The sequence below is a fragment of the Adiantum capillus-veneris genome, chromosome 24 (genome assembly GCF_014529385.1).
Source record: "Adiantum capillus-veneris isolate H3 chromosome 24, ASM1452938v2, whole genome shotgun sequence".
NCBI classification, from domain to species: domain Eukaryota; kingdom Viridiplantae; phylum Streptophyta; class Polypodiopsida; order Polypodiales; family Pteridaceae; genus Adiantum; species Adiantum capillus-veneris.
Window position 1 is genome coordinate 16,138,203 of NC_140954.1, and position 72,089 is coordinate 16,210,291.

General features: G+C 43.3%; 1 protein-coding gene and 3 pseudogenes across 2 annotated transcripts; 1 reads left to right on the forward strand and 3 right to left on the reverse strand.

Annotated features, from left to right (window-relative positions):
* The first annotated feature begins 9,916 nt into the window (after nt 1-9,916).
* Nucleotides 9,917-53,895, forward strand: LOC147426010 (aldo-keto reductase family 4 member C11-like). 2 transcript variants are annotated; one of them, XM_086497894.1, is made up of 6 exons: nt 9,917-10,038; nt 10,102-10,252; nt 10,718-10,899; nt 26,161-26,401; nt 53,068-53,247; nt 53,343-53,895. In XM_086497894.1, exons 2-6 carry the CDS (start codon nt 10,130-10,132, stop codon nt 53,568-53,570), a joined length of 954 nt encoding a protein of 317 aa, XP_086354020.1. In that variant the 5' UTR covers nt 9,917-10,038; nt 10,102-10,129; the 3' UTR covers nt 53,571-53,895. The 2 variants fall into 2 exon arrangements, with proteins under 2 accessions (XP_086354020.1, XP_086354019.1); XM_086497893.1 differs by having other exon boundaries at nt 9,997-10,252.
* LOC147426011 (putative pre-mRNA-splicing factor ATP-dependent RNA helicase DEAH5 pseudogene) lies at nt 49,193-50,339 on the reverse strand (annotated as a pseudogene).
* On the reverse strand, nt 51,133-52,146 carry LOC147426012 (putative pre-mRNA-splicing factor ATP-dependent RNA helicase DEAH5 pseudogene; annotated as a pseudogene).
* On the reverse strand, nt 52,235-53,003 carry LOC147426013 (putative pre-mRNA-splicing factor ATP-dependent RNA helicase DEAH5; annotated as a pseudogene).
* Nucleotides 53,896-72,089: the final 18,194 nt, after the last annotated feature.

Sequence of the window (72,089 nt, forward strand, 5' to 3'; positions counted from 1 at the left end):
CTATTAGCTTGTTTTCTTTAATGATAGGATACAAGCCTTGGCAATCACAAACTTTACATCTAGACACCAATTAGATGGAGAGACTATGGAAAATTCCTTGGATGAGCTATGTGTCTTTGAGGTACAAGATGGTAAGAACATGGGAGAGGATGTCCTAAAGGAGTCACATATATGAATGGCCTTGAATGAGCCTAATACTCAAGTAAGATTTACCACCTCATCTTTGCTTACTTTTGAAGGCATGCTTTCTTTAAGTTTGTAATCTTGAAATCAAAAGAATTGAAAACTTAATGGAATTCTTGGCACTATTTTACCACTTAAAATGACACATTGCTTTAAGAAATGTGAAAATACTACCAAGGAGTTTACTTGCTTTATTATGTGGCTTCATATTTTGGCAAAGGTTTTGTTGTCATGAAATAGGTTGAAGACTATGATGATAGTATATGTAAGGGGGAAGATTTACTTAATCATAGACCTAATCACAATGAAGTTAAGGTGAACATGCTTCATCACTTGGACGCTGCAAGAAAAATAGTTAGTTATACTTTAGTTTTTCTTTTGTCCAAGATAAAAACAATCCTAGTTTCATGGAATTCACTCTCCTTGTCATGTTATCATGTAATACATGTGTATGTGTGTGTGGATACATATATATATGTATATATACACACATGCACACACACTCACATGAAATATTCTTCCTCTTCCCCCTCCCCCTCTCTGCATCCACTTTATAGGAATGTCCTTATTCGTGTGATTACTAAACTTATATTTTACAATATGGTATAGGTTGACCAAACATCCATCCAAAAAAATAGAGAAAAAAAAAAGACTCTCAATGTTGTGATGGTAAGTGGTAATTCAAGAGAAATTTTTACTTGCGTACTTATTGTTATAATGTTTCTAATCATTCCTTTTTAAGGAAGAAAAACGGGACCAAAGATAACCCAATCGCGAAGCAAGGGCAGGAAATCTCATCAAAAAAGAGAATGGCATTTTCTTGTCCATAAACAAAAGGAGTATATATGCTAGATTTTTGTTTTGGGGATATTTTATTTGGGAAAAAACATTTTAGATATTTCAAACCCAAAAATGACAAGGGTCAAGGACAATAAGACAAATCCCACGGAGAAACAATTCCAATAGGTAATTTAACATTATCTTTTAACGTACCATGTATTTGATAGATTATAGATCACAACTTGAGTGTTTAATGAATCAAAGCATAAATATCTAATGATTAAACAATGTTTGAATGTTGTGTAGAAAATCTTAACATCACGATCTTCTAGGCCAATAAAGATTCCATCTAGATACAAGCGTGTGATACTTTCTCTGACAAGATAAAGTATCCAATTTCATTTTCTTGGCGATTGATACCATTGTCTAATGTACACAATGCATGTAAACAACATGATTTTTGTAAAATAGAAGAACCATACAAGTTATGCGATGCCAAAGCATAAGAAGATTGCTAAGAATGATTTGGGATTCGATAAGTTTACGCATGTACGAACACCTGTTCACTTTGTTGATATGTTGATGTCAGATGAGGACATACTTGGATTCTCATCTATTTTGGTCATTTGTTCTTTTCTCCTTATCCTTCAATGTCATCTCATGAAATACAATGGCGTGAATGGTCTTTTTGATGATGCCAGCTTGTTTTAAAGCTATGTTTATGGGAAAATATTGTCTATAGAAAGAAATCTCTTGAAGAAAAGAAAATAATAAGCCAATACTTTCTAACTTTATATCCTAAGGTGGATGCCAACTAGGAGAATTTGCAAATTTCCTCATGTAGATACTCACCTTGGGTCTACACACCCCCTATCTCACTTGTTTTGCTCTCCTGAGGGATTACAAGTTGATTACCGATGTGAAAGCACCAGTGTGTGCATGTATGCTAAGCCACCCTTAAATTTTTTCTTGCCCTCTTGAACAACTAAAAATTACAAGCTACTAGCAACAAAATCCTCAAGTGTTCAGATCAATACCCTTCGTCCTGCACCTTGCAAACTATCTTCTTCTAGTTGATATCTATGTCCATGCTTTGTGTTACCTTCCTTGCGACCTGAATTGCTCAATAAAAACCTTTTGCACGTAGGTGCTACTAATGCACCATTACAATTGTTGACTTGTAGATGGTCATGTCAGCTCACCAAACAGACAAGCTCCATAGGGTTTTTCTAATGAATTAAGATCTTTGGAAATTGTGCTTGAATGACCAAAGGTACCCTTATTGTTGGTGATGTATGTAGAGATTTTTTCTCATGCAGCCCAAAGCTACATGCGGAAGATGTTGCACTCTAGCTTACTGTGGTGATTTGATGATGCTTGGCACATTTTTGTGGAAAAATTTTGCATCTCGATGAGCACCCAAAGATAGCACTTAAGTTTGATGATGTCTTATGCCGACACTTACTTGTGTGTAGACCATATCCAATTAATAAATGCTAAATTCTTTAGACAATTAAATTTTCTGCATCCATTGTGAGTATAACTCGAGCCAAAATGAAGACCAAATTTGATAAATTTCTTTCCATAGAAAACCCTTGATGCATACTACTCATACACAACACTAGAGTGTAAACTTGCACGTATAGATTCTATATAAGGATAAAATAATCTACCTAGATGTACAATTAAGAGACAAAAAAAGAAACTATGAACACATATGCACTCTATTCCAAGAAAACAAGTGCTCGTGGAATAGCCAAGAACTTGCCCAATGCTTTGGCTAATCAATCAAAGATTAGAAGATGAGCTTATTAGGGAGATATGTAATTAAGAGAAAGGGTAATTAACACTAATTTCTATGATCAAAGAGATTAGGAAGTACTACTCTCTCTAAGGCTCTGATACCAATTGTCGGATCTAAAGAGGATTAATTAAAAATGATGGTTCTTGAATAGAACTCTAAGGGAGATAAATTGAGGAGGTTAATGATGGTGACAAGGAAGTTTCCTTATGCAGAAAATGGCTAGGAGGGTTTCTGATAGCTTTAGGGGTATTTTGTAGGAGGCAATGTAGGCTCTCACTCCAACAACTACTCCACTATCTCCTATTAACCAAACTTTCACACCATTTTGACATGTCGATGGTAGTAGATTACGATCTATAGTTTTGGGCTTTGGTACATCAAGAATATTTTTTGGAACTAGTACGTGTGCCCCTTGGTGAATATACATTCACTATATTCAAACCTAGTTTTGATATTCACAAGTTTTCTTTATCGCGATACTACATTTGTAGATAATGCTAACCTGCCATATTATTGTATCTAGATGAAATGTAAGCATGCCAATCTCTTCCCACTTTGATCTCTATACAAATCCAACAATAGAAAAATTCAGCATCTCACATTACATCTCTATGCAAACCATGAAGTAAATAATATTGTACATGCTAGACAAGGCACATAATAGATCATGGCAATTCTCGAGGATGCGTTGTAAAAAAATTAAAATTCAACTCATTTTCATAGTTCCCAGTGCAAAGGAAAACCATCTAAGAGTTAGAGATGAGCTCGTGCTTAAAATGAGGTGACACTAAACAAGCTTTGAACTCACATGCCAACAAACGAGGGAGCTTCACATCAGATTTCCTAGGCCGACTATCCAAGCGGCCTTGGTTGCTTATTGGGGGGGTTATGTGTTTGTCTACCTATTGGTGCTTCTACCCTACAAATTAATCCTCCTATTGGTGAAACTAGCATGAGACAATGGATTTTTAGTATTTCATGGATTGTTGAAAACTGATGTCCTAGTGATGGTGCATAAATAGAAGTGCTATCATAACCAATGTTGTAGACAAGTGATGAGATGAATTGAGTTTATTTTGAGAGTTCATGCATGAAGATCACTTGTGCATTGGTTTTCTTAATAAAAATTGATATATTATTATTTTACTACAGCTAACAGGTGAAAAAAGCATGACCGAGCTAGAGGCTATGCAAAAGGACATCACATTTATGTAAATTTTATTGTTCAAGTGCTTTTTATGAGCTATGGCCATTTATGTCCGACCGTGGCTATTTATGTCCGATCGGCCAATGTGTATTCATTTTGAGCATTCAAGAAATCTATAAATAAATACATGCAAGAGAAATATGCTCACTCTTACACGCGGAGGGGAGGGGATTGCACCCAATGTCTGTGTTTATTCTTCTCTCCTCTCGTCTCTTCTCTCTCGCCATGTTGGTGTAGCACTCCATCCTAGGAGGCGCACCTACACATGCTCTCTTACTCTCTCTTATCTTCGTCTCTCTCTGTTCGTGTATAGCTCGATTACATGCTTGTGGGATTTTCCATGTATGCAGATTTGGCAATTTATGGCTTATAGTATGTTATGTTTGTTATTTTGCAGTGCCTTCCTCACTTCCGGCTGTAGCAGTGGTATTAGAGCGCTAGGTGACACTCCTGAATGCTGTGGAAAAAGACAAGAAAGACGAAGCAACTTACTTTTGGCTAGGGAGATCATTAACACTGCTACTTTTTGAAAGCTAAGTTCACCCATGATATAAATATTTGTATACATATATGTATATTCTTTGTGGTTTCTAGTCTTGTTGCATCCTTTTCTTTTCCATCATACATCTTTTTACGGTAGTACAGGTTTTGCTTATGAGTAAGCAACTTGTAGTTAAGTATAGTTATTTGAATCGAATAGAGTAATTGAATTGATATTCGTGTCATATATTAGTAAGCACTTGAGTAATGAGAGCATTAGAGGGTTTTAGATAGAGACTAAACCATTTAAAGAAAGTTTACAAGAAGATGAAGAAGAAGCTGTTTTTTTTTTTTCAAGAGGAGTTTTTAGGAAGTAGTGGAAGATGAGGAAGTTTCTCTTCGACACCGTGGGCGCCTATCTTAAATAGAAGAATCAAAGTATATCCACGTGAGTTTGTGGTTCACCTAAAGGAAGAGGAATAACACCAAAATTGTGGTGATTGTATAATTAAGTAGAAGATCCCTCATAGGCAGGACAATTTCACTCCTTGTCGTGGATTGTTCCTCGTGGGAAACAACCCATTCAGAAAACATTTTGAATGTTGGAGTAATAGAGATTCTTCTCCGACGTAGGCACAATAGGAATGATAATCGCATTTCTTTACATAAAGCTCGTGTAACGGTGTCTCTGCCTCTGAGATACCAAACCTTTGCTAACACCAATATGCTAGCATGGTAGGCCATGTTGGGGGCTTCATAATAATAAAATAGATAAATCTTTAAAAAAAAGAAAAAAAAATGTTGGTGACACAGAGATGCTCCGGCTGCCCACACTCCCCAGCCGTCGGTCATTGCAAGTTGACTTGCATAGTCATCAATCGCCAAAATTAATGACCAGTGCTGGGCAGCAATCCTCCACCACTTCTATCATCGCATCCGGATCACTTGCATGGTTGCGATGCAAATGTGACTTTATCTGCTGCATTGAAGATCAGCAACACGGCTTCCTGAACAGTAGTTACCACAAGAATGATGCACGTGGCTATGAAGTGCACACGATGTGGCATGAATCCAAGGAGTGAACCCAGTACTTGAGCTTGCAATGTTGCGTCTTGGAAGTCATTTGAGTAGAGTGGACCATTTCTGCAGAGGTAATTGCAAGCTGATATCTACACATTTGTATTGGGACCATTGTTTTGCGAGAACATGACAATTACACATAGTACAATTATCCTCATGATCCACCAAGCTCCCTTGCCATCGTCGGGGGTTTCATAAAGCTTAGCATCAACCTACTATATGTAATGTACATTTGATCTATGATGCCTAGCTTTTCTCATGGGTTCCTTCATACAATAAATTCTACTCACCTATGTTTCTCTATCACCATAATCACAATGGATTATCATCGTGTTCAATTTTTTTTGATTCAAAAACCAATATTAATTGTGACCAACAGGTTGCAAATCTACAGATCCCTTGAGCTTTGAGCTGTAAGATCTTGGTCTACTTCAAACCCCAACAACAATATTGTTGTATTAGATATAGCTTTATGATGAGTAATTATAAATATCACACCTTAACCTTCAATCAATTTCAACATAAACATTATTAATAAGAAAACTATACTAGCTTTATATTTTAACCTTAACAGATAATCTTCTTATAAGTGCTCAATAAGAATGGCTCTAGAAATATACACTTGGATATCTAAAGGCCACATTCCATTAGAGACATAGAACTTCAAAATACATATGTACCACAAAAGGCATACACTCTAATAATTACCTCAGATAGTCTACGTAACAAATTTTACAGATTGTTATTATTCTTTCAGCGAGTATGCAATATGGTTCTCAAACTTTTTTTCTCCTCTTAAAAACATCTATAAAAAAATTAAATTTAAAGCTGGTTGATTTGCTTTTAATTGGGACAAACAGATAATGCTAGCTGAGCACATTTGCAAACCCTCCTCCTATAAGCGACCACATTTGTAATTCTTAACTAATGCTAAGCTACTTTATATGTTTTTTCATGTTTTGTTCATAAATTGATGTTGTGAACCATTATGAACACACTATACTATTACAAATTGTGGCCCAGCATGGGTGATTCCATGGACGAATCTGTATGGCGCTACAAAGCCCATTCAAGGGCGGCGTGAGGCACCACGCGTGAGAGGAGCAATCGTTTAGCGGCTGATGTCGGTGCTAACTAACGACAACACAACACATATATATATATTTTATTTCTATTGAAGTTTTATCATTAAAAAAAATTTAGTGGCTTAAAACAATAAACTAAAATTTGGAAAATGTTCACGCGAAGCACGTTTGATGACAATGATGTATACATCAATGTATTGATGAATATTTTTTGGTACAAAGTCTAAGCCCCATATGATGAATTTTGTAAATGGGTTTAGACATTGCATAAAGGGTAAAGGTGGTAAGACCTATCCAAGATCTTTGTCAAGGGTCTTCCTTTTCTTTTTACACCCTCTTGGAGACACTCCATTTTTATGAATGAATGATGTACACTCTATAATTGAACCTAGGTATGATTAAATGGCCACCTAGTGAACCATAGACAGATGTGTCATGTTGAACTTCCTATGATGTATCAGTGGACCATCATAAACCCCAGATGAATCACCTTAGAGTGAACCTATTACTAGTTCAAGGGGGCATTTGTTGGGATTTCCCTAGCCATAGGTGTTACGGGAAAGCCCTCTCACCTTGCATGATATGGATAACATGAGGCATATAAGCTGATGCCATGAGTGTGAACGGTACACATGTCTTTATAAGGCTCTAAAAATTCTAATGAAAAGCCTCTCTCTTTTCATTTTGCTCAATTGTGCCTTATCTCTCTCTATCTCTTGTCTGCGCACTTCATCTCTCTTCCATAGCTATGAGCATAAGTGCTTCTATTCGCTTCCACTACGCGAGCTCTTCCATTCATTGTATGGTTGACGCATGGAAAGTAATACATATCGCTGATTTAATCTCAAGGTCAAAAAGCTAATTTTAGATGCACATGGATAAATTTGTTATTAATAGCAGATAAAATCCAATGGTAGATATTGCTTTCAACGTGTCAACCATACACTAAATATTTATTAGTGCACCAATAAATAAATATCACTACAAAGGGAGTCTTCTTTTTGTTGGGATTATTTTACTGTTTGTAAAGTTTGGATTCCTTTACCGAGGGTAAGCTCCTTGAAGAGGCTAAACGCCTTGATAGCATCCTGAAAGAGACTCGATGCCTAAAATCATTACTCGATGGAAATTTCATATCATTGTTGATGGGTAACTAGAATCCTTTCAAGGCTTGTGCTTTTTGAGAGGTTCAAAGCAACCATGGAACTTAAGGAGAAAGTATACGGTGGTGGGATGCACCCTAGGAAGCAAGATTCTCCTTGTCTATTTTTGTGGAATGACTTGGTGAATTCACAAAAAAATTGAGGTTTTAGTGTGAAGGTTCTTTATGGTTATGATGTTGCATGTTACAATTATTAAATCAATTGGTCTCTAGGTTACTTTCATAATATCCCTCGCCAATCTCTCTCTCTCTCTCTCTCTCTCTCTCTCTCTCTCTCTCTCTCTCACACACACACACACACACACACACACACAAACAAAAGGACAACACTAGTCGGTGAGCAAGTCCCATGCTAGCTCTAGGCGCATGCAAGAATTCCCCATGAGTGATGGGTAGTACTTCATTCCTACGAGAAGAGTAAAGTTATTTTGGCTCCATTTTGCTGGTTTGAAATTGCAAGTAGAAATTTTTTGTTTAGACTCTCTTAGGGGAATCTCTTAGATTATGCCTATTAAGCAGGTTAATTTTGCAACATAAAGATTTGTAGTGGCAATGTAATTCATGCCATGTTGTAGCAAAGGCCTGTTAAGACCTCACAACAAGTGCATGCACATGTGTTACGTCACAAGGGAGGTGTTGTTGTTGGTTGCATGTGTGAGGTTTGGCCTTGGGGGTGTGGGGGGTGGGGTTGGGAGGACTTAAAAGCATGAAAACGTGTCAAATACAAATTGAAAATACAAGGTCCACTTCTAAAAGGATGACAAATATTGCAAGTACAAAGATAACATGTACAATAAGGCAGAATGCAACTATCATGACAAGGACAAAGGAAGGACCACTACGGCAAGGGTAAGGTGACGGGGAGGTTGAAAGATCACCATTGTTACTATGGGTGGTGATCATTAAAAGTGGTATAGAATGTCTTTAGCCGACCCATATACGTATATATGAGTATGAAGCAAAGAGATATTTCAAGCATGCTTCACATTCCAAGTTGGTTTGGTTCTCCATATTCCTCTAAGCCTTCAACTCGGCACCTCAAACCCAAGAATCTATCTTCCTCTCCATTCCATGTTATTACTTAAAGTTACATGTGATGTAGTATGTGTATGGCTGAGAGAGAGAGAGAGAGAGAGAGAGAGAGAGAGAGAGAGAGAGAGAGAGAGAGAGAAGGTTTTGGGTGACAAACTTGGCCATAAATATTGCTATATGCCTTTACATCAATCTCTGAACAAGTTTGCCTCAGCTTAAGAAGAAAAATTGATAAAAAAAGTACAAGAAAGTCAAAATTTGTGTAAATCAGAAAAAATTCATCAACATTTCTAGTTTGCATCCTTACGAGGAGGAAGTTGCCTCAACTTAAACTAACACTAGGGTTGTGTGAATATAAGCCACTTTAATGGCTATAAGTAACTTTTGTGTAGATTCTCGTTCTCATAAACCATGGAAAACTTTACCAAAACCTTTTAGGGATTTGTGCTCAAGGCATGTAGGGAGTTGAAAAAAAGTAAAAAAAATAATTTTATGTAAAATTAGTATTTTTGAAGGGCCATCTTTTAGGTATCAACAAAACTTGCTCAAAAAATTTTAGACCCTTTAAAAACCTTCAAAGCATATTGAAACTTTTTGGAAAAATATTTGGACATGCATACAATAAGAATTTATGCATATACTATTTTCAGAAAAAAGTTTGCGAGCTTGTTTTAAGCCTGGAAAACATGTATGCTATCAAATTAAAACCACTTGTGTGACTTTTTACTATTTTAAAAAACCATTATTTGATATTTTACACTCTTTTAGGATAAATGATATACTAAAATGATCCTCTTTGTGATACGACCTCATTGATATCCATGAAAAAGAAGCATTCTTAAAGCCAATTTTATAGAATGAAGTGCTAAGCCACTAGGGTAGAGGGAAAGCCTACCTTGAGACGCTTGGATCTCCCTCCGCCGAACCCAATTTTCATTTATGCTAGAGAAAACCTAGTGTAGAAGGAAGAAAAATCGATAAAATTAAAAAGCGGCAATACTTAGGTAAATTAGCAAAACCTTATCAGCATTTCCAGTCACCTTTTGGCTATGTTAGCTAATCAACTCGCGTCCTTATTTACGCACATGGTACAGGTACAGACGTTGACATGCTTCCGGCCCCATATCGCTTTAAGGCCTGGGAACGACCGTTTAGACTCAGGGATTGAACTCAAGACGCAGCCGTTAAAGCGCCCTGCCGCCCTATCACTCACCTCATGCTACAGGTGCCTACTGCGTTTCCACGTTGCCATGCATTGTATCTTACGCAAAAAGAGTGTATTTTGCAGACGACAGACAGCAGCAGCAGTAGCAGCCATGGTTGAGTGTGCAATTCTCAACACAGGAGCTTCCATTCCCCTGCTTGGTCTTGGCACCGCGTCTGAAGCACCAAATGTCACTCACGCCGAGAAGAAGGCAGCCATTTTCGCAGCCTTGGAGGTACACACACACACACACACACACACACACACACACACACACACACACACACACACGCACGCACGCACGCACCACTAAATATCCAGAAAGAATAAGAAATTTGTGCAGAAGAGGTTCTCTCAAGCTCTATGGACGAAGTCTTGTGTGTATATGCATGTATCCTTCTGGGATGGTATGGTAGAGAGGGGTGTGGGTGTGTTAAAAAACGTACACTGACATTAACATCTGTTTGCATGTGTGCCGCCAATATGGTTGTGTCGGTTATCATGGACATGCCTGAGATGTTTGTGTGCATGTAATGGTTGTCACAACCAAACATGTTCGCACACGCATTGCGCACACGCACACACACACACACACACACACACACGGTTTTGAATGGGTTTGAATGCTAGGTATGGCTGGAGTTTTAGAAACAGTTCAGAAGCATGTATTCGTTTAATTGTGTGCAAGGGTTTTGCACAGGTTGGTTATCGACACTTTGACACTGCGAGTCTTTACAAGAGTGAAGGATATCTTGGTGAAGCTCTTAACGAGGCCATGCAGGCTGGCTCTGTAAAACGTGAGGATCTCTTCATCACCTCCAAGATTTGGTGCACTGATTGTTTTCCAGAAGGTGTTTTACCAGCCTTGAAGAAAAGCCTCAGGTTCCTTCTTTTGATACTCTGCTCACTCTCCTAAGTAATGACCTCATCGTGGTTCGGTCTCTGAAGGTTTTTTGCAACATCCAAAGGGATGTTTTATCCTTGAATAGATAGAATGGGCACATGCAGAAAAAGGTTAGCTGATCTGTGCCATTGAACGACTGTTGTCGGAACTGTTGAGTTACATACATGCAAAGGACCTGTTCAGTTTGTGGGCTACTGCACTGCTGCAGATTCCAAAGCTGCAAAAGCGTGTGCTGGAAATGTTAAAGCTGCCATGGCAGAGGCTTCAGAGCTCCTGAAGAGCTTTCCTGCACTTGCGAACGTCTCCTTTCTCACTTGAGCGTGATGAAAAGAAGGGGGGGGGGGGGGGGGGCTTTGACAGTAAAGGATTTGACGAAACTTCTATTGTGGCGTTTCGATACTTTTGAAACTCGTTTCGTACGAAGTGTTTTGAAACTTCATGACTATTATGGAGCTTTGCACATGCTGTTGTATTTGCCCCATTTCGTTGCCCCTACGCTCCCCGCTGCCTCCATTTCGCCTTACAATTGTAGTGGTACACCCCCCTGGTGTGTCATAGTTACAACAGCTCTCGGCCGCTTAGCTTTTTCACCCATTTCATCCTTAGCCCTTGGAATTGAGCAGTTTTTCAACGCACTCTTGGCATCTTCACCATTCAGCATTGAATACTCGGAGCATCCTGGCGGGTCAGAAGGCCCCCTCCTTAAGCTGCGGTAGTTTACTGCTACTCATGTGGCCTGCCATCACTACATCCTCCTCCACAATTTGTTCAGCTCAGATAGGTATCATGCATCTGTGTTTTCTTAGGGAGCAACTCATTAGTGGTGTTTTTCATGGGCATCAATTGAGGCTAGGAATAGATGAGCCTTCGAGGTTCCAGACTCTGGTGAGCCTCTTTTTTGGCGGGGAACATAATGACACAAAAACGTGTTTCGGCCCTCCGAAATGGTGAAACGGCCGAAACATTTCGGCGATACGAGTTAATTTTTTTTTTGCCCCCTTTTGACTAGGTGACCTTAAACCATCCGTTTGTGGATTTATTAAGCCATGTACAAAGGCCGCCTCCAAAAATCGATAGATTTGTTGACCGTCACGCATATTGATTAATTGCTCTCTCTCTCTCTCTCTCTCTCTCAACCTTATGTGCCATCTTGGCCCCCTCGTCTTTACCTGTGCGCTGTTGCAGTTGGCTACCGACTTACCTTGTTCACTTGTGACTCAAGTCTCACATCTAGATTTTGTTTTTTCATATGTCTTGACAGGTGAATTTGTATGTATATTCAATGTTTAATTATAGGTACATACATGTAAAACAAAACCTGTGTTTTGCTTTCTCTGAGCTCCGAAACGAAACGTTTCAGAAACCTCGAAACCTCGAAACGCACAAAACCGTGAAACGTTTCATGTCACACTGGTGGGGAATCCCACTGGGTCACCTTCTCCAATTTGAGGATTGTGTTCGAGTTGTGCATTAGAGGTGATGTAGGAATGTGGAACAAATAGGATCTTGTATCAAGGAGAGTAGAGAGAGATACGAGGCAAAGTAGATTAGTGGCAAATCAAAATTTAGATTAGCACTGTATACAGTGATGGCGGCATCCACGCATGCACTCTAAAGAAAGAGCTTAAATGGCAATATAGACAACTAGAGGTAGTAGGCAAATATACAAGGGTTTGAGTATCCTTCAATGTTGGATACCATGGTTCATGGAGATGGGCTTCTTATTTAGTGCTACAGGTGGATTTGTGTGTGTGTGTGTGGCATGTGCGTTATTGACTATGCCAACCCACCGCCCGCGGCCTCCCACCAAAGGACATTTCTGACGAAGAACCAGAGATCATTGATGAAGCAGAACCGGAGTTGATTTTGCTGCATTGGTTTCGCCATGGATCAAAGAAGCAAGCACGACAGTACCTTTGAAGTTCAAAGATCGAGGCACCCACGAGGCAGTGTGGGTTGATGAAGCTTTTTTTATAGATTACCCTGAGTTGTTGGCAGATTACAAAGAAGTCATACAGCTTGGTACCAATACCTCACCTTGAAAAGAGGGGGATGTCACGTACACATCTAACCCTATGTGCATGTAGACAAGCTGACCTACTTCTAGGGTTTAGGACAGCCTAGGAAGTGTTCTGGCACCCTTGTGAGCCTGTACGTAGGACGTGCATGTCCAGGCACTTAAGAGTAGCTGCATACCCCCTAATTGCACAACCCATCGGTACCCAGCATGAGCATCAGTATCCAGCATAAGCATTCCACAGCGTGGAACCACCTCTTGTTGCGTGCGTGAACCACCTCTTATAAACACTCATTTAATAAGTGAATTTCAACAATTTATCAAATCGTGGGGGCTAAATCCATACTGCTCGACCCAACCAATTTGTCTTTATAAGGAACCCTAGCGCTGGCATTTCTCAGCAGAGGAGCAGAGCAGAGAGCCTCTGTGCAGATCAGCACTATTGGTGTTTTTGCATCTATGACCAGCCCTTGGCGTTTTTGCATCAAGCGATCAGCCTTGGCGTTTTGCATCACCAATCAGCCCTTAGCCTTGTGGCACAGTACCTTTTTTTGCAGCAGATGCTCGTCGGAAATCAGCTCATCGCTGTCAAATCAGCCAGCGTTTTCAGATTTCAGCCACCAGCGTTTTGCACAGCATCGTCGTCGTTGCAGTCGTCATCGTCGTTGCCACCGGCACAATTGCAGAATTCAGCCCTGGACCAGCGATCAGTTTTCAGTCAGCATCAGCCCTACTGTTTTGCATTTTCAGCTCTAGCCTCTTTTGTCATCGTCGTCATCGGCATAGTACCTCAAGCATCCCAAGCATCTCAGCATCATAGAACCATTGTACCAGATAGCAAATACCTCTCTAGCAATAGAGAGGGGGGCCCTTGAAGGGGGGTTTGGGACCCCATTTGGTGTCGTCTTCTCTCTCGCACTCTTGGACTTTGTGAAACCGGCCCGTAGGGCGATAGACTATGGCTTTCATTCGAACTTTACTTAAACTTTGCAGATAAAACCTGTAATGGGAATTGACACTTCCAACACACAGATTGGAAGCTGGAGCATTCCAAGCATATGCCGACAACTTGTTGGCCCCAAAGACTGGCGCCCCTTTCGGTATTTCTTTATTCTTTAAGAGGGTAAAATGTTACAAGGCTGAGTCCTGGGGATCTTCACCTGTATCTAGCTAGATGGCACCTGTTCTAGCAAAATTTCGGTAGCATAACGGCTCCAAAGCTTGCTCTGAACAAACCCCCATGTTGGGACTCGCTTCCAATGGCATAAACCCTCTGGTTTCAGCTCAAAAACAGTAATTACAGCTCTCTGTAATTACTGGTGTTTCACCTGTTTTCAGCCCTAAATACTCCCATTACTATCCTCTAACAATGGGGCACTGTTCCCAATGCTTCTGGCATCCATATGGCTCAAAAACAGTCCAAAAACAACACATAACTAGTGCTAAAAATGCACCTGTACGGGGAGGTTATTACCCTCACAGGTGCTTGCTTTTGGAATAGCAGTTAGCTACTAATGTTCCTGCAGGCTCTTGCCTCGGCACAAACGCATATGACCACACAACTGTACATAAGTCAAATGAAAAGCCCTCTTGTGGGGCATCACATAATTGCACGAAGGGGGAGAGAGAGAGCAGTGAATGTTGTGCAAGGCTTCAATTCTTGCACTTCACTGTACATAGAGGGTAGGCAAGCACACAGTAGCTTTGGTACTTGCAACAATCCACCATACGGATGAAAATGCAGCCCCACGTTTAATTTCAACGCCTCCCTCTCTCTCAAGCTGGAAAGTGCCCATAAATGTGTCAAATGGCACTCATGCATGGTTTTCCCGTTTTTTACCTTCCCATCTAAAAATATCTCAACCGGTTGCTCAGTTGACTCAGTGACAGGTAATAAAATGTTCCTCTTGTCATTACTGAGCTAATGACGCGAAACAGATTTCATGGCCCAAAATAGCAGCCCCCCAAATATTAAGAGATGCTTCCATGGCACTTCCACTGGTCATCTGATCATCTAGCTGTCAAAGTCAAGATGCAGAAGCGTAGAGACCAAGGGGAGAGAGAGAGAGAGAGAGAGAGAGAGAGAGAGAGTCAGTCTTGAACCAATCAACCTTGGCAATGAATAACTGAATGTGTATACAATGGAGGCAAGGGATTGCTTATATAGCAATCCCAGTAAATTGCCCTACCGAAGACTTTGACAAATAAGTAAAATAAATACGTAAAATTCAAACTAAATAATGGGATCACATTGGGCAATTCACTTGAGATGCCTAAACTTTAACACCCTCTCTGCAGCTCATAGTGGACATCAATAGTGAGACTAAGTCGATGAAGAAGCTACCATGGACTCCCCAACACCGGCCGGGATACTGGATATACCTCGGTGTTGCTCTCAACTTTGTACCTGAAAGTAATGCCATCTTGATCATCGATTGCCTTTGTAGAAACTTTGAATTGTAGACCACAATACGTCCAATAATCGCCATTCGTGAATTGTGAACACATCACGTCCAGAATATAAAACTCCAAGATAATGAACTGTTGGAACACATCCTGTCCATAATCTGACCAACAACAATGAATTGGCGTGCCCATCCTTAGCGTTTTAAACGTCTGATTGTGAGCTCCGACCTACGAGTCCAAACACCAATAACTTGAACTCCAACACAAGAGTCCAAATTAATTATAGGGAGCAGGCATTGCCCCTCTGCCACTCACAAGCCTCTCTTTGGCTGAAGCTAGTGGTGACACTTGTCATTTGACTAGAAATCTGACGTTGAGGCCATTGTGGCCACCGCTACGAGTGCCATGCCAATCTCCTCTGTCAAATCGTTATTACCGTAATCTCTGTCCAGCTTGCCTTTATCCTTGTCTATTTGTGAGTTCCAGCTTTTGCCTTTGGCTTCAAACTCTCGAGCCAAACAAAGCGTCGAATCACAATTATGACTACTGTGATCGTACCTCGTGGGTACCGAGGGCCGCCGATGCCAAGATGCTCCAAGGCTACTAGTAGCGTTTCAAGACGCTACCTGCAGGAGGTTCACCGTGGTTGTAGCAAAGTTAGGTGTCGTCGCCTGGGCGTCTCAAAACGCGAGCTCACAGGGGGTGAGTCTGCTGCCGAAAGGGGACGCTAGGGGCAGCGTTTTAAAACGTTGCCGCTGGATTAGGGGAGGGGGGTCTTCGTCGCTGTGGAGCCGCCATGGGAGCCTCTCAAAACACTGCCAATGGAGAAGGTTCACCAAGAAAATGCCAGCTTTTTTGCAACGCTTCTTGCCGAAAGCTCCAAGTGCTACCGCCGCTCCTCTTCTCCTTACTTTGCTCCTTCTCCAAGGGCTTCAAGCATAGAGCTTCACCAAGAGCTCTGATACCATGTCAAAGTCGACGCTGTGGAAGTGTAGAGACCAAGGGGAGAGAGAGAGAGAGAGAGAGAGAGAGAGAGAGAGAGAGAGAGAGAGAGAGTCTTTTGAACCAATCAACCTTGGCAATGAGACCAAGGGGAGTGAGCATGAGAGAGAGAGAGAGAGAGAGAGAGAGAGAGAGAGAGAGAGAGAGAGAGAGTCTTTTGAACCAACCAACCTTGGTAATGAATAACTGATTGTGTATACGATGGAGGGAAGGGGTTGCTTATATAGCAATCCCAATAAATTGCTCTACCCAAGACTTTGACAAAGAAGTAAATTAAATACCTAAAAGCCAAACTAAATAATGGGATCACATTGGGCAGTTCACTTGAGATGCCTAATTTTTAACACTATCACCACTGGGACCACATCCAAAAATGCAATGTTGCCCAGTTATCGGGTGATCTTCTCTTCAAACTTTGAGTAGCGCCCTAGACATACTTTTACTGCTCGGATTCCAGTGCCAGTCGGCCCGACCAACTCGTAACGACAAGGCCTTCCCGTTTGTTGGTGAAACTCTCGGCCGTCGGCCGTTTCACATTGGCCATACAGTGTCCGGCCATTTACAACTTCAAAAAGAGGGTCCCAAAAATCAAACAAAAATCAAGGGAAAGAAACCAACAACTACGGTTAGGAGTTGCCATGTCCTCGTGACTCTTTGCACTCATAGTTTTCCACTCTTATTTTGGTCATTGCACATTCTCTTTCTAAGTAAGGAAGGCTCTCCCTTGCTAAGTAAAAGGAACCTTGAGCACTGACTGATCGCTCATCCTGAGCTTACACCATGATTCACTTCCGCTGCACATTACACACAACCTCTGATTGCACATGAGCACAGCCAGTGCCTGCCAGGTGTAGGCAACGGGGTCCGGGGAGTCTTCCCATACCGTTGCATTAGTACCAAGCCTAGGAAATTATTTGTATAAGAAGCACCTCTTATAATTGAGTTTACTAACTTATTTATAAGTGACATTGAGCTAGCATTTTATAAGTCGTGGTATGTCAAATCAGTCTACTCGACCAAGCACTAATCATATATAAGCGACCCTCAAGGTCACCCATTAGGCAAGATGTCATTATCCCTCAGTACCCTATGAGCAGCCACCCATTAGCACCCCGGTTACCTGGCGTTTTTCCATGAAGCAACAACCAATCCTGGCGTTTTTGTCTTGCAACAAATTTCAGCCGTTATTGCCACCTCCACCAAGAGATCTAACCAGTGTTTTTGCATCAGCACCTTCAATGTTTTCAGCCAAGTACTATGTCAGCCTAATGACATCAGTTTTGAGCCCTAGCAGCCAGCATTTTCAGTTTTCAGCCCATCCTTGACGTCAGCCATAACAGATTTGCCCATGGCTCCACTGAGTTTGTCGATTCAAGTTAGATACACTACCGTTTTTGCATTTCAGCCCCTAACCTCTCAGATCCAAGCTTTAGTAGTAAGATGCCATCATTATCTCAGCATCTAGGACCGTTGTATTAGCATTTGTGTAATCTAAAGCAAATACCTCTCTAACGATAGAGAGGGGAGGCTTGGAGGGGGTTTTGGGATCCCATCCAGTGTTAGTTATCCTCTCTCTCTCTCTCGCTCACAGAATCTTTACTCATAGTATCATTCTCTCATCTCTCTCTTTATTCTTTGCACATCTCTCATGAAGTAAACGGGGCACTCTCATTCAGTAACACGAACCTTGAGTATGCATTGAGCACTCATCCTGAGCATTCACCTTCAAGCACTTCCGCTTTACATTACATCTAGTATTACACAAGAAAATCAAACTTCCCAAAAGCTTTCTGTACTTCTTGATGTCAACTAAGGGAGAGGGAGTTTTACATGCATCTCCATTATAGTACTCACAGGTTTACAATCTATCATCCCAAATGCTTTTAGAATTTTTGTTGCATACTTATTTCAAATTCAGAGCTCAAAACTCTTTCAAGCTTGTTGATTAAACTCTTAACGATCATCTGTGATAATTAAGTTACCTACATACAAAATAATAATGACCTGCTTTCCATCTCTCTTTATACATACAAATTTTCATCAAAAGCACTCCTTTGAAAGCCAAGTATTTAATAAAAAATATTTATTGTCACAATCGGGAGCGCGTAACAATATAAAATTTATATGGATAAATAGAATTTATTACTTAATACTGAAGCCAGTTGATATAGAGAGAAATAGCTAGAGAGAGAGAGAGAGAGAGAGAGAGAGAGAGAGAGAGAGAGAGAGAGAGAGAGAGAGAGAGAGAGAGAGAGAGAGAGAAGATCGACACAGTACTGGGACAAGAAGATGGGCTGCCCCCCCCCCCGTAATAGTATCTTTATTACAAAGGAGAAGTCTATAGAACACTTGAACCGAACGTATTACCACGTTCACTCGTAAGGCTTGATGATTCCTGGAAGCCTCGACTTCCTATTCCTAGGGCAAAACCCTATTCCAAGGAACTTCCTTTCCTTTCTCCAAACCCTCGAGAATCAAGGTTCTCGCCTTTGGATCTCACCTTCTAAACTCAGGGCATGGCATCCCTGCAACTCTTTTCCAACTCTGTTCCCAGAGTCCTCTTCTCGCAGAATAATTCTGCTTTCTTAGACACTAAGTCCTTACTTGGGAATCCCAACTTCCTGATCACAACTTGAGAGACTACCTCTCTTCAATCCGTGATCTACTTCCCAAACTCGGGTTCAAAACCCTTGGGCTGATCTGGCTCTAACTCCTCAGAGGGCTTTTCTCTTGCAAAGGCTCATGCCTTCCTCTGCTCCTCCTCCCTCACCAAGAGGAAGTACACTTGCAAACAAATACTCAGAGTTCATAACATGAAAATCGTTACCTTCAAAGTCTCGACGCTCGAAACACAACTCGGTTCTCAAAAAGCAATTCCCCGGAAGAGATCTCTACATAGAAAATCCTCTTTTCCAATCCTACACACAAAAGAGGTGTGTTCTCGGGTTCCTTCTCGTAAATCAACCCCATCTACGACGTTTATGGGCTGAAAATAGAGAAAAACAGCAGCTTGTCGCGATGGAAACACGCTCCGTAGGCACTTCTTCGCGAGAGAACTCGTGCACTGGGTCCTGGCAACATCGGGTATACTTGGGAGGACAATGGGCATCACCGGCAACGTCTTCTTTGCGTCTGAAATCTGCAGCAACATCTCCTCCTTGCGAAAACTGGTCTTCCTCTCTGGGAGAGGGCGTGTGATGCTTTTATAACTCCCTGGCCACGACAAAGATAGCTGAGCGCTAGCTGCTTGCGAAGAGATCGCGAGCGTTTTTTGGTTTTTCGGTTTTTTTTTTGCACTTTTCTTCTAGAAAAAAAGAGAGAAAAATTGCTGGCTGGTTTTTACTGCTTTATTTAATCATAGGCTACCCACTTATTAAGTGGGCGGCCGGTCATCTTCAAAAATGGTATGAATCTATCCAAAAACTCAATAAAACCTTAGAAGTTAAAAAACAATGCTTTCACAACACTTCCCAGGCGTCCCTGGATGCAATCACATGCACAATTGCAATGTAGTCATAGACTTCCTCGCGGGAAAGCATCTGCTTTCCCAAAAAGCAATCCCGCTTTCTCAGAAAGCATCTGTTTTTCCTGTGAACCCATCTTCATTCAAGTGCTTGCTTTTCCTTGTGCACAATTCTAACACAGTTCGGAATCTTCTCTCGACTATGGATATCCCCTTTCTAATGCACCCGTCACCCACCTTGTGACGCATCAGGAATACCTATCACCTAGTCCTTTCGTACCGAAGTTACGGTACAATCTCCTTCGCGATGCTCTATGCCACCCATCCTATGATGCATCATAGATGTCCATTCCCAAATGGTCGGATACTTCTTCGCGATGCTCCCTGTCACCCATCCGATGTGACGCACCAGAAGTACCCGTTCCTGGTGGCCTTACAGATTTCCCTTTCACAGTGCTCCCGTCATTACTCTGAATGACGCACTAGAAATACTCTGTACTCGGTTGTCTCCAGTGAGAAAAACCCTCTCACTTAAAGTTCCAATAATTCATTTAGAATTAATTTTCCTTGTGTTCCAAGCAAGAAAACCCTCTCACTTATAAATCCAATAATTCATTTAGAATTATTTTTATGTCAGATAAAGCAAATTTAGCAACATTTATCTTGACATACCATGCTCTTGGTGATTGCTTTAGGCTATATAAAGCCTTTTTCAACCTACAAATCTCTCTTTTTGAATGGGCCAACTTAAACCCTCGTGGCTGCTCCATATAATTCTCTTCCTTCTTTTCAAAAAAGCTGATAATACATCCATTTGGAAAACAAACCAGCAAAAGATAGCATCAAGAGCAAGTACAAAGCGAATAGTAGTGATTCGAGCTGTGGGAGCAAAGGTTTCACTTATGTCAAAGCCGTCGATTTGTGAAAAACCTTGTGCTACTAACTGTGCTTTGTACTTTAAACCCATTTGGTGCCCATGACGTTCTTCTTTGGTGACCGATTCACCATTTCCCATGTGTCGTTCTTTGTTATGCTCCCATACACTAACTGCATTGATTCTTTCTATTTTGGACCAGCCATGGCTTCTTTGATGGAGGCAAGCTCCTTTACAGAGCCCACAATTTCAATTATTAGAGCAATGTTGATGATGTGTTTGGAGACTCTATTTGTCTTTTCTATTCTCTTTGACCTTCGCAAAGTATCTTCTTCTTCCCGAGGATTGTGAACATGAGGATTTCGTTTATGAAAGAATCACTTTGGTAGTGGCTACAATAGGTTGATTTGTAATCGCTTCGGGCGAGGGATCAAGACGAGAACACAAAGGTAACTACAATTTGCAAAAATTGAAATACTTTCACTTCAAACAACTTGAATAACTGAGAGAGAGAGAGAGAGAGAGAGAGAGAGAGAGAGAGAGCGAGAGAGACATGGAGTGTCGAGGTTCCACTCCTAGACAACACTGGCTCTAAGGATTGGCATCTCTTTATTTCTTTATTAATTCTTTCCAAAGGTACAACTCCTTGAAAGTTGAGGGTCCAGCTCTTCGAAACTGCATCAAAATGCCCCAAAAGGGTGGCCGACCCTTTCGGTATTTCTTTATTATTTCTTCCCAAAGGTACAACTCCCCGAGGGTCCAACTCTTCGAGATTGCGTCCAGATGCCCTAAAGGGTGGCCCTAGGGGCTCTTATAAATAGTACAAGGGATGCCTAAAAGCAAAGCCCCAAAAGCTCTAGTCCAAAAGCACTAAGTATTAAAAGCATCTGCACTATTTATAGTTTAGACCCTTTGGCCAAGGTTTTGTAAGTTGGTTCCCCCGGTCTTCAATAAGTTAGTAGATCTTCTTCTTCTTCTTCTACTACTACTACTAGGGTTTAGGCCCCTCGTATGGGATGTGCAAAGCTCAATCAAGTTAGCTCAGATATCCGAGGATCAATCCCGAGGGTTGTTCCGAGAATCAATCAGTGTGTCTCATTCCACAGTTGATTACATATGCAAGTCAAGGACATAAAAAAGGAGAGGAAATTTGATCACGGCATAGAGGAGTTTGGCTTTGACAAAAGAGATTGGTGTGGACCACCTTTCTAGGGAGAGAGTCTGTGACTGGCCAACCAAAGGCAATGATCAATTGCGTCTATAACCTCGACGCAGAAACCCTAATCCTAAAACCCATCACATACTGCCTTCTAAAATCAAAGCAATCGTCCTCGATTGTTGGATAAAACAGAGAAAGAAAGGGATAAAAGAATGTGCACACTTTCAATATTTATCACAGCGAGATATGCACACTAGTGTAATTTTGTCATTATGCTAGCTGCAGACACATCGATTGCGTTCAAAAATATGTCAATTGGCCAAATTAAAAACTTCATACTCCCAATCAAATATCTAAAGTATGTCACAGGTGTACACCATTCTAATGCATATAAAATGACCGGACAACCTGTTTTCTTCACCGAATGTGGCCCTTCTTTAAACACCACATTGCAACTAATTGGATCATAGAGTGTGTATGCTTTAAACTCTTCACTATAGCCTAGAAAGATACACTCCTTGCTTTTGACTTCTAGCTTTATTCGTTTGGAATTGGGAACATGTGCATAAGAGAAACATCCAAAGTTTTGAAATGCAAGTCTGAAGGTTTCTTACAAGAATAGGCTGAGAGAAATGCACGAGAGCAAATAATCGCGCTACATGAGACAAGGGAGAAGGCAAGCTTTCCATAAAATCTATGATCACCTGCATCAACTGCTCACACATACACTGTAGAGCACTTATGAGCAAAAATCAGTGTCGTCTCTCAATTTTGGGTGCACTCTCTTGAGACTTGAGCTTCCGGAACATGTGTTGGCTTGCAGGTTCTCTCCATGTGTCCACTTTGCTCTTTTTGCTTTAATTCCTAGTAGCCACCAACTTATAAAGTCTTGTCGAGGGGCATAAATGACTTTAATTGAGCCTAGCCACTTATTTACCGATCAAATTCGAGTGCTAATCAGCCCAATCATCTTGTGGTTGCCTGGCCTTGACTCTTGCAGGTGAAACTCTCAGCCAATGGCCGTTTCACATTGGCCATGCAATGTCTGGGCACTTAGAGGGTCCCAAAAATTTAATAAAAATCAAGGGAAGAAACAGTAGTTGTCACTGCCTCATGACATATAGTCTTAGCTACGAGTGCCAAAATCTCTCATACCATGTAGAAATGCAGAACAAGTAGGATCTTATAGCAAGGAGAGTAAAGAGAGATACAATGCAAAGTAGATTAGTGGTTACAAAGTGATGGCGTTGTGAGCGGGATGAAAACACACACAGCGCCTCTATAAAGACCCGACACACACTCTTGGGAATATACACACACACTATGGGGCACCACTCGGCTTAGACAACACACCTGGCCGAGACAGGGAACACACCTCTGGAGTGAGAGGAGAGAGACTATCCACTTGCCCACTCCACACAGACACACACACACACCCAAAAAACTCAGCTCAAAAGAGGAGAATTTCTGATGTTTAGATACAATTGAGCTTGGGCCAACACCAATGGAGCAAATAGCTCACACAATATGGGTAAAATAAGCCAGATACAATCACAAACTAGAGCAGAAACTTCGCTCATAGGAGAAACTTACACAGAAAAACAGCAGGAAAAGAGTGAGGAATTTGGCAAAATGGACAGCGCCATCGCGTCCGGAACGGCCCAAAACCCCAGTCTACAATGTCAAAGTGCTCAAATCCGACCTCGGATGAGTAGTTTACGACCAAAACAGGCTCCAAAAACCCAAAAAACACACCTGCGGCTGTTCCTCCTCTCTTCTCCACGTTTTTTCTGGTCTTCTCTCTGTTTTTTCAGTTCCCACACTTAGCTTTTTTAGTTGGGCACCCTTGGCCTTTTAGATGACCTCAAACGGACCCCGAACAGGCCAAAAACTGACCTTGCAGTGCATAGTTGTCACCTTTTTGCATCATTCGCACACCTGGCACTCAGCTTTTTTCCAATAATGCATCTCGCCACCACGTGAAGTGGCCCCAAAAAGTGGTCCTAATGATGACCTTTCTGCATAACTCTCACCAGAAAACACCCACGTTGTGTCCGTCCTCATCCGCGTGCAAATATTGACCTCGTTCGCCCTCCTGACGCCACTAGATGCCATCTGACGCACCTGCTGACCTCACGTCGTCGGCCCGCGGATAGCTTCCTCGAGAAGTTTTACGCGCTACCAACTTTACTTTATTGTAGAAAAAACACATTAGTACTGATAATAGTGAAAATCGCTGCACTATGTACACCCTGTCCTACCTGTACACATGTGGGCCCCACGTAACCACCTGGAAAATGGGCAATCCTTTATTTGATGCACCATGCATGTATATGTACATATGCGCAATTCCTTGCTCCAAAAAACTCCTGACAGCGTCATCCACCCATGTGCTCTCAAGATAGAGCTTAGACGGCGATATACACAACTAGAGCTAATAGGCAGGAATACAAGGAGCTGGTTATCCTTCAATATAGGATACCATAGTTTATGGAGATGGGCTCCTTATATATTGCTACAGGTGGGTGGTAGATAGGGTGTGTGTGTGTGGCATGTGTGGTATTTGACTATGCCAAACCACCGCCTGTGGCTACCGATCACCGACACTGGCCATGGTACTATTGGCATGTACATATGGCCTAATATCGTAAAGAATATTCTAGGAATACTCTCAAAATTTGCTTCGAAGGTGTTGCCCTTGAACCCTTGCTTGGGGTGCAGGTGGGCCCCCAAATTAGCTCTGTACCATCCACCATCACAAATAAAGACCTCATTAGCGTGCAAGCTGGAATTTACCACCTATAGTATTGGCTTCTCCTCATATGGGGGCTTTACAAACTATGCAACATACATGATGGTCGACAAAACTGACAGGTGAGCATTGTAGGTATACAGGTGATATTGCTCCTTATCGTAAATTCTGATGGCTTATGCATTGGGGTAGCATATACACTCAATTTCCTTCACAATTTGGTGGCCACATTAGAGGTATATTGCCTGGTATGCAAAGAGGTGGGAGAAATTTTGTCAGCACCACAACTTTTGGACTTCCTCATTTGCCTTTCTTAAGGCACCTATTTATATTACTGTGCCCCCCCCCCCCCCCCCCCCCCCCCCCCCCCCGCCCCCCCTTCCCCCCCTCCTCTCCCTCTTGCAATTAAAGTTGGAACTCTAGTGGCTAGTCTATGCATAGGACCATTAAGTAGTCTCTTCATTTGCATTTGCTCAAAAAATGAATGGCTGTTTCCTCTTCCTTGTGAAATGCCCATCTTCATCATCTTGAGGTCTTTGCAAATGGAGGCTATCAACTGAAACATGTAATTGGAACGCTGCATGCAAGTAGAGTGAATGGATATAGGGCCTAGTCTCAAGTCTTTCATCTCTTGAGTCATGTAAATAGCGTAAATAGGGTTTCAAACACGTGAATGTGTTTCAAACATGGTTTGGTGCAAATATGTGACCGTTTCCCGTACACGATCTATGTACATTTTGCACCTTCCCTTAGGTTTCAAAACGTGAAAAAGAATAAATGTAAATAAAATCTAGAAGCCTTAGAGCAGAGGTAAAATGAAATCAAAGTAAGAATTGAAGGGATAAAGTTTTGCAATTGCCTTGGCTGTGTTTTTCCTTCCCCACATTCAATCAGCCTCTGGGATGTGCTACATATCATGTCATCAGCCATAACCATACCAGCCTGCCACGTCAGTATCTATACTCAGCCTCCAACTCCGGTCTTTCCTCTCTATTGCAGGTGCTTCTGGTGCACAAAGCCGTGGGTCCTTGGGAGCGAGGCAACGATTCATTTTGGTCCAGCTTTCACCATCCGTTTTACTTCTTAAAGACCTTCCCAATCTTTCTCTTGACATATGCTTTACCAGATGACAAGATTGTGACAATTTCCTTCCGAGGGGGGACTCATACATGCTGAGCATCTTGTCAATTTTCTTCGTTATAAAGATGGTTGATTTCTCCAGTAATTCTCTTCTCCAAAATTAGTCATAAGGTGCATTTACGTTGCACACAAAGGTTGGGAAGAAGCATCAGCTAGACTTGTTTCCCAAATCAAATATAGGTCATTCACTACTTTTTACTTTTCTTTGCTCTTAATGGTATACAGCTAGAGAAGATATACTTGTAGGGAATAAATTACTGATGGTGATCCATATTCCAGTTTAGGGCTTTGCAAGCTTGTTTCTTAATGATATTTTTGAATGCGGGCATGTTATTTTCAAAGGCTTATTTACTCTATAAACTTAGAATGTGATTTTTTAAGAGAGTATTGTGGTCAGCAACCAAGTTTGACAGTCCTCTTTTGCAGGGAGTTGCAGCTGGACTATCTGGACCTCTATCTGATTCACTGGCCTATCCGGTTTAAAGAGGGTGTAGGATCTCGGGCAAAACCTGAAGAACTTTTGCCATTTGATCTGAATGGTACGTGGAAAGCTTTGGAAGCTTGTGTCAAACAAGGCCTCACAAAAGCGATTGGTGTCAGCAACTTCTCATCAAAGAAAATCATAAACCTACTTGAATATGCAGAGATCCCACCCGCTGTAAGCCAGGTAGTATTATTTTCTTGTGCCTCCTCCTTCTATTGATGATTTCCCCTGTTATTATAACACATTCCTAAGGTAGTTCTTCGGTCCGGGAAGCTTCATGTCATGATCAACCACCTCTCTCGAGTACAAACAAGTGAAAAAGCTATAGGTGTTGAGGATGAGTTCCCAGATAGCAGTCTCTTAATGTGGACACAACCCCGGAATGGTATGGCAATGCGTTGCATTTGTTGTCCACCGGCTTATACGCAGCGAATGCCTCTTCCTTTGCAGAAAACAAGACTACTGTTGAAGGCTAGACCATTGGAGGTCAGCTCTATAAGTCTAAACCAAATGGTGTGTTGCACAAATGTGTCCCTCCTCATCAAGTAGAGCATATTTTAGAAGATGCCCACAATGGGCCCATTGATGGACATTACTCTGGTCACATCATAACATAGAAAATTCTACAGAGTGGTTTATGGTGGCCCTATGTGTTTAGGGATGCAATTGCTCACGCGAAGGTTTGTGATGTTTGTCAGCGTTGTGCACCTAAATCTTAGTAGGCAGTGCAACCATCCTTTACAGGTTTCAATGGCATGGTTGCCCTTTGAACAATGGGGTTTAGACTTTGTTGGTCCAATTTTCCCCTAGCTCAACCAGGCAATCGCAAAGGATCATCTAGTCGCTACAGATTATGCCACCAAGTGGGTGGAGGTACTAGCTGCGTCGACTACACAGGTAACATGTGGCAAAGTTCTTGTATGGGAATATTTTTTGCTGGTTTGGGTGTCCCCTTGAGATCACGAGTGATCGAGGTGGTCACTTTGTCAACGTGTTGATCTTGACATTGTTGACCAACTACAAGATCTTCCATCGCAACTCTTCCTCATACTACCCTAGAGCAAATGGGCAAGTGGAGATCACTAACAAGGTCCGAAGTGCACTCCTCCGAAAAGCGTGCCATTTGCATCCAACTTCCCGGGCTCAGGCAATCCCCGACACCCTCTGGGAATATGACACTTCTTTCAAAGCAACGGCCAACCACACCCTCTTTCAAATGGCTTTCGGCTTAGAAGCCATTGCTCCATTTGGATTAACTCTGGATCATCTAAAGTGGGCAGTCTTCGTGTCGAAGAAGCTGCCTATCTTTCTCGTTTGTCCTTTCTCGTAGAGAGCAGAATGTTGGCCTCAAGCGCTATCTAGGCTTTGCAACTTCGTCGCAAAGCTTGGCATGATTGTCATCTTCGCAGGCCCAAAATAATGCGAGGCTCCTTGGTGATGCTCTATCAAGTGCGTTACCTGAAACAAGCAACGAAGCTAGTCCCCGCCTGGCAAGGGCAAGAGATTTTACCCAAAGGAGCGGTGCAATTAACCACCCTAGACGGTGTTCCTTTGCTGCTTGTAAATGGATCGAGTGTAAAGTGTTATTACCACACAACTTCAGGAATACTTATCCTTGCCATTTGGAACTTTAAAACTGTAGCATCTACCGAAGTCCAACTGTCACAAACTGCTGACGTGTCAGGTCAGTGAAGAGCAGAGCCAACCTTGAGATCACGGCCGAGGGGCCTAAACCCTAAGAAGAACAAGCAACAACAGAAGAAGAAGTCTTACCAACTTATGGTACCCCGTCCGTTGGGGCCCAAGAGACATAAAGGAATTAAAATAAAGCAGGACCCCCACACACACACACAGGCTTGTGCAGCCAATTGATGACGTGGCAGACTTGTACGGTGTTCCTTTGCTGCTTGTAAATGGATCCAGTGTAAAGTGTTATTACCACACAACTTCAGGAATACTTATCCTTGCCATTTGGAACTTTAAAACTGTAGCATCTACCGAAGTCCAACTGTCACAAACTGCTGACGTGTCAGGTCAGTGAAGAGCAGAGCCAACCTTGAGATCACGGCCGAGGGGCCTAAACCCTAAGAAGAACAAGCAACAACAGAAGAAGAAGTCTTACCAACTTATGGGACCCCGTCCGTTGGGGCCCAAGAGACATAAAGGAATTAAAATAAAGCAGGACCCCCACACACACACACAGGCTTGTGCAGCCAATTGATGACGTGGCAGACTTGTACGGTGTTCCTTTGCTGCTTGTAAATGGATCCAGTGTAAAGTGTTATTACCACACAACTTCAGGAATACTTATCCTTGCCATTTGGAACTTTAAAACTGTAGCATCTACCAAAGTCCAACTGTCACAAACTGCTGACGTGTCAGGTCAGTGAAGAGCAGAGCCAACCTTGAGATCACGGCCGAGGGGCCTAAACCCTAAGAAGAACAAGCAACAACAGAAGAAGAAGTCTTACCAACTTATGGGACCCCGTCCGTTGGGGCCCAAGAGACATAAAGGAATTAAAATAAAGCAGGACCCCCCCACACACACACACACAGGCTTGTGCAGCCAATTGATGACGTGGCAGACTTGTACGGACGTTCTGAAAATTGCGCTAACATGATGATGCGGGAGGCTGTATGGATTTTCGCGTTTTGCACGTACAGCTACGACAGCTGGCAGCTGTACGAAATTCCGTGATTTACGCTGGCAGCTTTTGGGCATTGCTTTTGGACAAGATGCTTTTGAGTTTGAAGTCTTTTCATGTAAACTGCTTTTGGGGCCTAGGGCCAATAAAGACGAGGCCATGGGCTCATTCTCTGGTATGCTTCCTGGAGAAAATGTAGAGTCTGGAGTACTGGCTTGTATTGTGTTGATGCAATATAAAGAAAAACCGAAAGGGGCGCCAAGGTTTGGGGCCAATACTCTCTGGGGTGGAATTCTGCCACTCCGTGTTGTGTGTCGTCTCTCTCTCTCAGTTCAGTTTTTATTAAAGTGCGAAAAGTCTGTTCAGTTTGTTCTTTTCTATCGGCACGTGGTGCCCGTCTTGTGACAGTGGTATCAGAGCATCAAGCGTGTGCTTTTTTGAAAGCATACTCGTCCTACCAAAGAACAGACAGAGCAAGATTGCACCTCTAAAGTTCATTGGAAATTTTAGCGTCGTGTCACAAGACGGGCACCACGTGCCAATAAAAAAGAACAGACTGAACAGACTTTTAGCACTTCATTAACAATTGAACTGAGAGAGAGAGAAGACACGCGACACGGAGTGGCGGAATTCCACCATAGAGAGTATTGGCCCTAAACCTTGGCGCCCCTTTCGGTATTTCTTTATATTGCATCAACACAGTACAAGCCCGTACTCCAGACTCTGCACCTTCTCCAGGAAGCATGCAAGAGAATGAGCCCTAGCCTCATATTTAAAGGCCCTTGGCCTGAAAGGCAGTTACAGTGAAAAGCCTTCAAACTCAAAAGCATTTGGTCCAAAAGCAAAGCCAAAAATCTGCCAGCGCAATTTACGGAAATCCATACAGCTTGCCACGTCATCATGCCAGCGCAATTTTCGAAAATCTACCACGCCATCAGTTTTTTTTTTTTTTTTTTTTTGTGTGTGTGTGTGTAGGTCCTGCTTTATATTAATCGTTTGTCAGTTGGGCCCCGATGGACGGGGTCCCCATAAGTTGGTAGGACTTCTTCTTGTGTTACTTGTTCTCTTAGGGTTAGGCCCCTCGGCCAGCATCTGCAAGTTGGCTCCATTCTTTAGGGTTCTGACACGTCAATAGTTTGTTACATTCGTGCTCCGATCCCGGACCGATTAACCACTCCCACCCTTACTTCATCGCGCATCGGTGCGCTCTCATCTACACCGTTCATGTCTTACAGGGCATAAGCCATAAAGATCACTTGCAAGAGAAGCATCCAAGATTTGTTTCGAGCTACTGTTTTTTCTCAGAGATAGTGCCATGCAGATGTTAATAGGTACCAAGCCGCAGATTCCAAGGACTTGGCAAGCTTTCAAGAAAATGTTTTGCCCGAAGTTATATGGTTTCTGACATCTTCTTTCGGAGTGCAACTTTTGGCAGAGTGGGGTATCCTGAAATGCTTGCCATAGAAACCCTAGCAGATTATAACTTGAAATTTCTCAACATCTCTCAGTAGGTCTCTTTTCGAGTTGATAACCTTGGAGGTCCGGTGTGACTGCCATATCTTGGGACAACCATCAACGCCACAGGAACACTGTCTGTCCAAGAGCTGATGGACCATGCTTTCGTTGTCTACGACCTTATGGAAGGAACCTAACCCTAGTTTTTGGTGCATGTTTCAGGATGGAAAGTAAGTCGACTTTTCGAGCTCGACTGACGTTTTCGAGATTTTTTTTAAAGTTTGAATTTTGTCTTAGAAGCTGTTTGAGAACTTGTTTGGTGATCCTGTTTAGAAATTTGTTTGAAATGGATGCTATCTGTTTTAAACCTGTCTTGGTGCCGATATGAATTGTTTGACTTTGGTTTTGAATACTGGTTTCAATGATTGGTGATTTTACTCCCGGGTGGAGAAGTGAGAATATTGTTTTGGTATTGTTTGAACCTAGGAACAACGTAGGCTGATGCCTGGGGAGCGTTTCGTTGTATGTTTGAAAACATCGGAATGACGTAGGCCGATGTCTGGGAAGCGTTCCGTTGTATGCTAGAAAACCTCCGAACTACGTAGGCCGATGCCTGGGAGCGTTTGGTTGTATGCGTGAACCTCCAAGCGACGCAGACTGCGGTCTGGGGAGCGTTTGGTTGTATAGTCCTCTGAGCTCATGGCCCGGACCTTTTTAAGGTTATTTGCGAAGAGAGTGACGAGATAGTCGTTGAGTAGCTTCATACCGCAGACGGTTGTCTTAGAGGAGTGATCAACGGCGCTGTTTGTTGTGTCTTGTAACATGCATATGTGAGCATTCGTGTTGCATTGTGATGTACCAACCAGTGAATATTCCTAATTGGGTATTATTGCTTGTGTATGTATTCTAGTGTATCAAGACACCCGTGGAAGATCAGTGCGGTCTCGGTGTGATGGCTAATTTTACTATGCTAGCATATCAAGAGTTCCGATCTGGGTGAAAGGAGAAGCCAACTCCTTGATCAAAAGAGCCGAAAGGAGAAGCCAACTCCTTAACAAAAAAAATAGCAAACTGATTGTCCCTCCGAATGACCCTCAGATTTTTGTTTTTAGTTAACTTGAATTGTTTTGTAGATATGCTGTAATCGTGGACGATTACTCTCTTTCAAGAAGGGGGGATATCACAAACTACTGACGTGTCAAGTCAGTGAAGAGCAGAGCCAACCTTGAGATCACGACCGAGGGTCCTAAACCCTAAGAAGAACAAGCAACAAGATAAGAAGAAGTCCTACCAACTTATGGGACCCGACGTAGCAGTTGTACTGGATTCCGTGATTTACGCTGGCAGCTTTTGGGCATTGCTTTTGGACCAAATGCTTTTGAGTTTGAAGTCTTTTCATGTAAACTGCTTTTGGGGCCTAGGGTCTTTAAATACGAGGCCATGGGCTCATTCTCTGGCATGCTTCCTGGAGAAGATGCAGAGTCTGGAGTACCGTCTTGTACTGTGTTGATGCAATATAAAGAAAAACTGAAAGGGGCACCAAGTTTGGGGCCAATACTCTCTGGGGTGGAATCCTGCCACTCCGTGTCGTCTCTCTCTCTCTCTCTCTCTCAGTTCAGTTGTTATTGAAGTGCTAATAGTCAGTTCAGTTTGTTCTTTTCTATTGGCACGTGGTGCCCGTCTTGTGACAATGGTATCAAAGCATTAGGCGTGTGCTTTTTTGAAAGCATACCGGTCCTACCAAAGAACAGACAAAGCAAGATCACACTTCCAAAGTTCATTGGAAATTTTAGCTTCGTGCTCTGATCCCGGACTGATTAGCCACTCCCACCCTTCATCGCGCATCAGGTGTGCTCTCGTCTACTCTGTTCTGTCTTATAGGGCATAAGCCATAAAGATCACCTGCAAGAGAAGCATCCAAGATTTTTTTCGAGCTGCTGTTTTTTCTCAGAGTTAGTGCCATGTAAATGTTAATAGGTACCAAGCCGCAAATTCCAAGGACTTGGCAAGCTTTCAAGATAATGTTTTGCCCGACGTTATACGGTTTCTCACATCTTCCCTCGGAGTGCAACTTCTGGCAGAGTGGGGTATCCTGAAATGCTTGCCATGGAAACCCTAGCAGATTATAACTTGAAATTTCTCAACGTCTCTCAGTAGGTCTCTTTTCGAGTTGATAACCTTGGAGGTCCGGTGTGACTCCCATGTCTTGGGACAACCATCAACGCCACAGGAACACTGTCTGTCCAAGAGCTGATTGGACCATGCTTTGGTTGTCTACGACCTTATGGAAGGAACCTAACCCTAGTTTTTGGTGCACGTTTCAGGATGGAAAGTAAGTCGACTTTTCGAGCTCGATTGATGTCGAGATTGCTTTTTAAGTTTGAATTTTGTCTAAGAATCTGTTTGAGGACTTGTTTTTTTTTTTTTTTTTTTTCTTTCGAGAAAAAGATCCTTCTATTAGTTAATGAAAACTGCCCGTAGGGCTACAACCACCTCTGCAAGAGAGGGCTACAACAAACATGGTGGGGAGACTCTCCCAATGAAAGAACAACATATATACAATGAGGCTAAATCAAGAGATGGGAGGAGGGAAGAGCCACACAGGTGGTCGGTAGTGCCATCTGAGCACCCCTAGACAATGGTGTAGAAAGGCCCAGGGCGCCGGAGTCGAAGGAAAGCCTCGCGGCGCTCCCGCATGCGGTCGAAGCTGCCCTGTAGTCCCTCAAGCTGTCCTCTGAGAGTATGGATCAGCTCTAGCCAAAAGTCACGAACAGTCTCTGTTGGTGGCACAGAGTGAGCCTCAAAAATGCGGAAACAGCGGGCCCGCCAGATGAACCAAAGTGTCAGGCCACTGATGAGCTCCCAACACTCCTCTCTCTCACTGCACCATTCCTGTGGAGTAAGATCTGTAGCAGGCTGGAGTGTAGGTCGCCCCCCCTGTATCACTATCATCCTGCTGGTGGAAGATAGCTCAAACTGAAGTGCCGAGCCCGTGAGAGTGGACCAAGCCGTTGCCCCCCAAGTGTACTGTCTAGCCGTGGAGAGAGTAGGCATCAGCCGAAGGACTCGTAGCCACACCTGCTGGGCCGAGGGACAGTCCCAAAGACAATGGCGTTGACTCTCCACCAACTGGTCGCAGGCTGCACATGCGGCCGAGAGACCACTATGCACAAGCCCGCTCGCTACTGTTGTAGCTCTGTGTGCAATCAGCCACTGAAACAAAGTGACGCACCTCGGCTGTCTGGAGTCCCACAGCCTCTGCTAAAAGGCTGCCAAGAACTCGACTGTGAGGCCCTCCTCTTGCCAATGACGTGTTGTAGCGGGGCGGGCCTCTCTCTGTGCTGCAAGTATATGACGTCCAAGCCGAACAATGTACTGAAAGAAGGGGACTCTTGGGTGGTCTGCAGAAGAGAAGGGGTCCCTCCATAGCCACTCACCAGGATCCCACTGTACTCGTGCCAGTGGACAACACTCCCAAGCCCAAAGCCTCCAGCGTCCAGTCTCAAGAGCTGCTGGGTCAGGGTCTATGATGCAAGTCCTCCCACAGATGCCCACAACTCGGATCCGCTGGAAACAACACTCTACTACCTGCGGGGCCTCTACTGCAACTCGTTGTAATCGTCCCCCACCCTGAAGCTCGAAGAACAGGGCTGGGACAGTCTCTGAGCAGGCCCTGACTGAAATGAGAACCTCCAGTCGTGTGAAGGCTCCCATCCACCGGGGTGCTATTGGCTCGAGAGGCGTGAGCCACTCAGCTGGAACCGACTCTGAGATGTCCTGACACATGCTCTGCACCCCTCTCATGCCCTGTAGCTGGAAACCTTGCACCTCTGACAAACCTGTGAACTCTAGCCAGTCACCTAGAGAGCGCGCTGGACCTGTTGCCATGGGACCCCAGGAAACATGAGGCCGGCTACTCTCTGAGTGCTAACCATGGGGTTCCACACGAGGGGCTGCCGTAGGCGCTCCTCCGTGCACGTTGGTTGTCTCTGCTCCAAGCCACACCGTAAGAGCTCCCAAGATCGAAGCAAACTCACAGCGAAACGGTCCTTCAGTCTCCTACTCAAACCAACTCGTTGCATCTCTGTAAAGATCCATCTGGTCGAAGGTTGCCAAGGGCCTCCTGATTGAGGCACCCTGGCTCGAAGCCTCTGCAGCAAGAACTCCTTCCAGGGCTCCTCACCTGGAAGAAGGCCTCTGACTATGAACTTCCCAAGAAGGGCTCTGCTATGAACGGAGCCGTGCCAGGGCAGAAGCCTCCCAGAAAGTAAAGATGTTGTCAAGGATACTGCGTTCCTTGACAAAACCTGGCTGAGTCCCATGTATAGGCTCTCTAAAAGTGGCTGAATCCTCAAACTCAGAGCCTTGGCAAGAATTTTGTAGGCCGAGTTGAGGATGGTGATGGGGCGCCACTGTCGAATCTCATCCAAGGAGCCACCCTCCTTGGGAATGAGGTAGATCAGGCCCTCACTCATGCTGTCAGGCATCACTCCGGTGTGCAAAATGTACTGAAAAGCACTACAAAGATCTGGGCCAAGCAGGTCCCAGTACTCCAAGAAAAAGCTGGGAGTCAACCCATCCTCACCTGGGCAGCTACCACGAGGGAGGGCCCTAAGAGCCGTGTGCAGCTCCTCAAGCTGAAGTGGCATCTCTAGCCTCTGGCGCATCTCCTCTGCCACAAGACATGGCATCTGTGCCCAAACCTGCTCCCTGCATGCATCCTGCCGCTCTGATTGAGGCTCAGCCAACAGTAACTCAACCCATCCGGCCTCCTCAACTGAATGACCTTGGCATGCGAGTGTCGAGGTCCCACTGTCTCAAAAAAAGCACCAGTCACTCTCACCCACCTGAGTCCACTGAGATGCCTGTCGGTGAAAGGCAAACTCATGACGCCTCTCCTCTGTGCTAGAAAGCTCCTGTCGAGCTTGCTGTAACTGCTCCTCCACCCATGGACTGTCTGGATGCTGCTCCTGCATCCTCTGTAGTGAAGCAATGCCTCGTCTGAGACACTGCTCCTCCTCTCTCGCTACAGCCCGGCGAGCCAGAGACTCCTGAAGAAAAAAGTGGCTAAGCTGAGCTAGGCCTGAGGCCACTCTGTCTGCAGGTGAAAACTGGCTGTCCATGCCCTCTGTCTAGAGAGCCTCTACCCTCTCTCTGAGTGCTGAGTCCAACAAGACCCTCTCTGGGATGCGAAGCATCGCGCTCCCACTCCTCTACCTGTCTGCCACTGTGAGGATCACTGGTGCATGGTCCGAGAAGGATGTCCCTACCAGGATGCCCACTGATCCCCCCAAGTCACTGAAGTGGTCACTAGTGTAGAAGTGATCTATCCGCGATAGATTCACTCCTCCCACTCCGCGGTCCGATCTAGAGAAGGCAAGACTGTCTGGGGGCCTCACAAAATCAGAGTGCTGCCATATATCCGAGACCCTCAAAGTCATACACAGCCTCTCCCAAGCTGCCAACTCGACTCCATGCACAGTAGCATGGCTGCCACCAATCCTGTCAGAAGGGTCCTCCAACATGTTGAACTCCCCTCCTATACACCAATGATCGGCCTGCGGCAAAGACTCAACAATCTGTGACCAAAACTCTGCACGAGCACTTGTCACATTGGGCGCATAGATGTTGAGGAAGCCCACAAGGCCACCCTGAATGTCACGTGATACATCCCAACCCTATGTGTCCGTGGACAAGCTACACCACAGTAGGGTTCAGTCAGTTTCGTCAAGTTAGATTAGTAGTGATCTGGCACTTTTGTGAGTCTATTCGTAGACCGTGCATGCCCAGTCACTTGGCATAGATGCATATCCTCCGGTTGCACACAGCATGATCATCGGAATTCTCATCAGAATCCATTAGCATCAGTTAGGGGAATTTTCCAGTGCATTTAGCCTATTTTCCTATTTATTGGTATTTTCACTTATTATTTTTAAGTGACTTTCCAACAAAAGTAGGTAGGGCAATTTTGCTAAGTTAATATATATAAGCAAACCCAAGTTAGCACTTTCTGGCAACTTCTCAGCAGTGCCCCCCCTCATGACCACCGAGCGCCAACCTTCCCTCATCCCTGGCGTTTCCATCTCCAGTAGCTATCGCCATCATTCCCCAGTGCTTGGCGTTTTACCCTTTACCAGCAGCAGCAGGAAACTACTAATGCTAGCAAGATCCTGCCACAGTTCAGCGTTTTGGCCCAATAAGCCTAGCGTTTTTGGCAAGGGGCAGATCCAGCCAGCGTTTTGTTTTCAGCCTTCATCAACAGCAAGTACACAACGATTTCAGCCTTATGCACAGTAGCAGAACCACCCCGGATCGGTTGCAGATGCTCCCCCATTTTCAGCCATAAAAACGCAGTAAGAAACCAGTCATTTTCAGCCCCGAAAACAGTCATTTTCAGCCACCAAAACAGTCCCGAAAACAGTAGTTAGAAGACCACAGATCTCAGCCACCAAGTTGTCGTCGTCGTCATCGGCATAGTCCAAGTTGCATCACTCCATTGCATTCGCATTGTACACCTTTGTGCAATCAAAGTAGACCACTCTCGCCGACGAGAGTGGGGCCTTCGGAGGAGGGTTTTACAACCTCTCGGTGTCGTATCTCTTCTCTCTCCTTCTCTCAGTCTCATTCATTTGCACGCACAATATCCACTCACTTTGTTCGTGATCATAGCACTCTCCATATGACGGAAAGCTCTCTCTTTCCCTAACTAATCTTGAGAAAAAACAACATTCATTCCGCTGCACCTAACATTGGTATCAGAGCTTTGGAAGTGTTCTGCATTACTCAGGGAAGAACCACAAGAACCACAAGAATTTTTTTTGCTTATTGTGATCGCACGAACCCAAGTTTACTTGGGCGTGGCGATCCCTAATCGTGTTTTGTTGAAGAGTCACAGGAATCCCAAGAAAGAAGGGCTTGTCCAGCCTCCCCTTGTGTCTCTTTTCACTCATTGAGAGCGGACCGTGCACTTAGCGGCCGGCCAATCGACGTGAGGTGGAAAAAAGCAACCTTGGTGTGAGCGCAAGGCCGCCAAGGGGTGCGCCCGCAGAAAAGGGTAGAACTCGGGTGAAGAGAAGATCCTTCTTCAACGCGATTTGCAAGCGAAAGAAAACCTCAAGAACCTCAAGAACCCAAGACCCTCAAGACCCAAGACCCCACAAGAACCCAAGTTCCTCGTGAACTTAAGAACCCAAGACCCGCAAGAACCCAAGTTCCTCGTGGACTTAAGAACCCAAGACCCCAAGAACCCACAAGAACCCACGATTGCAGAATGATCATCACTCGAAGCGGATTGGATACTTCGCTTGGAAGTGATGAGCATGAGAGAGACGAAGAAGAATTTTTCTCACCAGGAGGTTTTTCCGACCCTCCCCCTTCCACATCTACGACAAGGATTGCACTAACTCCTATGGAGGCTTTAGACCATATGTTTATGGAAAGGAAGTTAGAAGGCGAAGCAAGAAATGCAGAAAGAATGACAGAATTTGATCGTGAATGCAAAGAAAGAAAAGCAGAAATGGAACGCAGACACGCAGAAAGAAAAGCAGAAATGGATCGCAGACACGCAGAAGACAAAGCAGAAAGAGAAGCAGAAAGAAAAGCAGAAATGGATCGCAGACACGCAGAAGACAAAGCAGAAAGAGAAGCAGAAAGAAAAGCAATACAAGAACAAAGCGACCGACAAAACAAAGAGTTTTGGCGACTCTATTCTCAAGTTCTCAACCTTCCCTCATCCCTGGCGTTTCCATCTCCAGTAGCTATCGCCATCATTCCCCAGTGCTTGGCGTTCTACCCTTTACCAGCAGTAGCAGGAAACTACGAACGCTAGCAAGATCCTGCCACAGTTCAGCGTTTTGGCCCAATAAGCCTAGCGTTTTTGGCAAGGGGCAGATCCAGCCAGCGTTTTGTTTTCAGCCTTCATCAACAGCAAGTACACAACGATTTCAGCCTTATGCACAGTAGCACCCCGGATCGGTTGCAGATAGATGCTCCCCCATTTTCAGCCATAAAAACGCAGTAAGAAACCAGTCATTTTCAGCCCCGAAAACAGTCATTTTCAGCCACCAAAACAGTCCCGAAAACAGTAGTTAGAAGACCACAGATCTCAGCCACCAAGTTGTCGTCGTCGTCATCGGCATAGTCCAAGTTGCATCACTCCATTGCATTCGCATTGTACACCTTTGTGCAATCAAAGTAGACCACTCTCGCCGACGAGAGTGGGGCCTTCGGAGGAGGGTTTTACAACCTCTCGGTGTCGTATCTCTTCTCTCTCCTTCTCTCAGTCTCATTCATTTGCACGCACAATATCCACTCACTTTGTTCGTGATCATAGCACTCTCCATAAGACGGAAAGCTCTCTTTTTCTCTAAAGAACTAAAAGGAACCTTTAGCAATAAAGATCACTAATCTTGAGAAAAAACAACATTCATTCCGTTGCACCTTACACTGAACCTGCATAGTAATCCACTGAGCCCTGCCTGGCACAATAATCCCTCTGCCCACAATGGCCTGCTGCAATGAGTCCGCAATAGTTATACATACCTCACCTTGGATGCCTCCAGGTCCAAAAGCAGCTGACCAAAAGGTATCATATCGTCCACGCAAAATTTGACCACATCGCCGAATGCGGCTCTCACACAGATGGTGCTCCTGAAGCATAAGGAGATCAATCTCTCCTCCCACAAGGCAACGCTGAAGCTCCTGACGCAATCGGCCCCGCTGTGGCTGAAACTGGGGCCCACCTAGTCCCTGCACGTTCCATGACACGATCCTCATGGGGAGCGAGAGAGAACAGATGCTGCCGCAGCAGCAAGACGGGCTATCTTCGAGGCTGGCTTGGATGGGGACTTGGCAAGCTTTCAAGAAAATGTTTTGCCCGAAGTTATATGGTTTCTGACATCTTCCTTCGGAGTGCAACTTTTTGCAGAGTGGGGTATCCTGAAATGCTTGCCATGGAAACCCTAGCAGATTATAACTTGAAATTTCTCAACATCTCTCAGTAGGTTTCTTTTTGAGTTGATAACCTTGGAGGTCCGGTGTGACTTGCCATATCTTGGGACAACCATCAACGTCACAAGAACACTGTCTGTCCAAGAGCTGATGGACCATGCTTTGGTTGTCTACAACCTTATGGAAGGAACCTAACCCTAGTTTTTGGTGCACGTTTTAGGATGGAAAGTAAGTCGACTTTTCGAGCTCGACTGACGTCGAGATTTTTTTTAAAGTTTGAATTTTTTCTTAGAAGCTGTTTGAGAACTTATTTGGTGATCCTTTTTGAAAATTTGTTTGAAATGGATGCTATCTGTTTTAAACCTGTCTTGGTGCCGATTTGAATTGTTTGACTATGGTTTTGAATATTGGTTTCAATGATTGGTGATTTTACTCCCGGGTGGAGAAGTGAGAAATATTGTTTTGGTATTGTTTGAACCTCGGAACAACATAGGCTTATGCCTCGGGAGCGTTTCGTTGTATGTTTGAAAACCTCGGAATGACGCAGGCCGATGTTTGGGAAGCATTCCGTTGTATGCTAGAAAACCTCCGAACGACGTAGGTCGATGCTTGGGGAGCGTTTGGTTGTATGCTTGAACCTCCAAGCGACGCAGACTGCGGTCTGGGGAGCGTTTGGTTGTACAGTCGTCTGAGCTTATGGCCCGGATCATTTTAAGGTTATTTGCGGAGGAGGTGATGAGGTAGTCGTTGAGTAGCTTCATACCACAGACCGTTTGTCTCGGAGGAGTGCTCAACGGCGCTGTTTGTTGTGTCTTGTAACATGCATATGCGAGCATTCGTGTTGCATTGTGATGTAGCAATCACTGAATATTCCTAATTGGATGAGAGTGCTTGGGTATGTATTTTAGTGCATCAAGACACCCGTGGAAGATCAGTGCGGTCTCGGTGTGATGGCTAATTTTACTATGCTAGCATATCAAGAGTTCCGATTTGAACGAAAGGAGAAGCCAACTCCTTAACAAAAAAAATAGCAAACTGATTGTCCCTCGGAAATTTTTTCTAGCTAACTTGAATTGTTTTGCAAATATACTGTAATCGCGGATGATTACCCTCTTTCAAGAAGGGGGGATGTCACAAACTACTGACGTGTCAAGTCAGTGAAGAGCAGAGCCAACCTTGAGATCACGGCGGAGGGGCCGAAACCCTAAGAAGAACAAGCAACAGCAGAAGAAGAAGTCCTACCAACTTATGGGACCCGACGTGGCAGTTGTACCGAATTTCGCGATTTATGCTGGCAGCTTTGGGCATTGCTTTTGGACCATATGCTTTTGAGTTTGAAGGCTTTTCATGTAAACTGCTTTTGGGGCCTAGGGCCTTTAAATACGAGGCCATGGGCTCATTCTCTGGCATGCTTCCTAGAGAAGATGGAGAGTCTGGAGTACCGAAAAAACCGAAAGGGGCGCCAAGGTTTGGGGCCAATACTCTCTGGGATGGAATTCCGCCACTCCGTGTCACGTGTCGTCTCTCTCTCTCTCTCTCTCTCTCTCTCTCTCTCTCTCTCTCTCAGTTCAATTGTTATTGAAGTGCTAAAAGTCTGTTCAGTCTGTTCTTTTCTGTTGGCACGTGGTGCCCGTCTTGTGACACCAACCATTTTAGTTTGTTCTCACACCACCTAATCCATGTCTCTGTCTTCCTCTATGGTCACCAAGTCTTCTCCTATTGATCTATAATAATTGCGTTATCATTTTTCTTATTCCCATCATCTTGTTGATACTTGACTTCATTTTCTGAACCTATCTTATTTCCAGCGCTCTGTTGTTAATGTACGTTGGATTTCTAGCTCTTTTTAGTAGTTTATCTTCGGCTTTTTATGTGCAATCTTTCTCAAACATCGTAACTTCTGCAAATTGCACAAACTTACACCTTATGTTGTCTCATCCTAGCCTTTTATTCTCCCTGCATACAACTACCCTTACCTTATACATCTTGTGATTAAATTCCATTTTTCTTGCTCAAGTATGAACACCACCCTCGCCTTATACAGCTTGAGTGACTAAATCCATTTTCTTGTTGAAGTCTGCAAACCACAGAATAGCCTACCCACCGTCGCCCCTATGTACCTAATTTTCCTCGCCCTAACCACCCTCCCCTTGCCCCTATCCACCTCTCCCGCGCACCCCTATCTACCTTTCCCTCGGCCCTACCCACCTTTAATCTTCTCGCTCCCCTCTCCTCTACCCAGCCTTTCCTCCTCGGCTCTACCCACCCAAAACCCTTCATCCCTACCTGCCCTAACCCTCGCTGCTATCAACCCTACCCCTGGCCCCTACCTAGACCAAACCCCTCGTGCCTATTTATCCTACCCTTTATCCCTATCTACCCCCCCTACCCTATCTACCTTTACCCTCGCCCCTTACCTATGCCACTCGTCCCTATTTACCCCCAATCTTTTACTCGACCTTCTCTTTGTACCGACCCTACCTGCATTGCAACCAATCTTCAGGCAAAAAATTGAGAATTGTAGCTTTTACACAGGAATGCAAAGGAGACTGCACCTAATTGATGCTTTTCTGACAACATTCCGCTATGGCTGCTACTAGGTAACAACAAAAGGACGCAGTGATTCTCGATGATACATGTATGCTATTGGGATATCGATCGCATCTGCAATGTACATCTCCAGCATGCTTTTGTGGTATTGTCAACATCTGAGTGATTGATCAGGATAAGAGCACTTATCTCTCTGTACATATGCTTTTGTGAAATTGTTAGCATTTGAGTAGTTGATCTAGATAAGAGCACTCATCTCTCTTGCACAATGTGTCTCCATAACTGGAAGTAGAAAGCAATCGTGCAGGGAGATCTTGCGGAGGAGACCCGCACCTACTGAAAGCAGGTTAGTTCTAAAGATGAATTGGAGTCCGACAAGAGTAGCCATGGAGTTATGGACATGACCTTGAGCCCCTAGTGACGAAAGTTATAGAGCATTTGCACAAGAGGATTTTGATTCGGATTTAGATTCGAGAATAGGGAGTTCCAACGCCAACGAAGAAACTGCCAAAAGCAAAAAGAAGAGCAATCCTCAGTTAATGTCCCATGAGATTAACATGCTTGCAATAACCAAAAGCCATACAAAGCTCTCACTAAATGTTCACTTGCTGCTCTCTAGTCCATCTCTTCGCAATGTCCTATCAGGGGATTAGCCGGAGAAACTGGGTGTAGAGGCGCTGGCTGCTGTTGCATTACAAATTATGTACCTGTAGGTATTGTGCATGAGCTTTTGAACCTTTATTTGAAGGTACGAATCCACGTACTTGCTGTGACAGGAATTGGTCATGCTATGGCAATAACAAGCTTTCCATCTTGGAAGCTGGCCACATGTACATACTCTTAGCTCTCCAAGGAAGCTACAATCTAGGCATGCCAGGACTTGTTTTAGCCCGATCACCCCCAATACCAGAGCAACAAAGCGCTTTTGGTAGTTTTCAAATACTCTTTTCTAGTTACAGATATCAAAGAGCAAGAAGGAAGATGTGATATCCCCACTACTTTTCCACATTGTGATGGTTGTACTGCTTGATACATCCTTTACCCTGTGGGTTTCATGAGATACTGTACACATCAGTGCAGTCGAGGGCAAAGAGTTCTAGAGCACAAGTGCAATCCACTCAAGTGAGCTTTCAATGCTGGCCTGTGTCATCAATATCCATGTCAGCCTTGTAGAGGTGGATGAGGGATCTCAACAGCTCACTTCAAAGACACAAAGAAAGTCACTTGGAAGTGCCGCAGATCAGCCAAAGAAAAAGAGAAAGGCCAAAGTCGTGAAGGACACGACGGATTACTCAGCAAGATGAGAGTGCCACATTCCACGACGCTCTCATTCTACATCCACCCCTGGTTCTATTGTGCCGGTGGTCAGCTCTACCATTCCTGGCTCGCTCCCCACAAGGTATTGTGTCTATGGGAGACTCCGACCTTTCGGTTGCCTCTGTGCCTTCCCCTACCACTCTCGTCTTCACTCCTTGCAAAGTTACTACTACTCACACACCACCTGCAGTTTCCTTGTGACCTCTCCTTACCTCATGTTCACCCACTGAGCATGCTCTGAGCTTCACCTGCAGTGCATCTTCAGAGCCTTGGACCACTTGGCACTATTGTTAGTGTCACAAACTGCTGACGTGTCAAGCCACGGAAGACTTGAGCCTACCTACAGATACTGGCCGAGGGGTCTCAACCCTAAGAAGCAGCAGCAGCAAGCAGAAGTTCTCACCAACTTACAAGTCCCGGAGTTGGCCTAATGTTAAAAGAAGTTCCCGTCACAAACGGGAGCGCATATATAAAATACATTCGGATAAATAGGATTTATCACTTATTACTGAAGCCAGAGGATATAGAGAGAAATAGATAGATAGAGGGATAGAGAGTGAGAAGATCGACACAGTACTGGGGACCAGAAGATGGGCTGGTCCCCCCCCTGTAATAGTATCTTTATTATTGAGGAGAAGTCTATACAACCTTAAAATGGCAGCATGGAATTCTAATGGATCAATCATCCTAGATGTAGGCACATTTGAGGATAGCTTTAGGGGAAGAGACATTATTTTTTATCGGAAACGCATCAGACTGCTGGCGGCACATTATCTAGAGTGATGGGATACCATTGGGAGACTACTTGTAGGCAGGAAGTGAGATCAACGCATAGAGGGCGGGGATCAGGAAGTGTGGCAGTCCTATTCAGGGAGGAGCTGCAACCCCTCATTCGTATTGTCGAACATATTACCACGTTCATTCTAGAATAAGACTCGATGGTTCCCGGAAGCCTCAGCTTCCGATTTCTAGGGCAAAACCCTATTCCAAGGAACTTTCGTTCCTTATTCCAAATCCTTGAGAACCAAGGTTCTCGCCTCTGGATCTCACCTTCCAGACTCGGGGCATGACATCCTGGCAACTCTCTTTTCCAACTCTGTTTCCAGAGTCCTCTTCCCGCAGAACAACTCTACTTTCCCGGACACGAAGTCCTTGGGAATCCCAACTTCCGGATCACAAACTTGAGAGACTACCTCTCTCCGATCCGTGGATCTACTTCCCAAACTCGGGTACGAAACCCTTGGGCTGATCTGGCTCTAGTTCCTCAGAGCGCTTTTCTCCTGCAGAGGCTCATGCCTTCCTTTGTTTCCTACTCCCTCATGAAGAGGGGGTACACCTGCAATCAAATATTCGGAGATCATAACATGAAAATCGTTACCTTCAAAGTCTTGACGCTCGAAACGCAAGTCGGTTCTTGAAGAGCAATTCCTCGGAAGAGATCTCCAAATAGAAAATCCTCTCTTCCAATCCTACACACAAAAGAGGTGTGTTCTTGGATTCCTTCTCGTAAATCAGCCCCGTCGACGACGTTTATGGGCTGAAAACAGAGAAAAACAGCAGCTTGTCGCGATGGAAACACGCTCGAGAGAACTCGTGCACTTGGTCTTGGCGACATCGGGTACACTTGGGACAGTCATGGGCATCACCGGAAAACGTCTTCTTTGCAGGTGATCCTTTTATAGCCCTTGGCCACGGCAAAAATAGCTCAGCGCAGGCTGCTCGCGTAGAGGTCGCGACTGTTTTTTTTTTTTTCTTTTGCTTCGTTGTTCTGCCAGAAAAAGAGAGAGAAAAATCGCTGGCTGGTTTATATTGCTTCATTTAATCATAGGCTGCCCACTTATTAAGTGGGCAGCCGGTCACCACTAAAAGTGGTATGAATCTGTCCAAAAACTCAATAAAACCTTATAAGTTAGAAACAATGCTTTCACAGCACTTCCCAGGCGTTCCTGGATGCAATCACATGCACAGTTGCAATGCAGACATAGACTTCCTCGCGGGAAAGCATCTTCTTTCCCGAAAGGCAATCTTGCTTTCTCAAAAAGCATCTGCTTTTCCTCAAAGTTTCCTCTGAACCCATCTTCATTCAAGTGCTTGCTTTTCCTTGTGCACAATACCAACACAGTTCGGAATTTCCTTCTGACTATGGATATTCCCTTTCCGATGCACCCGTCACCCACCTTGTGACGCATCAGGAATACCCATCACCTAGTCCTTTCCTACCGAACTTACGGTACAATCTCCTTCGCGATGCTCTATGTCACCCATCCTATGACGCATCAGAGATGTCCGTTCCCGGATGGTCGGATACTTCTTTCCGATGCTCCATGTCACCCATCCGTTGTGACACATCAGAAGTACCCGTTCCTGGTGGACTTATAGATATTCCGGTTCACAGTTCTTCCGTCATTACTTTGAATGATGCACTAGGAATACTCTGTACTCGGATGTCTCCAGTGAGAAAAACCCTCTCACTAATAATTCATTTAGAATTATTTTTCCTTTGTGTTCCAAGCGAGAAAACCCTCTCACTTATAAATCCAATAATTCATTTAGAATTATTTTCCTGTTAGATAAAGCCAATTTAGCAACAGTTCCCACCAACTTATGGGACCCCATCCGATGGGGCCCAAGTGGCTAGGATTAGAATAAAGTAGAACCAAGACACAGACTTGCGTAGCAACTGATGATGTGGCAGGACAATACGGACACCCTCGAATCGCGTTGTAGGCTACTGATATGGCAAGTATACGGAGCTCCTCAGTAGAAGAAGTTCTCACCAATTTACAAGTCCTCGCCGAGTGGGCCTAATTTTAAAGAAGTTCCCACCAACTTATGGGACCCCGTTCGATGGGCCCAAAGTGGCTAGGATTAAAATAAAGTAGGACCAAAACACACAGAAGACTTGCGTAGCAGCTAATGACGTGGCTGGACAATACGGACACCCACAAATCGTGTTGCATGTTGATGACGTGGCAGGTGTACGGAGTTCCGCGTTTTATGTTGATGAGTTGACAGTTGTACGGTTTTTTGTGAAACTTGCTGGCAACTTTAGACGTCAGCTTTTGGGACTAATGCTTTTAGAACTTGAAGCTTTCCACGTAACTGCTTTTGAGAGGCCAAAGGCCTTTAAATATGTGCCCTGGGCTCTTACTCTAGCATTCTACCCAGTGGGAGAAGCAGAGCAAAGCCGCAAGGATTGTACCTGGTTGAAGCAATATAAAGAAATACGGAAAGAGGCAGCAAGGTTTGGGGTCAGTGCTCTCTTGGGGTGGGAACTCCAAGGATTGTACCTTGTTGAAGCAATATAAAGAAATGCGGAAAGGGGCAGCAAGGTTTGGGGGCAGTGCTCTCTTGGGGTGGGAACTCCGCCACTCCCCATCTCGTGTGTCGTGTATCTCTTTCAGTTCAGTTGTTATTTGAAGTGGTCAAGTCTGTTCTTTTCCGTTGGCACGTGGTGCCCGTCCCGTTCAGTTGGATCTTTGACGCCGATTACGACAGTCTCAGCTTTGCTTTTCAGGCTACATGAGGGGACGTTGGAGGATTCAAAGAACGCTATAGCTACCATTAAGCTTGGAGCAGAGAGGTTAGTTGCTACTCACCAACGCCATTCAACCATCTATGCGGCCATGGAGGGATGCTTGTGTGTTGCTTAGAGCGCAATAGCGGACTGCGATGCTACAATCTTTGCTTTGCGCTAGGCCTTGAGAGTGAAATCTCAAATCATGGACGATTTTAAGAAATGGTATCACAAGGATATATGGGGGCTCAGCAACTGCACACCAAAGATTACCATACCCAGGCTGCTATGGGATACGCGTGGATTGGTCCAGTGAGATAGGTACAGACTCCTATGGGTTATGGGTAGTTAGGTCCTTCTACACAGTTTATGGGACGTATGGTCATAAACTTCACTTCATAATTGCCTTCTTTTACATGTCTATCATGGCTCACCACGTAAGGGAGAAAGATAATTCAAACTTTCAAGCGGACGCCTCATGCATATTCTAATGGTCCAAACCATTTTTTACAAAGACAAAAGAACCTAAAACATCTTGTGACCCTTCGAAACAAAACCAAGAAATGCTATTTCTTTCAAATTATTTTTGAGGAAAGGAATCTATGCTTAGTGCTAAACAAAAATTAGCCATTTTGTTAAACTGCCAATTTAAAGGGCCCTCAAAGACCGTAATGAAGTCTAACTGCTTGAGCTCGCTTGCTTTCACTCTTGAGTTGATTCGTGGTCAGTCCTCAATGATCCAAAATTTTCTTCCCTTGAGAAGTGAAGATTGGCATAACAGCTTCATCCGTTCATGTTTTGTCCTTGAAAGTGAGTATACAATGCTCAAGTGGCACACGCATATGCATATCCTTGATCCAATAGTTTTGATCTTAATGAACACAAGATGAAGAATGTCATTGAGCTTGGTGATTGCTTCTTCAATTATGCCATCGCTGGTGCACCATGGTGAGTGGAGCCCGCCAATTTTTACCTTGAGGCCGAGAAAATTCTTGTAGCCAACTCCTATGATTGATCATACGACTCCACCTTCGGAGGTAGACAGTGGACACTTCGGGTGCTACAGTGGTGACGACTCTCTCTTGGTTGACACTATCGTGAGAGTTGAGCTCAACATCTTTGTGTTGTAGATATGCAGTTCCTTTCAGCTGTGTTAGTACACAGAGAAGTTTCCGTTCACAGATTTTAGTCATAGTTATCGGGGAACGCCCCTTAGCCCCCGTTTCGGCGTTCCGGGGGGCAATTCTCTTCCCGAACGTTCTGGAACGTCCCGGAATGTCTGACATTCCGGGTGGCCAATGCAAACCGGAACGGCCGTTCCGGAACATTCCGAAACGCCCCCGGACCGTTCCGGAATGCCCCTGGAACGGCCAACGGTTACAAACAAATTTGGCAAAAATTGAAAAAATTGAAGTAAATGTTTGGGCTTCTTTTGAAAGTGTGCAAGGCCTCAAGGACTCATAAAATGCACCCCCCTTCCCCTTTCTCTTCACAAGCTAATCCTCAAGGCTCAAGCTCTCCCTCTCACTCTCAAGACTCACTCTCTCAAGGCTCAAGGCTTCAAGCCTTCAAGCTCTCTTCCTCTCCCTCCCACTCTCTCAAATCTCTCCCTCTCCCTCTCTCTCTCTCTCTCTCTCTCTCTCTCTCTCTCTCTCTCTCACATCATCTAGTCATAGCAAGGTTGAATGGTCTTCAAAACGAGTTTTTTGTGAGTATTAGAGTCAAAGCACTCTAATACTCCTTGTATTTAAACACAAGGAGCTAAAAATTGCACTATTTGGGTGTTTTTTTACCTCCCGTTCCGCGACGTTCCCGTTCCGGACCCCTAGCCATTCCCCCGTTCCGCGGGGATCCCGTTGCCGTTCCCGTTCCGCGTTCCGGGTAACTATGAAATTTTTAGTGTCTTCTCTCACCGAGACGGGCAGTGGTTTTGTGGCGGGCAAACTGTAGCAGGGCTATAGTATCACTTGCACTGGACAGACAATTATAATTGGTCTTGGGTTCACACTCGGTGGACTCGTTCGTGCAATGACATGTGGTAGACTAAGGGAGTGGTGGTCTAGTAGACACCGTGGCAAGTTCACCGCCACCACAGTTTAGAGATAGACAAAACTGGACTATGAGATATTTTGTTAGCCGTTGGCTGCTCTTTATGGTTGTATATATGCTTAGTTGGTTCTAGTTGTCGGATGCATCATACTTTCTATGAGTCTAGGGTCTAGAATCTTGAGTCTTGTGCTCAAGCCTCAGTTTAGCACTTGTACTCTCCCCGTACAGATGGAGCCTTGACACCCCCATTGTACATGTGAGTCCAGGCTTGGAGCTGAGTGTGCTGTCAGCAGCTAGAGTTTGTACTGGTTCACGAGTTAGTCAAGTTCCATTGTGCTTGGTGTCTACTGTTGAGTCATTTGAGTTGTTTTTTCTTCCATTGCTATATAGTGTTTATTCTGTTTGGAGTGAGATTTCCTGCACATTGCACTAAGAGGCACTCACATTAGAGAGCATGACATACTTTTCCAGCTACACAGTTGTTCTTAACCTTTAATTCCTATTCCCCCTCTGATCGGTGTACACCTGATAGCACTTTCTTGGTCCCATTCTACTTGCTCACCGTGCTCTTTGCTTTGTAGAAGCTTGAGAAATGGGCGTGATGACAAGTGAATATAACCCAAGCTTGGGATTAAAGGCATTCGGCTTAGCAAAACCTAGATCTATTACATAATAGATTTCATCAATGGCTAAAGATGCCTCTGCAATGTTAATTGCAACCACCACTTTCCTTGTTCCTATGGGTGCTGGGTCAAAAATCCTTTTCTACATTTCACTAGGAAGGGCACTATAAACTAGACATTGGGACCCAACCAATTCATTTTCTCCTACAAGATCTGGTAAGCTGTATCAAATTCTTTCTTTGTTGGAAAAAGAGAAAGATATCACCTTTAGACTCAGTTAAATATATCCACATAATAGTAATAAGTGTAGCGTCTAGAGATAGTCATTCTTTGGTTGCTTTGTATAAAGAATCTTGATAGGAAACATTCTTCCTGGAACAATGAAAATGTTACAATCAAAAAGTACCCAGAAATCTTCTCAGCATTAAGGGTAGCTGAGGTGACTAAAAGCAAAACTTTTTCCGCCTTACGAGGTCCTTCGGCAGCCCAAAGTAGACATCAGTGTGTCTTTTTCTTTCATGTGCTTCATCAAGCATGATGACTGAGTACGCTGAGAGCTGGCTGCTGGCTATATCCAGAAGCACTTCTCTGAGAAACAGTCCATCAGTCATATACTTTGACTACTATGTCATTCTTGTTGCAACTTTCATCAAAGTACATAGTGATGGCAGAGTGCCGTCAGCTCAGCACCCTTCAAAGGAGGCCAAGAAAAGAACCAATCAGTAAAAACCACTATCGACCATTTGTGCTCACTGCTAATCTGTGACAAGAAATTGGAATAGCTCTCCTCTTGATTTCCCTATAGGGACAATAGGCAAGCTACAAGTGATTTTAAAACCACGTAAACCAAGCCCAAATAATCCCCTTTGGGAAGTAGTCGGCGGATGATCACGTGGCGACTCCACATCACCGCCACAAGGGATCTAGTGGCCGGTTCACCACCTTGACATCCCCAATTATCCCATCTTGGTTCATACCTGTAAACGCAACAAAAAATTCAGCCCTAATTTGTCCATGTTCCAGATGGTCAATCGCGATGAAAATTATATGGGCACGTGTGCAATCTCCTGTACTATCATCCCGGAGAGTTAGATAACTTCTGGTGCGGTGAGATTTGAGTAAAATACAAAAACACCATTTCAGCCCTATATGTTGGTGAACTTCACAACAATTCAAGCACATCCGCGTTATCCACATCATTAATGTCGTTCTCCTCTTCATCTTTGCATGAGGTTGACTTTGAAACCATCTTGCTCTACTATTGAAGGATTGGATTGTTTGAACAATTGATTGAGCTCTGATACCATTGAAACCTTTTTGTACGTTAAGGACATATGGTGAATCACAATAGCAGACAATTCAACTTGGGGGGGGAGAGAGACAAGAAGGCGGAGTTCCTTCCCTAGATGTGTTGGCCCTCAAGATAAGCACCCCCGAAGGGGATTTCTTCTATATTGCAAAAGATGGCCAATACAAGTTGTTGTCACAAGTGCTCAAGGCCTTCTTGATCATTACAAGTGCTGAAGCCTTTGTCGTCTTCAAGAAAGCTCAAAGCCTTGGTCATCTTCACCAAATGCTCAAAGAGAGAGATCGCCCAAACACTGATGATCAATTTTTTCCTCCTTACATGCCCTCGAAGGTGTCTTTATATAGGTACTGGCCTAGCCTTTTGAGTGCCCCTGACTCTTGGCTTTTCAATTGTCTGACCTTTTGGCTTTTCATTTGTCCTACCTTTGGCTTTTCATTTATAAGACCTTTGGCTTTTCAATTATCCAATCCCTTGGCTTATTAAAAAAAGGGCGCCCCACCTTAAGGGCTGATTTGTGACAACTTTGTCAAGCCCCGTATTGTGTTACCAACCTCTTCACCAAGCCTGCAACCAAATTCATTAGCAACCCTTTTGGCGATAAGACATTGCAACCACTGTTCGAGGTTGTGTGCAGCCAATCTTTCCTTTTGTTGTGTAGCCCTGCTTCTGCTAGATATTGTGTAACTTGTGTAGTTTCTCTGAACCAGATTCTCCCATCATGACTAAAACCTGGTTCTCATGGACTGCTCTAAGCAGCTCATTTTTCAGCTCTTGTAAACATGATAACTTTGTCTTTGCTCGTGTATTGGTAGCTTTGACGGCTGGTCAAATGTGGGTGCCTTACCAAATGCATCTTTTTTCCACTCCGGCATGTCATACGCAGAGAGTAGGATCCTGGGCAAGATGCTCTCCTGCATGGGATCTTCCCACAAACGATTCAGATCCTTTGGGATGGGATCAAGCATGGTCCTTTGTTGCTGCTCTTGCAACCCTCTCCTCTCTTTGGCTAAAGCAGTATGTGTCATTAGCTCTCGGAATTGAACCATTTGGATTTCTCACAATTTTCACAAGTGACACATTAATAGAGTACCTCGTTTGCCCTCTTCAGAAGGTTGGTTCATCCTCATTGAGCTCGATTTCGAGCTCCTCTCCAACTCCTTTGTCTTGATACAAGAGAGCTTCCCGTCTCTCAAGGGAACCCATTCTCTTTAGTGGTTGCCTAGAAGAGCCATTTTCGTTCTCCTCTGTGATGATAATCCCAGAAAGCCGTTTGTGACCTGTTGAAGGCTGAATCATACAAGAGGGATTAGATTCCTCATCAAAGAGCTTCTTTTCATCGGTAGATGATCTTGTGCTGTCTTTTGGTCCACCTCCCTCATGGGAAGGCTAATTTTATTCTCAGTCATGGAAACAACTGTAACCTATACTCTTGATCATACATGTGACAATTTGTGAGACACACACAATCCCTTCCTTTCAATCACGAAAGCCCGCAAGCTGTGCAAAGCAGCCATGATCCATGACACGTGAAACCGTATTTCAGTAAACATTGAACAGCTCAAGTTTTTGTGGTTGATGCCCTTTGAAGAGTTCGGGTTTCTATCATCTGGATCCATCCTGATCTCCATCATTGTGTCGATCATGTCTAGTGTGGTCTTCATCATCATCTCTTGTGCGACTTCTGCCATCATGTCGGCTGTCGCGTTCAATTCTGCTGTCATGTCTACCATCACCACTGCTTCTGTGCTGTTCCTCTTCTTTCATCTTAGCCTCATGCTCAAGTTCGTTTTGCAGATCTTCGAATCTCCCTCTTTCATTAGGGACAGAAAGCATAGGGAAGGCTGAATCTGAATGCTTACTTCTGTGTTTCCCTTGTCTTCAGTCTTGCTTTTAGGCTTTTAGGGCGAAGAACGGCATGAATGCTGGTGAGCACACTTTTGACGAAATACTTAGGAAGCTAAGTGCCACTCTCTATGAGGCTTTCAGCAACGTTTCCTGCTGCTCTCTCTGTTGGACGAGATCGATGATGAGCTGTGCTAACACTTTGTCAGAACAGCCGATGTTGGCTTCCAGCTCTGTGCAGACCTTCAAAATGAGGGACAAGTACTATAAAGCTTTCGTCGCCGTTCTGCATGCTTCTTTTTGGTGACATTATGAAAAGAAGAAGATACTGTTAACTCAGGCGATTTGGAAAAAAAGAAGCAGATTCAATGACAACGTTCAACGTTGGATTAATTCCCAATTGATGGTTGGGATTGAGGCTAGCCGCTTAATCTTCTGGTCTCATTTCACAAAACTACATAAGGTTTACCAAGTAAACAGAAAAAAAGGGCTGCTACATGTTTACTCTTTTAAGGAATGCAACTCGCATTATGATATTAAATAAAAACTGGCTTTGATGAGTGTAGTGAGAGTAATGTGCATCTTTGTTTCAGGTAGAAATGCATCCCATGTGGCAGCAAAAGCAGTTAAGAGAAACCTGTAAGAGGGCCAATGTACACGTAAGTGCATGGTCTCCACTCGGGGCTCCTCGTGAGTCATGGGGCTCCCCAGCAATTTTGGATGAGCCAATCCTTAAAGAGATTGCAGCAAAACTTGGAAAGACTCCAGCACAGGTCTTTTTCTCGCAAGGAAGGTTTTGGTTGAACCATCTTGTTGAACTCTGAAATACCACCATGTTTTCCTGTTTTGTTTTTATTTTTTTTCGTAGGTTGCGTTGAGATGGGGTTTGGATAATGGAGTTAGTGTCTTACCAAAAAGCTTCAACAAAGGAAGGATGACAGAGAACTTTCAGGTGTTTGGTTGGTGTCTTAGTGATGAAGATCACAATGCTCTCAGCAGAATCAAACAAAAGAAAAATATTTATGGGACCTCCTACTGCCACCCTGAGTTTGGCCCTTATAGAAGTGTTCAAGATTTATGGGATGGAGAAATTTAAGCCATACTATTTTTTGGTTACTAATATTATTGACCAAAAACTGTACACTAGTATGATGGCACTGATAAGTTTCTCCTTACTACCTGGTGTTCATTGTTTATGGTACATACTTCAATGAAGTTGCATAGCACCGATCCCTGGCGAAATTTTTAATCATTCAGGGTAATGCAACTGGACTCAATTATCAACAAATGGCCACTTTTAATGTACATAATTCAGCCTAGTATGAACCCTAGAGGAGGATTTTATGCATAAAATATCAGAGTGCTAGAATTGTAGTTTGTAATAGCGAATAAATGTTTGATCAGTACTAGGCTTCATACCATACCTGCTTTGTCTTGCAATTTTGCAAATTATGGAGGAATTATTCATTTTTCACGGCATTCTCGGTGCTGTTTTATTTGGTTGGAAATAGCTTGGGCACATTGCTAGGGATCGAGCTTTAACTCATATCAACACTTAACCACTACTAATTTTGGGATGTGCAAAAACCTCGGAATGCCTCACCCCCTTGCTGCACGGATTCCTTGCAACTCAGGTGGGGCCGACACCCTAACCAGCATACCGGTGTGCGTCTTCCTGTCCAAGGCACGAGGCCGGGGCCATGGATAAGAAATGCGAATGAAGGTAGTTTAGGCAAGGAGAGTTGGCCTACGACATGACCCCACAACAAATAAAGCTTTTCCATTTTTCTTCATGACAAACTTGAAAATTTTCCAATTTTAGCTGGTTAAAAATACAATAAAGCCCATTTTTTTGAGGACAATGTGTATGACATGCCATCAGCAAATGTTCACTTTTGAGCCATAATTTGCCATAGTTCATAATCATTTATGCAGAAGGTTCAAATGAGACTCATGCCAAACAATGTGTGAAGACCTTTTTGAAAGAAGAAAACCCCCTAGGGAGTAAGGGCTGGCCATAGGATGTTATTCATTCAAAATTGTCATAGTTACAAAAGGCCTTGCTTAGTTGCATATAAGACAAATAATTGGTGCATGTGTGACCATGCAGGGAGGCACAATTACGTCAGAAAGCAACTGATAAGTATGCACTGCGCAACCATGTCTAAAATGCAACTTGTGGCATTAACCCCAATAGTGAAGGATGGGAGCTGTCACCAACCCAATGAAGAGGTTAAGTATTGCATATGCAATATGATGACACCGCAACTCAACATTTAATATGCTTTTAAACGGGCATATAATAACAATAATAAATACATGCATTATTGACAACCTAGCTGTATAGCTCTAAATAATTACTCCTCTTGAATCATGAATTTTAAACGCATTGTTTGTAAACTAACCTCCAGTTTTTCTTCTTTTATAAAATTTGATGCTTCACAACAGCTAGTTTTATTGGATTGTGCCCACATCCACACTTGCATGTCGTAGGCCAACTCTCCTTGCCTAAACTACCTTCATTTACTACAAGAGGAGACACCTCCCTCTTCCTTGGCAACGAGGTTGTTTGTTAGAATCACCTTGAGGTTTTCAATGTATGCAATATATGTAATGTCCACTACTTTTATTTTGAGAGAGCCTTAGCAAGAATATGGGCTTGGAAAAGTTGTATGCATGATGGTTATCATTGCTTCCTTTGATGTAGGACTTCTGATACACTTGCACACATGTCTTTTTTAATTATCTCAGCTGCACTCTTTGATTACTAATTTTCTTGGTAAAATGTGATGGTGCCATATAGTTGTGTGAGTAACATGATGGCAATAGGCTGCTTGATTGTGTTGATGACTGCTTGAATCCTTGACTAATGGGGTTAGAGTTGGTGCTACAAGTCCTACAATTTGTGACAACATTAATTTGTGGGTAATTGTGTGGATGTGTGTAGTTCATCCTAGTATGCCTCGACAACAAACTCAATAGCAAGGATATGGGCATGCAAAAGTTGTATGCTAGTGTGTCTATTCACATCAGGCAATGTAAGCATTGCTTTTAGGTATTTATTTCACTTATTTGTCAAAGTCTCGATAGGGCAATTTACTTAGATGGGTATATATGCAACACATTGCCCCCATCGTATTCATAATTAGTTATTCATTGCAAAGGTTGGTTGGTTCATGAGCCTCTCTCTCTCTCTCTCTCTCTCTTCCCCCCCGCCCCCCCACAATTGTGTTGATGACTACTTGTATCCTTGACTAATGGGGTCAAGGTTGGTTCTACAAGAACAACATTATTGTGGGTAATTTGGTGGATGTGTGCACTTCATCCTAGTATGCCTAGTTAACATACTCATTAGCAAGGATATGTGCATGCAAAAGGTGTATGCCAATGTGTCTAGTCACTTCAAGCAATGCAAACATTTCCACATCATAACATGGTTGTACACCTCTTATGTATACGTGTCAAATCCATGTTACCAGCAATTGAGAAGATCTTCCCTTATTTATGGACTTGATACCTTTCTCTTGTGATTGGTCCCTTGCAATGCCTCGTGTGAATTAAAATCGAGTATTGGGGAACCTTGCTTGCATGATACTTTCAACTTGTTGACTTATTTGCACCCACCCACGTGCACGCACACATTACCACTTTAAAAACCAATCCCCCTTTGTATCAATCATTTTAGTGGCATTAGGAATATTATAAAGAAAGGAAGTTAGCAGGTTGCTCTTCCTTTGTCCCAAAAGAGTTGGTCTAATGGTAAGGCTTTGGCCTCTCAACCTGCAGGTTGTGGGTTCAAATGCCTCATTGGGTCACCTCTAGAGGGACACCTTGTGCTCACTTGATGTTCATATTGCTAGGGCCCTTGCCCTTGGACACTTGAGTGCATCCTCCTCCTAGGGTGGGTCACCCCAGAAGGAGGTTCCTAGCTGTTTGCTACGAGTTCTCTATGTTGTTCCTAGCATGTGGTGCATCAATCAGGTGGCCATGGTAATGCCTACGCGTGGCTCTTGCCCGATGGTACATGACCCTTGCCTGATCATGTTTCATGGCTAATATTTGAAAGGGATAAGCACCTCCCCCTGTGGGCTCTCTGGTCCGTCGAAAAAAAAAGTTGCTCTTTCTTTTCGCGTGAAGTGTAGGAGTGCTACTAATGCACAAGGAAAGTTGTGTATCAAGCAAATACAGTTAAACTCATTGGCATGCCTTGACTCTACGAAAATGTTCTTTGCTTAGATAGAAAATTGTTAATCAGCAGGTCTTTCTCTTACTTAGGAAGAGATACGATTAATACATATGATATTCAAGCTTCAAATATGTGGGACGTAACTTCAAATGATTGATTCAAGAATTGCAAATTATTGAGAGGTCTGGCTCTTAGCCGGTCCACACACAATTTTTTTCCTCTATTTCACAACGTGATAAGAATACCAAAATCCATCTTCGAGTTACATTTCCTAGAGCAATCAGAAAGTTGCATTGTTTGGTGATGTGAAGCTTCATTGATGTACTTATTTGTGCTATATTGATATTAAGCACTGAGAGTAGATAGATTTTGTGAAAGTAGGTAGCATGGAGGGATCTATCTATGCAACAATATGCTAACATGCACTCTAATAGTAGTATACATCCATCATTGATATATTCATTTTGTAAAATAATTTTTTTAAACAATATGCTTACATGCACTCTGATAGTTAGCAATATACATGCATCATTGATATATTCATCCGTAAAATAATTTTTTTTTTAACAGAAGATAATGAGGTTCAAATTTCTCCGTCCCGTCAAGGTCGTTGGTCGCGGGGCAGCGGATCTTGACCCTCCATCGCCTGGCGTTTCTTGAGCGGAATCGACTCCAGCAGGCCCCCGATTGCTGCCAGGTCAGCACACAATAAGTCCTTGCCATGCATTCAATGAAGTTCTGCCAACTTAGCTAAGGGAAACGTACGGTCTGCTTAACAAGTCAGCACAGAGAATGTTTTCCAATGATTGCCAATGAACGCGAGCCCCATCAGCACTCATAATGAATCCGTCGACCATTGCCAATGATTGCACGCCCTATCAGCACCCGTAATAAACCACTCTATCAATGGAAATATGCCAAGTTAGCAGCTGGAATTCTCAGAATGGGAAATGTATGCGAGTGGGCTCTGCCTAGCATGTGTGCTCTGACACTGCTACGCATGGAAACGGGTGAGCTCGTTGAGTGTAACCTGTTGCTCACTGTATACGGGCATAAGTAGTTTGTTAGCCCCCTCCCAGCGACCTTGACCGCCAGTAAATGACCATGACTCACACCACGGCTCCCGGCCTCCGCCGGTTGCCATGGGGTCGTCAATATTATGGAAAATGGTCACTAAATGACCATTCCCTATCTCATCAAGGTCCGAGGTTCCGGAGGGGGGTGTGCCTCGTCACTATATGGCACGGCTCTGGCCAGGGGGGATCTAAGGCCCAAATTTGGGGACGCGAGGCGGCTATAATCTCGACCGTCGGATCACGCAGTGAACTGGGGGTGAACTAAGGGTGAACTCGGGGCAAAAATGGCGCCCCAAGTTCACTCCAAGTTCACCCCTAGTTCACCCGCCTCGCTAGGTGTGGGTCGAACCTGGGACGTCTCGGTTGCCACACGAATGCCCTACCACCACGTTAGCGCGCGTCGTTATTCATGTTGGCATGGCACATGATCATACCCTAGTTTAGGCATCCTTAGTTCACCCCTAGTTCACCCACCCCTAGCTTACCCGCCCCTAGTTCACGGTTAGTTCACCCTCAGTTCACCCCTAGTTCACCCACCCCTAGTTCACCCCTAGTTCACTTTGTGATCCGACGGCGGAGATTAAAACCGCCTTGTGCCCCAAATTTGGGCCCTAGATCCCCTCTGACCCAGAGCCGTGCCATATAGTTACTAGGGGTGGTGTGTGTGTGTGTGCAGAGGATCTGCACTGTCCATCTCGCCCACATTACTGGACAGAATTAGCGTGCAGGTCTGTTCGATGCATGATATCTCAGCATGCAGAATCTCAGAGGCGTAGACAACCAATATCAGGTGTCCAGCTCAGCATGCGGAATCATCGTCTAGCTCCTCCAATTATTGCCAATGATTGCATGCCAAGTCACTGCCCGCAATCATCTCTGCATGCATCAGATTTGCAACCTGTAATCCAAACCTGCAGCAACCAGTGAGGTAACGACATGTCAGCTCTCTGAAATTGATGAGGTGATGACACCTTATCATGCGTAATGTAAATTCTCCCCTAATCTGACCTTGATTGCGCCATATTCAGGTGCATATTACCACTGAGCGCTCGCCTGCACCACTGAGTGTACTAAATAATGCTATCTCTGTTGGCCCCCTCCCCCGGCGAGATGGACACTTAGTGTCCATTCCCGCGTAATACATGCTCCCCAATGGCTCCCGGCCTCCGCTGGTCGCCAAGGGGTCACAGGTATTATAAGGAATGGTCACTTCCCTACCCCATCACGGTCGTTGGGGCACTGATTCTGCCTCAGCCACACCGGCTGCAACAAGTCTGCCACCGCTTGGAATTTCCCGCTATTGACGTGCCATCAATTACAAGTTGTCGTAATTCTCGCTGCTGACGTGCCAGAAGGGCAGCGACGCGTGATGGCCGGGAATGGACTCTGATCAGCCCATTCCACAGCACGCTCCCGGCTCCCGTCGGTCATGTGACCTGTGGAATGGGCCTGCCAGAGCCCATTCCCTACTTCATAACTCTTGAGCACTTCTGTAAGAGCCAAACTCGCGGTGCAAGAAGAGGCTCTCGTCAAATTTTACTGATAGCTCCATGATCCTCATCACTGAGATGCCAACCAAAGACCTGAAAATTCTCCGCCATCCTTGCTTTGTTGAAGCTCTTGGCTATTATCCAAACCCCATCTCAATGCAACCTACCAAGAAAAAACCATATTTATAAACTTTGTAAGAAAAAGGGACCAAAGCCTCCTTTGTGTGAGGACAAAGACCTGTGCTTAGGTGAGCTGTGATGAGGCGTAACCCTTCGGGCCTTCGCAGGCTACATGTTTTGCCATTTGTACAATTGCCAGTAAGCTCTCCATGTTTTTGGTCATTTTGTTTTGTTTTGTTTTCGGAGTCGGGTAGGCCGCTCTCCTCATACACCAAAAAAAGTATACAAGAAGAACGACCAAGACTATGCACCCAGAAACCGAAGGCAAGCGCTTTTGTCACTAGTTTCCTCTGGACTATGTTTTTGGTCATTCAGACTTCCGGAGGCTACTGGCCTTCATTCTACTTTTGTTTTAACTTTTATTTAACTCCTTGAGGCTAAAATATTATCTCTCTATAAAGCCAAGGAAACACTATATATTGTTGAAGCAATAAAATAACTTTAGCCAAACCTAATTTAGAGTTGGGTCGCACCCGGTGTGTGCAAGGGGATTGAGAAGAAGAATATTACCAACAAAGAAAAGTGCGTGTTTTCTTCCATATTTGTAGAGACCGTGCTATCTTTCTACTAGCACCTGGAAAAATCATGGTATTAAGCTATTTTTTTGCCGAACCCTTTCTCTCCTTATTTTACGAAAAATTTCCTGCAACAAAAAGCCTCCACTGCAGCGTGATTCTCTTCCTGCAACTTCTTTTCACCCCCATTTTCCTGTGGGTGCGACCTATTGGTGTCCTCCTCCCCACTCACCCTGCTCACACATGGTGTGACTTGGCCCTTACATCTAAACTTTGAAGGACTACGGAATGGTCATTCAGTAGGGAATGGTCCTTTAAGGACCATTCCCTATAATACTGCAACCGCATGGTGACTGGCGGAGCCCGGGAGCCATTGGCGGGAGCAATGTTGCAAGGGATGGTCACTCAGCCTCGTTGCTATTCGACACGGCCGAGTGGCAAGGGGGATCAAGGCCGGGGAGAGGGAAGGCAATTCAACCGTCAGATGGAGGCTGACTGGGATTGCTGACGTGCGTGATCCGAGTTGGAAAGAAGCTGCACGCTTTTTGCTGCATGCGGGTCGACGTTGCAATAACGGATATGTGAGCAATCAAGGCTCCATGTGCGCGGCTTGTTGCACACACACATACACACACACACCCTCCCTAGTTCACAAGGTGTGGAGCACCATTTCATCTACTTTGTTTAATGCTCTTCTCCCATCCTTAATAACTTAAGAAGTTATAAGGCTTGATTTTCCCCTCCAACCTTAAAAAGAAGGAGCTCTACTTTTTTCCATTGGAGCACCATTACACCCTCACCCTTAACAATGGAAGATGCAGGGCTTCCTTACATTTATGTCGTGCCGTGATGATGGGAGGACAAGTCGGCAATGCATTGCGATGGAAGAAAGCTACGAGAAGAGGGTCGACATGATGATCACAATATTGAGTGTGATATTCCACTACGCAAGGTTGGTCGACCTCAAGGCTTGAGGAATAGGAGTTTGGCAAGAGTAAGTCAATACGAAAAGCATTCAAGGGTGTGGTTTGAAGATCCACTTTATAAATTTAAGAGGAACAAATCAAAGTTTTCAAAACCAAGAAGAAGTCTTTGTGTCAGGAATGGAATGCTTTTGATGAGAGTGATAAGCAAATCAAGGGGCCGGAAGATGTTCTCATAGAAAGAGAAATGACCAAGGCATTAGAGGAGTATATGAGGACGGAGGATGTGTGCATTGCTGGTATAAAAAAGCGGATTGGTGATGGCTTCGAGATAAGAGTAAGCATTGTTACTCCAACCATTGCATTTTGATTTTATTGGGCTTAAGTTTCTTTCTTTACTTTCTGCTTTGATATCTTTTTAGAAGTGTGATCCTTGTAAAAAAAATCACAAAGAGGAAGAAATAGTAGAGGGCAAGAAAATAGAGGAGAATATGGATATTGTGCAAGCAAGTACTCTAGTATGTCGCTGGAGCATCTTTATGTTTTAAATGACTATTTGTGTGGTATGATGTGGTTTAGGAAATAGATGTTAATTGAAACTGTATGTCATTGTAGCCAAATCTCACATTGATTGATGACCATGGCCCTTTGCTTGCACCCGTGAAGCAAGGGAAAAAGAAAAGCTTCATATAGGGTACTCTTATACAGTTAGGTGATGCTATGCTAGAGAATTCATTATCCATTCAAAGAGGGAAACGGGTAAAATCTTATTTCCATCATACATACAATAGATACTGTTTCTTAGCTTCTCATGATCTTGTTTAAACACTTGAGATTCGCGTGACCATCGGCTCCGCAAAGAAAATCCAAACGATAAGCGACTCTCCTCTTTGTAAAGGATCCATTCCACTGTCATTGGTATTCAGAAACAAGGGAATTAACTTGGAGGCAAGCACTAGTAATGAAAATGAGGGCATACGAACGAAGCTTATTATCTACAATATCCATTTTCAACTTTTTGGGCTTGGGCAGGTTGTAGGAGATGTTCCCAAGATCTGAGTGTGATCTTGCATATTTTAGACTAGAAAGTGGTTCCCTTAGGCCAATTCTTGGGATTTTAAAGCCTTATTGAGTTTTCTGGTGTTGTAAATAAGTAATGAGAGTGATTTTTGGCTTGTAACGGGATTCAGGGCCTTGATGCATCATAAGGATAGTGTGCATGAAGAGAAAAAGTGAAAATGGATCAATTTGGGATCAAGAGATAATAAGTGCGCTCATTATCTAGGATTGAAAATTTTCAATTTTCTCTCTTACAGTGTCGTATACTTGTCCTATAAGCATAATGTGTGACTTTTTGTTGGAATTAGAGTTGCATAGAAACACACATAGCTTGGAGAAGACGAAGGAAGCTCAAGGCACACAATAGAGAGTGTATACTTAGTGTGCAATGGAAAGATAGATAGCCCTGGAGTGATGTGAGTATATACAATGCACGTGGGAAAAAACCTCCTAAAGAGGGAAAAAATGCCCCTGCAGTCCTAGTGTGTTCACACACATCACTACCACATGTATATGGTAACAAATCCCCCCTGGAGTGATGTTGTGAACAAGAGCTGGCACATGAGTAAAGGGAAGTGCCATGCCCTGAGGACATGATCAGTCCACAAAGGGGTGTAAGCCCAAAGCTTTGCGGAAAGCTTCGAGCTTCTCACAAGACAATGCCTTTGTGAAAAGATCTGCAAGGTTGTCCTGTGTTGGCACATAAGCCAAGCTAATCTCTCTTGCTGAGAGCCTCTCCCTAACATAGTGGTAATGCACCTCAATGTGCTTTTCGCGAGCATGAAAAACTGGGTTCCTCGCAATTGCCAATGCACTATGACTGTCAGTGTAGATAGTGTTGGCAATGTCGTGTCCAACACCCAAATCAACCATAAGGCATCTGAGCCATACACACTCAACCGTAGCTGTGAAGACTGCCATGTACTCGAGTCTCAGAACTAGAAATGGCCATAGTAGGTTGCTTCTTGATCAACCATGATATACATGAACTACCGAGCATGAAACAAAAACCACTTATGGACACCCACACGTCAAAACAACCAGCCCAATATGAGTCCGAAAAAGCATGTAAGTCTGGCGGTAATGATCCCCGCTTGGGATAAAACAAGCCAAGATGTAAAGTGCCACTAAGGTAGTGAAAAATACTCTTGACAGCTTGCCAATGCTTAGACCCTGGGCTATGCATAAATTTGATGACTTGTGAGACTACAAATTGAATATCCGCCTTGTGTTGCATACATAAATGAGGTAAAGAGTGACATCTGAAGGATCACCACCATCATGAAGACTCAACTTCAAACCTGTTTCCATGGGAGTGGAAATTGGTTTGCAATACTCAAGTCCAAACTTACATAGCAATGTCTCTATGTAACTTTTCTGACACAAAGCAATACCACTATCACACTGCTTAAACTGTATACCCAAGTAATGATGTAACGGCCCCAAATCTTTCATCTTGATAAATGCATTTAAATCAGCCTTAAATTCAACAATATGTCTCTCATTTGGTCCAGTGTCTCTTATTTGGTCCAGTGATCAGCAAATCATCGACATAAAGAACCACAATGAGAAGTAGACCACCCTCACGGTTTACATACAATGTGCTTTCTGTTGGATTGTTACGAAAGCCTTGTTTGACTAAATGAGTGCCATCTTTCAAAGCTTCAACCCATACAAAGCCTTCTTACATCTGCACAATTTTGTCCTTTCTTGACAAAACCAAAGAGGATGCGTTACATAAACTTCCTCAAATATGTCACCATTTAAGAAAGCAATAACAATGTCTGATTGATGTACATCCCAACCAAAATGAGTTGCCAATGCACATAGAAAACGCACAGTAGTCATACGACAAGTGGGAGCAAAAGTCTCTTCATAATCTATGCCTTTTTGCTGTGCATAACCCTTTGCAACAAGTCGAGCCTTATGGCGATCGATCTCACCATCCGGCTTGCGTTTCAACTTGTAAACCCACTTCGTACCAATGGCCTTTTTGCCAGGAGGCAAATCACATAAAGTCCATGTGTCATTTTCTATAAGTGCATCATATTCTGATTGCATGGTAGCCATCCAGTTTTTTGAATTTTGTGCTTCATCAAAAGATAGAGGTTCCTCAACATCATGTAAGCTAGACACAACCAAAGCATAAAATCTGATGCATAAGATGCATGGCGAGAGCCTGAACGAGTACGACTAGGCAAAGGTGCATCCAATTACTGTCACGCAATGTATGCACCATCCATTTTGGCATACCTCTAGCTTGCTCATTTTTAGCCCTTTCCTCATCAAGTATATCATGTACATCTGCATTAGTGATAGGCTGATCTGCAATATTTTTGGAAACCCCCATAGGCTGTACATTTGCCTCATTGGAATTTACATTCAAACTTCCACCATTGAAAAGAGGCAACAAAGTGTCATAAATGTCCTGTGAGCTTACATTAATGTCTCTAGTACATGACAGCAATGGCTGAACAAAATCTTCCACAAATACTGCATCCCACGAAACTAGAATATGCTTTGTTTGCGGATGATACAACCTGTAACCTTTGCTTTCAACACTATAACCAACAAAAATACATTTGACAGCCTTATCATCCAATTTTCTGCGCTGTGTTTGTGGTACCAAAGCATATGCCAAACAACCAAAAACAGGCATGTACTCAATAAAAGGCTTTCTACCATGCTATGCTTCATATGGAGTAATAGACTGCAAATATTGTTTAGGACACCTGTTAAGTACATAAGTGGCACACATGATGGCCTCAAGCCAAAAAGAATGCGGCAAAGCTTGAATTTTGACCATACATCGTGCCATTTTTGTAAGTGACCTGTTTTTCCTCTTAGCAACACCATTTTGCTGAGGTGTATAAGGCATTGTACATTGGTGTTTTATCCCACGACTAGCCAGAAATGCATTAAATTCATGAGACATATACTCCCCCCCTCGATCGGAATGGAGGGTGTCCATAATACATTTCGAGACATTTTCAGCCATAAACAGAAATTGTTTAAAGCACATAAAAACATCGAACTTCTCTTTAAGCGGAAATACCCATGCATGCCTGGAGAAATCAATGAAAGTCACAAAGTAGAGGTAATTGCTCAAGGAAGGAGTTTGCATGGGCCCACAAACATCACTATGCACAAGCTGCAACCTACATGTGTCCCTAACTGAACCATCCTTTGGAAACTTCGAACACTGCATCTTACTCAAAATACAGCCTTCACAAACATGTTTGACAGGCGCTTCAAGAGGCGGCAAAAAAGAAACCATATAAGATTTTTGCAAACGCAACAAACTGGCAAAATTCAGATGACCAAAACGTCATGCCAAAGTTTTGTATATGAAATAGCCCTTAAATCTGCAACTGCATTTGCAAAATTTTATCCACACTTGTCATACAAAATGAGCTTATACAGCCCATGGCACAAAAGGCCAAATGCAACAATTTCATCACCAAAACTGAGATCATGAACTGTACATCTTTCGTCCACAAATTTGACTATAAGTCCAAGTCTAGCAAGTGCAGTATATAGACAAAATGTTCTTCTTGATCCCATGTACATAAAATGCATCAACAAGTGTGAAGCACAATCTTTCCAACCCCCTGAACCGGATAAGAGGCATTGTTGGCGCAATTGGCTGAACTGCCATGATGGACAGACTTAAGAGAGGTGAACAATTCACGATGTGAGGTAATGTGCTTTGTAGCACCACTGTCGAAATACCACACATGTGAATCTGCAACAACTGACATGCATGCATCATGGACAACAGGATTGTAAGTGCACTCTGCACTAAAAGCCCATTCTACATCAACATCAGCATCACAGTCTTCTTTCATAGAAGACTCAACAATGGCTGCATTTGTAGTGGAACCAACATTTGTAGTGGAACCACCCTCTTTCTTCTTAGCCTCTTTGGACTTCAACTTAGGACACTGCTTGATCATAGTAATCATTAGCTTTACAATAACGACAACACATCTTCTTTTTGCCCTTATCACCAAAATTGCCAGACAAATTGCTGCCAGCAGAAGCATTAGGAATATAACTTTTTCCACTCGCAACAGAACCATAAGAAGTGGTTGCATTGCTGTTACCACCCTTTCTTTGAGAAGCAATAAAAGCCTGTTCAATTGCACGCTGTCTAGTCTTTTGTTTTTTAGAAAGTGACTCTTGTAACAGCAATGTGCACGATGCATCACAATTGACAACTTCAGGATTTTCTTGGGTATAAGTCTCCAAGTACTAGCAAAAGTCTGGTAAGAATCTGGTAAGGCATCAAGAACAGTCTGCACAAGGGAGCTGTCTGAAATAACTTCACCTATAGAAATAAGTTGCTCATTGATATCCTTGACACGAGAAAGGAAAGTGTCCATATCACCTTCCTCATGCATAATCTTCAACTCCAGCTCTTTACACATCAATGCAATTTTTGCCTCATTGAGGCTTGCATAAAGACCAGCCATAATATCCCAAGCCTATTTTGTAGATTTCGCTGAACGAATGTGAGGAGTAATGGTGCGCTTCACAGACAACGCAATCAATGCATGAGCTTGCGCATCCTTTACATCCCAACGAGCGTGTTCTACCATAGGCAAAACAACTCTAATAGCAGCAATCTTTACAGGAAGACCTGCCACATCCTCAACATCACCTACATCCTTAGAACCAGGACGTACATCAATGATCTGCACAATATTCCAGACGCCCGTTGACATAAGAACATGTTGCATCATGTAAGCCCACATAGGGGAATTGTCCTCATCGAGTCTGTCCTCAGCAGCAAACATCTTGAACACATCTGTATTGTTATCAGCCATGGAAAATACCTGCAATGATGTGAAAATTGTCCAAATGAGGAGAAACTGAGTGAGACGAGCACATGGTATATAGCACAACCCGTAGTAGACTGTATAGGACTTGTTATGCAGTATTTTTCACTGACAGAAATTCTACACAAAAATGACAAAATTGCCTATGAAGACCTGGCTGTAGTGGAAACGGAGGCCGAAATGAGCCCGAATCAGAAATCTGAGCAGACTAAGCTCTGCTAGCTTTCCCGAAATTTTTGTCGACCTGCAAACACTCACCAAAGCTCACTGAAATCGAAGAAAATGAGCAGGCGTGTGTTGGAGCTGCTGGCGACTAAGCCTGGGAGGATGCAACTTGCTCCGATACCAATTGGTGGAATTAGAGTTGCAGAGAAACGCACATAGCTTGGAGAAGACGAAGGAAGCTCAAGGCACACAATATAGAGTGTATACTTAGTGTGCAATGGAAAGATAGCTAGCCCTAGAGTGATGGGCGTATATACAATGCATGGGGGAAAAACCTCCTAAAGAGGGAAAAAATGCCTTGGAATTGTTTTTGGTCTCTTGGAGTCTGTTCACTCCTTGATTCTCTGACTTTGGTCGTTTTGCTCCTGAAACTATAGGTCATTTTCCCCCAAATTTTGAATAGTATGATGTCCCATATGTCTTGAGAAGTGGCCCTATTAAGTTTGGTCTAGTTTGGAGTAGTTTTGAGACCTTAGCTAAAAATGATGCTTTGTAGTAATCTGAGCCGATTTTTTATATTGAGGGCCTCAACTAAACGTTCTTTTTTATTCCACCTACGTACATTGGTTATCATACCTATATGGAAGCTCTCTGTGAAGTTAGAAAGCAATGGTCAAATTTTAGCTTATTATCTATAGGCCCACCTAGCTATGAGTCAACTGGTCATATGAATCATTGAGAACGTTCTATCAGTGAATACTATGGGGTCCTTCAGGTTTGGAATGATTCGGTCCACAAATCTAGAAGTTATGGTCAGTTTCCTCTCTAAGCTACCACAACCCCAAAACATATACAGACAAACTCGTTAGTAAGTTAGGAACGTACCTCTCATGTCTCATGCGAGACTCTGTAGCGTAGAAGCCGGTAGAGATGAGCTACAACATTTAGACAACTAGCTCTAAAAGCTCTCTCCAATAGGGTCAAAGTAGAAATGAGACTAGTTTTGGCCTACCTGGGCTATACATTCCCGTGCTTACTGACTCATTTCCTCTCAAACTCCCCCGTTATTCCTACTAGACTGTGTGGTACACCTCCCTCACAAAAAAGTTGTCATTTGGATTTCGATTCCTCCTTCTTTGAGAAATTCACCAAATCATGCATTGCTTACCCAATTTAGGCTTTCCGTAACCGCTGTCGAAACCAAACAAGGTTTGGCATGCTCATCCGTCTTCCCTTCTTGACCATCAAGGTCTCTTTTGTTTTTCCGTCTGAGCTTTTTTACTATTTATTTTCTATTTTTGAACCCTTTTTATTAAAATATTAAAAGAAAAATGATAGAGTAACCCAAAACATGGAAAACCAATCCAAAAATTACCTAAGCACACATACACATTAGAGTTGGCCATATTTTTGTGGATTTCTCTACTTTGATCACTTTTTTGGCCAAAAAACATGCAAAAAAATGCAATGTTTTGACGTTTTTGACAGTACTTACACTATTTACACACACACACACACACACACACACCCCCCTAGGGATTATCATATCCAATATTTCACATTCTCTTTACTTATGCGGGCATTTTACTTTTGAGTTAAAAAAACAGACATTAATATACAAGCACTTCAAAACACTACCCTTTTTCTAATCTGTTTTAGATATCCGGGTCCACATTGAGAATGCCTCTCCCCTCTTTGTTTGAGTCCTCTGAGACGACACAGTGTAGCCCGACGGGTTATGCAGTGCATGGGTAGTCAAGTCGTGTCTGTGCATAGCCGAGGTTGGCTCTACCATGCTATTGAGGTCAATGCAATTTAAAACAATATGATTTGCAATAGGTGGGTCTTGAGCGGTGAGTGCAGTGACAAAGCATCATGTTGGTTGACTCTCTTGAATAGTAGATCTTGAAGTAATCAGGATCATTTCTTTATAGTTTCATGTGTATAACCAAGGATTTCATTGATGTGATCACGATCGTGTGATTACGTTAATAACACCAGTAATTACACAAGAAAAAGACGTGATCATGTTAATTGTTAACATGATCTTGATGATGACCTGCAAAAACCAATAGAGCCAGCTAGTCCGTCGGATATAAACACGTTCCCTCAGGGCCTGCTGGGTTTTCTTATTTTCTCAACGGACCTGTCGGATAAAGGCAGTTTCCCAACAAGCCCGTCGAGAAAATAAAAACCCTGGCGAGTGTAATTATGTAAAGTAAAACCCTTGCTACTCGTGGTGCTTTGACTAGGAAAATCCCTGGTAGAGTATCTAAGCGCCCAGTACAATCATCTCTTTGTGAATTGACGTAAGGTTACTGAGTCACAGGTCCTTTTATTGGGTTGAATGTGATTCTTAATTCAATAACCACTTCTAAAAATATTTAAATCCTTCATCGAACATAAAGGTACAAAACCAAAATAGTTGAGAATTTAAAGAGTCATGCTCATTACGACGAAGCCATTGGTCCATAAAAGGGTTGAAGTTGATTTTAGAAGATGAGCATAAGTAAATGACGAGTCGATAGTGAAGGGTTGGATGCCCTGTACTAGTGTATTGGGCATATAAAGATCCTTGAAGTCTTGCATTTTTCACCATTATAGGTTTGAGTTGATATACATTGTCATTGCATAATATAAGATCTATAATCCTTAATTGGGTGAAAATAGCTTTTATATATTGAATTGGATGCATAAGGGGGCTACAATCCTTGACCGGGTACAAGTAGTCCTCAATTGTGTGATTGTATTGAAGATTTCTTTGTGTTTTTTTATGCATTGGTTTATAGGAAGTGCATTATGTATTATGAAAGATCGTTAGTGCTTGACATGACGAGTCATAGATATTATTACTTTCGTGTATGTTTTGCAAATAATTATCATTGTTTCAATGTAGAAGCTGATTATTCTTTGTAGCATTTGAAAATAGATGTGTGTTATTGTTTGCAAATCAAAGAGGATGTATAAATAATCATCATATTGATAATTACATTGACAAAGTCATAGCATTGTTGTATTCATAATGTCGTGTAGAGAGTGCATTGCAATGTGTATGTTTAATCACAACATATGTGATTGAATGTGGATTGATTAGAGTGCATTGCAAATCTCATACTTGCAGATTTGATTACTTTCTTAGTGAATGTTTTTCTAATATTTATGAAAAGAAGAAAAAAGTTTTTAAAACCGAATATTTAGTTCTTACGCCTTCAATATTAAATTGAAAGAAATGGAGCAAAATTTTGGCATAAGTGGTATGAAGAAGGCAAAGAATAAAAAAGTCCCCCAATGACAAAGAGTGGGATTATGCTCACAATATATGCGGTCGATATATGGAGTGGCAATGTAAATTTTCTTCATTACAAAATCAGGTGGTGCACCACGTATTAGGGACCATTTTTTGGGTAGCATTAAAAAGAATTATAAGAAATGTGAACATCCTCAGGCACTTGCAATTGCAAAGCGTTTGAGAGAAGAGCTCGCCAAAAAAGGTGTCAAGAGACAACGGATACATAGCTCTATTAAGGATGCAAGTCAAGAGCAGATAGAGCCAAATATTAACTCTGTTGATCCTGTGGTGACACCAACTAACCTTGCAGAACAGCCTGCGCAGGGAGAGGAAATGTCAAGTAGTGTTCCTTTTAAGTGTCACATGTAATTTTCTCTTTCACTTTTTCTTTTTGTTGAAGCTGCCATTTTTCAAAGGCTGTGCAATTGAAAGCGTCAATCATAGCACACTTACTGCGGAGAAGTGATTCCAATGTATAAAAATGCGAGCAAAGTCGAGTTTCAGCAGGAAGTTTCAACATCACTGACATGTGTGTTCTGTACAAATCGAGCACTCTTTGTCGTAAATTTTACAACTTGTCACGATGTGTCAATTATTTTGGCAAACCATGTGGTTTCTTCACTAGTGTACCAATCCTTTAGCACCAAGTTTAAACTGTGCGTATTACAACCATTAGCAAAAATGTGTAGAAAGCAATTTTTATAATTCTTTGCATTTTCCATGACTACTTGAACGACATGTTCAGCTCCAATTTCTTTAATTACATTTATCAAGATCGTAGGAATGTATTTGTCAATTTTAATTACATCAAAATTGTCAATCACCTTTATGAACGTTTCTCCCCTTGGACAAACCGGCATTACATTGATCAATGATCTTCTTTGAATATTAGACCAACCATCACTCAAAACTGTGCATTCTAAAAGCGAAATATTCCCAAGTATTATTTTGGAAACACACTCTTTGACTTCGATGTAACATTTGTACAAGACAACATTTCGTATCGTGTGATATGAAGGGGCTAAAAATCCTGGGCCAAACTCACTTATTTTCTTCCAGGTGGACTTCCAATGATTGTTGTCTACCATGACCATAGCACTTCTAGTGAAGAAAATTGCTTTGGCAAGTACGGTTTGTGCTTCTTCTAGAGACTGCATTTGAAAGCTTTGATGCAATGATTTTTGACGCATTTGTCCAAGTCCACCTTCATATACAGTGGTAGTGATGTGTGTGAACACACTAGGACCGCCGGGGCATTTTTTCCCTCTTTAGGAGGTTTTTTCCCTCGTGCATTGTATGCACGTCCATCACTCTAGGGATATCTATCTTTCCATTGCACACTAAGTAACACACTCTCTATTGTGTGCTTTGAGCTTCCTTCATCTTCTCCAAGATGTGGGTGTTTCTCTGCAACCCTAATTCCAACAATTGGTCTCAGAGCAGGTTACGTCCTCCTGGGCTTAGTTGTCAGCTGCTCTAGCACACACCTGCTCACTTTCTTCAATTACAGTGAGATTTGGAGAGCGTTCGCAGGTCGACAAATATTTTGGGTTTGCTCAGATTTTTGATTTGGGCTCATTTCGGCCTCCGTTTCCACTACATGAAAGCCTATACAGGCAATTTTGTCATTTTGTGTAGAATTTTTGTCAGCACCATTTTCTGCATAACAGGTGCCTTACAGTCTTCTACGGTTTGTGCTATATAGCACATGTTGTTCCCGCTCCATTTCTCCTATTTTCGGGCAGTTTTCACATCAGGTGCAACATTTACCATGGCTGACAACAACACAAATGTCTTCAAGATGTTTGCTGCTGAGGACAAGTTGGATGGGGACAATTACCCTATGTGGGCTTATATGATGCAACACGTTCTTGTGTCAAAGGGCATCTGG

Coding starts and splice junctions, on each gene's coding strand:
- LOC147426010 (XM_086497893.1), top strand. CDS start 10,064: ATGCATTGTATCTTACGCAAAAAGAGTGTATTTTGCAGACGACAGACA. Junction 10,900..26,160: donor GCCTTGAAGAAAAGCCTCAG/GTTCCTTCTTTT, acceptor CCTCTTTTGCAG/GGAGTTGCAGCTGGACTATC. Junction 26,402..53,067: donor TCCCACCCGCTGTAAGCCAG/GTAGTATTATTT, acceptor TCTTTGTTTCAG/GTAGAAATGCATCCCATGTG.